Raw genomic sequence first — 52,025 nt, 5'->3', positions numbered from 1 at the left:
TGAGAGAAACCGTTGTACATTGTGAGTGACCTCTTTGAGTGAGTGTCAGGAGGAGGAGGCCCATTCCCCTAACTAATCTGAGAGAAATGAGGAAATTGTTTTAGTGTTAGGCAGTATCGATACCAAAAGTACCCGGACCTCGATTCTCAAAACAGAACCCGCTTTTCAAAATTGTCGATACTGAGTACTCCAAAGTAACCTACTCAAACAATTGCTCTTCCAAATGAAATTGAGGATATTCAAGAACTCCACCAGCATTATCACCGCCAGACGGTTGAAGAAGCGTGATCCCAAGTGCTTAGGATGCTTCGGCTGTAGGTCCGTCCGACAACGCAGGAAGTGGTCAAATCGTCGAAGTGGTCAAATCGTCGATCGCCGTTGTGGAAAAATTAATTTTGGTAACCTAGAACCCCAAATCGTTATTAAAACAACAGATTTTTTAAATAATAGCTAGAGAGGATATTACCTATCAAAGGCAATGCCTTCAAAGCAAACCCGTTTTTTGCTCTCTCGAAATGATTTCTCCTTATACTCATCGCAACAGCTTCTGCAGAGCCTTATTTTATAGGTTTCGCCATCGTTGGATCATTAGTGCAATATCGCAGTGATTCTTAAAGACGCCGGTAAGGACTCTTACTACGGATATGTTAAGCTACAGAAAGTATTCTTCTGTTTTCTAACGTGTCTGCTCCCTCATCAGCCGATTCTTCCGTTTAATACATGATATATATGTTATTTTCTGTGACCCACCCAATCGTGAGGTTGACATGGTTCGGTGATGCCAAGGTGGTACAATATTTCTGTACAATCCCCGATTGAACAATTTTGTATTCTACTGCTCGAATACCGACAAAGGTAGCAGCTTTCCCGTTTGGAACCGTGATATACAGTAAAAGGCTCGCCGCCTTCTCTACAGATTAGGTCTGAAGCTCACTCGGATAGAGATTGACTTCGGCGTTCTTTCTCGCGATGCTTACGAGCTGGTAACAGAGGAAGGCCTCCTCTGCGTTGGAAATACCAGGTCCAGAAGGACTTGGCTTCACTTGGCATTTAGAATTGGCGTCAGTTGATACATAAGAGAAACGACTGATTTGCTCTTTTGGACTCGGCCAATATTACGAAGTAGTGAAAGGCTTTGTTTAGAAAATATGCAGCATTAACAGCACCAATATTGCCAGACTGGAGATAAAGCGAAGAATAACCCTTTCCATTAGGCGCTGCTTTGGGTTCGGTTAGCAAATGAAAAGCAGAGCTCCCTACCTAATCATGCCCGTCCTTTTACATATATGGTGCAGAAAAAAGGAAGATGTCGATCAAAGATGAGAAGGATTTCGGGATAGTGTGCACCGAAGAAGTTGAAAGGAGCTCTATAATGACATGGACATAGTTAAGCGCGTAAAAATACGTCCACTATGCTTACGGCTGCTTAAAATAAAGTGCATCGGGAGTGTTGATGAAATAAGCGCCGAGGTGTTTAAACGTTAGTGTATAGCGAATGCCGAGTAACTGAGAAGAAAGAAAAAAGATGATTCAAGCTCGCCCTCTAAGCGAATGCTACAGAAGGGGTTTGTGACGGCGTTAAGTCGCACCGAAAGTATACCTTTGATAATCGAAACCTTGATTGACCTTGCAACTATGCATGCCGGGTTTAACCCAGCGCTCGCTTAGTTGACTGTGAGCCCATGTGTCAAGGAGTAGGCTGCAAGTTGCAAGTTGCTGTGGCCTGCTTGCCCGAGAAGATGGCCTGGAAGGTAACCTGCTTTGCCAATTCATCAGCCCTGCAATTCCCAGTGATGTCAATGGGTCGTGGGACCCAAATCAGCTAATTTGGAAATGATGTATTTTGGAACGATTTTCCGCCATCCCTTGTCAAATTTGGTTTGGAGACAAACCGGTTTCGGCGTTGTGCCATCTTCAGTGCCATTTTTCGTTCTCGAAACAAATTTGACAAGGGATGACGGAACATCGTTCCGCAGTACATCATACTCCTACCCTTTCGAAAACACAAACAACCAAAAAGAAGTAATTTGGAAATACTCCGATGCGATTGAGATATAGTTCAGGAATTCCGCTACCAATTTCTATCGCACCATGAGTAATCCCAAGGTTTTGATTTGATGATGATATTACTCGACAAAATACGGGAGCGTAGCCAATCGACTGCCTCTGCTGAAAGTCGCTGCAAAGATCCCGACTACAGAACTCAGATTCAGAACAAACTTTCACTCTGTCATCCAGCTTCGATCGCTCCGCGAAGATATTTATAGGACCTCTACTCCGGGGCAGTTATGCTCCCATTCGCTACTTGATATAATCTGTTTGGCTAAGTATCTGTTCGGGCAAGCCTCGGAAGACTCTGATCCATTTTCTCCGGTTCGAAGTCAAAGATTTTGAGGATTGTCGAGTGCCCGTAAGCCGTGTTGAAGGAGAACCCAGAGCTTTTAAACTTAATGGCAGAGCAAACTGTAGCAAATTTTCCCGCAATGTCAACAGGTACGACACTAAGCATAGCGTTAAACGGTAGAGTAGGTGTGATCCGGAGCATTCCGATGATTTCAACGAGAGCTGCCTTCTATTCGTGGTCTAGACAATGACCTTATATAACATAACTGGAGTGATTGCGGTTTCACAAAACCAATACAACATCGTTTGAGAAAGGCCGCTTTTTAGGGAGCCACTAATGCCATGCTTGTTCTACTCTCCATATTTGGCTTCCACAATCGCTTCCTGTCCAGGATCAAGTCCATAAACTTGACCCTGTCAGAGAGCATAAGTGCAGTGCAACTATCCCAATTAAGGGAGGCCGGATATGCAGCACTTTATGTCTCTTGGTAAATAATTCAAGCCCCTCGTGCAGGCAAGAACATTCGCCTGACGGTAACAACTCGGCAGGCTCTCTTTTTCAACTCTTCCAGGACGTCGTTTACCACGACTATCCATAGAAAGGGTGAAAAATGAACACCTCCCTGCCGAGTACCCCTGCTCACTTAATCTCGACAGAGGCGTTACACCATTCCGTCATAACAGTTCTTGTCGTGAAGCATGCGGGAGATTAGCCTAACTAAGCAGTTAAGACTCCGAGTTTAATCAGGGTTTTTGTTATCGCCCCAGGTAATACATAAGCGAAAGCCGAAGAGATTTCTTTAAGGAAATAAGTCAGAAGTAATCATTTATTCGAATTTCATTTATTTATTTTGAAAACGTAGCACCATCATGACGATGCTGTAAATCGTACGAGTAATCTATATGTATTAACAAAAAAATAAAACAACGAATTATAGATTTTATTAGTTACTACACCGAAATGCTCACTTATGCTAACATACCTTAAGTGCTGTGCTCACTGATAAGGGCTCAATTCCCGCAATAGTTATATTACGTGGCGCCTGCGATTGCATTAGCATCAAACGAATGGCCTTCTGATTGCGTACATCAAGGCTATACCAGTTAATGTCATAGATGCCAGAGCAAAACTGATCATTCTATGAAGAAACATATTCGTACATTCAAACACTTGAAATCAACTAAGACAACGTTCAACAACTTTATGCTTACACATGTTTCAATGCGTGTACCCAAGATGCAATACATATACAACCAAAGAAAGCAGACCAGTATATACACGTAAGCACCGGGCCAATCCTTCAGCATGATTATGAGCAAGGTGCTCAAGATGCCCAATGTAGTGCATACAATATGCGCAGAGATAGTCCAAAAGAATAGCAAATTGCAATTATCATTGAATCTGCGTTAAATCGAAATACGAAAATATACATACATACATACAAAGCATTCATTAGTGAATTGAAGCAGTACACAGCCATCCGATGGACACTTACGTTAAGTAGAATTGATGCCATTCCACAATGTCATCAACCATTTTGGTTATGCGCTTATCATGAGCATTCTGTTCTATCATTTCATGGAGGTCACTTACTTTGAGTTTGAATATATCAAAAAAGAATATTGAATGCGTTAAATAAAGAAATAAATACAAGTCTCCAGCGTATAATCCGAAGGCTGCTATTAGAACACACATTGCATTAAAGCCGTTATTAACCCAATAACCATGCGGTGAATTAATATCGAAACCGGGTACTTCACATAACAATACCAGGTGCCGTTCGCCTTTGAGGATATACAATACCACTGGTGTGCATACAATTATTAGCGCCGTTATCGAATAAGCAACTCCGATTGTAATTAAAATCCTTTTCATATTCCTATTCCATTCCACCAATTTTTCCTCGTATCTCTTGCCCATTACTTGGTATTTCTCATAGATTTCTCCAAGTTGCACAGCAAGTTTACGATAAAGCTTTGCGTACAGCAACGCCGACATCAATTTCACCATACCTTGAGCGTTACAGCTTACGGGTGAGAAGACATCCAACATCACTGTCCAATCCGTAGCAATATATTTGTTGATCGTATACACAGAGCAAAGATAATACGCGAAAATAGCTACCATGACAAACGCAGTTTTTGAATTGACTTTGAAATCCTTGGAGGTTACGTCAACGCCAAGCAATCGAGAGCATATTTTTATAACCAAAAGTATTTTATCGTAAACATCAGATGGGCGCTCTGGCTTTAGCCTTGGCATCTTGCGACAAAATCAGCGAATTTCCAAAGGTATCAGAATTTATTTTGAATTTATGTTTGTTACTTGCATCGGTGTCAGCTTGAGTTTGCAGGAATGTGAGAAAGTAAATTAAACTATTTACAAAGTTATAGGAATATGCCGTTTAAGGTTTGGTCACTCTCCCACGAACGTCTGTTAGCTTCCGCATGTTCTTGACATGCTAATAGAGTTATTATCGCCTTATTGTAGTATACGAAATGCTGGCAGATATAATTGATTGCAATTAGTGCGGAGGGTATTTTGTGTTCCAATTTGAAAGATTGCTTTGCGTTGCTGACACCATTCTACGCTGACATATTTACTGATATTGGCAACAACTTAATAATGAAAGGGGAACTGTGCAGCAAGTGAACGACTGTCGAGAAAATTTAATAAGTCCTTTTTATTGAGAGCTAAACTTCAGTGTCTGCCGTAGCCGCTTGTTTAGAGTTTCGTGCTACAACTTTGGTAGAACTCATAGCTGATGACCTTTTCGTGCAACACCCAAGTGTTTGGAGTTCTATAACACTTTTGTAAGGCATATCTGGTCAGCGTGTAAAAGAGTTCGAAAAAGTCCCTTTTAATAATTAGGAAGTACCACTGTGCGCTTTCTGGTAAATAAAATAATACAGCGAGTCCTTAATGAAATAGTAATTTTTTAAAGAAGGCAAAGCAAATCCTCTATGCGATCAATTATAATAAGAACAAAATTTCAAGTCACAGATAGTCCTAAAAGACTTTGGCAGCTATCCCATTAGAGCGAATGCTATCCATACCTGTTCGCGTGTTTTTGTTTTTTTTTTGTGATAGTAAACATGAAAGTACCTTTTACAAACATATTTACATATGTACATATGAATGCCCATTAAGGGCGTTGAGCCGGCAAACCTGCTCAAATGGCTCAAGAAAAGCATTAAAAGCTCTATGGTAAAAAAGAAGCCTCGACGTATAGGAAGCCTTAAAGCGAAACCACAGACGACCGTAGAAATATGACTACTCTAATGGGGATTATATTTAATTACATACGAGTATACATACTACATACATATGTATAAATACAAATATATAAGTATGTATGTACATATGAAAATATTACTAAAAATACAAAGCGTTCGCTGACTGATGAATGGAAAACTATGAATACAATACAGTGGAAAAATATAATTGGGGAAGAGACATTTTGGTAAGTTTAGAGCATTCTTCTTTGTTTAAAAATGTTCATTATTATTATAATTTTTTTTTGTGAAAGTATAGCTTGATATCTAAAAAAAAAACAAAATCTGAAAACTTTTTAAGTATACAGTTTTGTAGCCAATTAAATTTTAATGCAAAAGAAGCTAAATTTGAAATAGCTAGGACATACTGTTCATTTTTGGCTATTTTTTGTTCACCCATTTTCTTCTGTACAAAGTTTGTTCGACTATTGTTTTTTTGTATGGAGCAAATAAGCAAGAACTTTTACAAAAAAAAAAGCTGAACATCAGCAGTATAGCTATTTCAAATTTACAATTTAATTGAATGGTCTACAAAACTGCATACTCAGAATGTATCGAAGATATCGAATTAAAAAACTCTAAATTTGTATGTAACTTTGTCGAACATAGCTTTTGTTATATAATAAGCTACACTTTCACATGCAAATATTTTACTTTAAATAAAAGAAAGGAAAATAGGAAACAAATGCTAAAATTTCTCCTCTTCTCTACTTATATTTTCGCCACTGTAGTTTCATTGAACCAAGAAGCACCAATGGGCTATTTATTATTTCATGTGTGCTTGGGAATGTGTGTGCATGCATGTATGTTGGCTTCAAACACACATGTTAATGCGAAAGCAATCAAAGCAATCCATAAATCATGCATAGTTAGGTACATAAATACCTACATATTTGAAAAACAATACGCACACAATATTTAGTAAGGTAAGGTATCATTACAGCTGCCGGAAATAGCTCGAATCGCCATAGTGCACTACCATGGCTAATTTTATGTTTAAATGGAATTCGCAGAAGAAAAGAAACCCAACGCATAATAAACCACACTATGTACATATAAACAAATGGTGCGAATTGAATTAATCAATTTTTTTTTTGTTTTGTTAATAGTATAGCACAAGGATTTGTTTACTGTGGGCACTGTGCCATTTTTGATTAATGAACTTATTAAACTTTTGTTCTTTGTGAATAATTACGCTTATTGAGTTTGAGTGCCGACATATACATAGCAGGTCATACATACATATGTATAAGATAATCGAATTCAATTTTCCTAACACTTCCTTTTGTTTGGCGCTGTAACTGCCTGAGCGATTTGGACCAAGTCGAATAAGTGCCCCAGCCATTCGTTAGCATACGCCAGCAATTGTATGCTTTAGCAAAAGTGTTGTACCTGAGTAGCTCAGTACTGTGGCTCTTATAATTTTCTTCAATATCAGATTAAAGAAATCACACGAAAGAAAGTCACCCTCTCTGAAACCACGGAAAGGTCCTTCCCAATTCTGACGGAGCTGGTGGCCTTACTCGTTGTCATTTTACACAGCCGAATCTGTTTCGCGGGGATACCAAATTCACACATCGCGGCGTATAAACAACTCCTCTTAGTGCTGTCAAAAGCGGCTTTGAGTGTTGATCCCTTTCTCGTGAGTCTTTTCCAAGGTTTGGCCGGTTATCGGCGACGCAGTCTTTCTCCAACTATGAATCCAAGACCGAATTTGCGCTCCTTTACGTGGCAACTGTAGAGACATCGCAAGGCTTACCTTACCCTGCCCCAACGATCGCATTTATTGGATGGCGATGATTACAGCCTTTGTCAAGGGGCCGGGTCTTCCAGGTGCATACTCTCAAATCATAGGCTTTAATACGTTTTTCGTGGTCGTCATCAGGAGAAGGGGGTTTCATCCGAGGCTGTTTATTCGTTTTCATTGGGTGGGGTTTTAACGTGGCGGTACCCAAACCCAGCGCACTCGAAGTTTTACGCTCTCTCACCTTAGCTCGCTCCCAAACTCGTGTTTGGTCGCTACCCAAAGGACACGTGGATAAAAATATCCGGACGTTGTGAGCTGGGATTTGCACCGTACGCATCAGAATCGCTTCTGGCCACTCGCAGATGAATGGTGGTCAAAAGTATTTCACACTTACGTGGACTGCTGCATACGGAGGAATGCTCCAGCCCCATATATCTCCGTAGAACCTGAATTTTCGGTATGAAACATTTATGTATAGACATAAATTAAGAAAAAAAAAAACAAAAATTGGCATGATCGATTTATTTTAAAGCATGCTTCCCAAATAAATCTAACCTCAAAAACGTGTAAAAAGTGAACCGATGAACATATTATTCGGAAATTTTGTCCATATGTTAGTAATAATATTATAACTAAACATCCAAAAAATAGGAGTAATCGATTTATTCTAACATATACCTCCCATGCAAACTTAACCCCAAAAACGCCTTAAAAATACCATAACTGCCATCAGTACTATATGGGGTTACGTTAAAAGTCGCAAATATGAGCCAATTTTTTTTTTTTAAATAGTAGGAAGGGGAAGGAAGATGAAGTTTTTGTCCATAAAAGTGTCAAAGTTAGCATTTGTAACGTGTATTTTTTTTCTCTAATTTGTCTACTAAGTAAGTGCTACATTTTCATATCAACCTACAACAAAAACAATAAAAACAACGTTACAAAAATAACACATTACCTAAATGAACAAAAATCTCAATTAATTTTTAATAAAAATTGAATTTTAAAAAAATTGTATATTCCGCGCCGAACCACCACTGTGCAGCGCCTTGAATACATTTACTAAACACTTTTTTCTTATCGGAAACATTTTACTCTTTCTCTTTGCAGTTACAACGCCTATTACTTTTCACGCTGCTATATGGTCTGGCCATTGCCCAGGACTATCAAGACTACCAGGAGAATACCCCGCGTCCTGCACCAATAAGACTGCGTCCCAACGCCGGTGTGGTAGATGCCCCACGGCCCACACCCGTGCCCATTCTGAAACAAATCAACAAGTAAGTTACCCGAAAGGCAGTCAATTTCGAGAAAATCTTGATTTATTTTTCAACTCTGCAGACACAATGAAGACGGTTCCTACACTTATGGTTATGAGGGCGCAGATGGCTCATTCAAAATCGAAACAAAGTTGGCGACCGGTGAAGTGAAGGGCAAATATGGTTATGTGGATGAAACCGGCAAGGTACGCGTCGTGGAATATGGCGCAAATCAATATGGCTTCCAGCCATCTGGTGAAGGTATCACTGTAGCGCCACCCACGCTAGTGGATGAAACAGCAAAGGAGGAGCCAGACTATGAAGATGAACCTGTGCGTCCCCAGCGTCCCTATGTAAGTGAGAATACAAACGCAATTTAGTTTAACTGTAGCTATCCTCAAACTTTCTACATATTACAGCGTCCACCACGCCCGCAGCAACCGCGTCCTGCACCTGTACCTGCACCACGTCCACAGCCACAACCACAGCCGCAGCCACAATACTTCCAATATGAAGAGGAAGTTGAGCAGGAACCAGAGCCACCACGCCGCATTCAATATGCACCACAGCCACAGCAAATTTCCGCCGGCCCAGCGCCACCAAGAATACAAGTGCCAGGTGCGCAACGTTCCACCGACGTCCTATATTCACCACTACAACGTCCAGCACGCCCTGAACCGGATTATTCACAGACACAGGTATGCGGGCGCATACTATCTCTGGGTACGAATTTTTTTTTAATAATTTCTTTCATTTATTTTTCATACACACAGAACTTTGGCGGTGGCCCATCAAATGTACGCATCTCCCGACCCGTCTATGCACCCGCACCGGTACAACCTGCCCCCGCCAGTGCACGCGCTAACAACTTCTTAGGTCCGCCATCCGGTGGTCGTCCCATATTGGATCAGTTTGGACCAGCGCCGCAGACACGTCCGGTGCAACAGGCCGCACCAGCGCCGCTACCCCGCTATCAACCACAGATCAATCATCAACCGCAGGCGCAGGGACGCGCTGGTGGCGGTGGTGGCAGTTTGTTGGATCAATTAGCGCGAGATTATGCTCTACCACAAGGCAATGCCCAGCCTTTGCATGATATTTCATTTGGTTACTATTGAGCGGATAGTCAACGTGGGCTTTTCGGAGTTTTGTAAATGTATGTGTATAGTATTTTAATAAAATCGAGAAACTGAGATTGTAAATCTTTGTAAAATTGCCAGTAAATGATTTCTGTTCTTGTCTACGCAAACTTTCCAAGTTATGTGAATGAGAAAATCTTCTTGTCGATTTGTACTTAAAAAAAAAACGTTAACCCACTTTGGGGATACGCTGGGGTAAAACGTAGTAAATATACTCCCTTTCTGACGAAAAAGGCCTACGAATGAGGATAGAAGAAAAATTAGTATACATAGATTGGATGGTTGCAACGCCACACAGTGGGCGAAAACGAAACTCTGTGGTCAAAATCTCTCAGATCCTTTTATCCTGGAATGCCTCGTTAGCCTACTAAGTTCAAATATTTCATCTCCCCATAGCATATAAGTTATCAACATAAACATTTAGTCCAGTTGAAAGAAAAAAAAATTAGGGTATTGGAACTTAGTGGAATAAGGAAGCATTATAGGGTAAAAGGATCTTAAAAAATATACAGTACCCAAAATTATCTTTTGCGGTGACGTTTTCCAGACAACAAACTAATAGAACTAAATACTTTTTGCAGCTTACCTCAGTACTTTCGAAAATAATTAATGTACTTGATATGGAAACAAATTTTGGGGTTTAGACAAATTCGTTGGCATATTACATACTCGCGGGGAAAAATCGGAATTACCATATTCTTAATGGCACTGCTCAAAAAAGTCAAACATAGTAAATAGCGACAGTAAAATTTACACAAAAAGAAATCTATATATTTGCGAAGCCATGGGCCAAATATAGTAAAACTGCATTTTTGTTTGTTTTTCTCCCTGACGTCTTTGTTTTTTTTAAAGAAATTTGAAATTTGAAAAATGTGATGACTTCAAAAAGTTATATAAAAAATTTTGCGAAAGGTAGAAAAACAGTTTGAATATCAGTGAAAGGAGTAATATACACTCGACCACATCCTCGAATTTCGTCATTTTCAATACCTAACCTGGTTAACAAATTTATATTTTTTTTTAATTCTACTCAATTTTCTGATCCATTTGGTACTCATATGGTTGAAAAAAATTGTTTATTTTGAAGCGATTTTTTATTTTTTACTACACATTTTCTGGGCTTTTGCACGCAATCGGAATCGTGAGGGGCCAACCCTTCTTGCCGACCTCTGGTCACGGTTGCTATTTTGGCTGAAATTTACCATTTTTGGTCAATTTTTTCCAGTTTGGTACACTTGTGAATAACTTTCAGATTTGTTACATTTTTGAAATTTGGTAAAGTGAGGTAATTATTACTTACATCACATATATTTCCTTGTTTAAAGGTGTAACACTTCTGTGAATTCCAACAAGCATATCAAACAGCGAAATCTACTATCACTGCAATATACCGTTAAACCCGGGTTATTCAAAAGGCGCCTTCCTTGATATTTCAGCAGTGTTTGATAGCGCATCATGCGAAGAAAAATCCAAGGCCATGACAAGAATGAATGTTCCTAATACTCATCTACGTGGTGGACTGCGATGAAGCCTTAAAACTGACGGATAAGTGGCGCTCTGAAAAGGGTATTCTAATAAACCCACTAAAGTCCACCAACGACCCCTTGACCACAAGACGGAAAGTCAACTTAACTTAACCCTCATCGGGAATTTCGGAAATTGGATATCGTCAGACGCGAAATATCTATGAATAACTCTGAACAAAAGGCCCAACTGGAACCTGGAACAACGCTATTAGAGACGTAATGGTAAAACATAGGGGATATCTCGCCCAAACTGACGTTTTGATCACTCATTGTATGGACAAAACCGATTATCACATATGTAGCACTGGCCTAGTGGCCAAAAGTCAAGCGAACTGGTTATGGCGCTGGGGAAGTTTACTGATGAGTCTGTGCAGCCATTACAGGAGCCATGCGCACCTGCCCAACGAAAGAACTGGGAATCTTTACCCCCATACTTATTGACAACACCGGAACGCTTTGCGTTTCAGAAGCTTCGTGAACACAAGACTTAGAGACTTTCATAAGCGATTGATGGTTTTAAAACCACTCCTTGTGGATCAAACCCACAGACAAAATGATACCGTAACTAGCCCCACAAGGTAAAAATTCTTGAAAGGGATACTGTCAGAGTGTGGTATGCTGGTGATGTGTGCTCGAGGTTGGCAATGCTGGTACCGGGGACGGACAGAACTAAAATTACTTGGGTCAGAACGGGTTTTATATGGTCCCAATAGAGTTATGTAGCCTTTCTGAGCTCCTAAGGGAAAATGCATCCTGAAAACTTTATAACATCCTCTAGGGCAATCGTGGAATGATTTCTGGATTTTAGTCGAGAAGATTTCACAGACTACCTGACAGGACTTGAAGTTCTGCCTAAAATTAGGAACATGGCATCCTATAAAATGCCTAATTTCATAAATGCCCTAAGGATGGAGTAAATTTGTGTGTGGCCAGCTCACAAAACACTCAAAAAATTGGCTCAATAAAAATGTATCAAAATGCATTGGAAAATATCTAACCAATGAAAAAAAGAGTTCAAAGACATTTTGGTAAATTTTTTCTGTTTTTGTACTCTTTTTGGTACGCAAAAAAAGAAGTAAGTGGCAACCGTACCTGTGGTAAGTTCTTTTTACGAAAACTCTTTTTAATACGAGTACATATTTCCTCTTTTTAGTTTTCATGTTTACCTACATACATAGATATTTGATTTTTAAGATTGTTTGCTATTATAGCCACAGTGCGCCGTCGCAGAAGCTTTATCAGCAGTAAATACGATGGCCTTCAAACTGTTTTGATTCTTACACAAGGTACGCTAAAGTAGTGTGCGGCGAATATGTATTGCCTACTTTCAGGCACTAAAAGAAAAACAACTCTCCCTTTTTATATATAGTATATACATACATACACATTTCATCATTTATTGTACAATATTTACGAACAATGAAGTAGCAATACATGTAACTATTTTTTAAACAGAACAGCACAATATTAAAATAATAAATACTTAAACCAACAAAGATGCAAAAAATACGTAAATAATCGAATTTAAAGGTTTTTAGTAAAAAGAAAGGGACGCGAAAGTCGGCTCCACATATACATAAGTACGCAGGCGAGCAGAGCAGAGGCGATTCGACATCAGGCTGTTGCGGTCCAGATTAACAGAAAGTGGCAGGCAAGCGAAAACATGACACCCACGTTATGTATCCTGGATTCCAGTTGTATATAGTTTATAAGATTTTCGTGTAATTCATTGGAACTTGAAACAGAGAATGCACTTTACTACTGATAGTAGAACTCTGTAAAGAAGATGACGTTTTAAAAAGAACTATTTATGTAAGTAAATGGGTTGTAAGAATTAGTTAAATGAAGCACTTAAAGAAGTGAGGTTCGGCTGAGGATGACGGAGCAAAAACTAAACTAAGTGCGGGAGTGAGATAGAAGGAGAATTTAGTGTGAAAGTGCAGAGTTAACGATAGGAGCTACAGGTGTAAAATGGTTGGGTGACATACGCAAATAAATGCCAATATTAATATCTTTTTTTTTTTCAAAATCTCTTTGTAATTACATACTTTCAAAGTAAGAAACTAGATGAATACACTCTATCGAATTATGTTGTTGTCAATACATACATATGTAGATATATTTTTGTTATTTTTTCTTTTCAGACCTACTACTAATGACTGACGGTTTTATTGACAATAAATATATTTGTTTCGATTATTATCGACAACTGTTCCGATAAATGCAAAGCCATTCATTCACTTAAGCTACTTTACATGAAATTGTAGTGTAATTAAATAAATAAATAATAAATAAATAAATATATATGTATAAGAAAAATGCAATTTGTAATGCTTTCGTTGTGCTCCTTTAACCCAGTGTGGGTAGGCCGATCGCTACGCCGTTTCACTTAAAACAACAACATGCGATTGAACATGAGCGGATCATTTATCTCGTAGTCGTGGTGGTTGAAGTACGGCCCCAGTTTGGACTGTACCTTGAGCGCTGTAATCGAAGAGCCCGACGGCACTTGACGTCGCACCTTGTAGGCAGAGGAGGAGGAGGAGGACGAGGCGGAGGAAGATGACGCAGCCGGCGCATGTTGTACGGTAAGTGAAGGTGCCTGTTGAGCTGCATATGCGACAGAGTGTTGTTGTGCGGCGTACGTATGTGACGGCGCTGCTACCGCAGCTGATGGTGCGGAGCCGGACGCTACTGCCTGCGGTCGTTGTGGTTGTGATGGTGGTGGTGGTGGCACATATGTTGGCCTATATTCATTATCAGCCTTATTTTGCGCTGGATCGAAGTATATATGCTTTGTTTTTTGCACAGAAGGTGCCAGATATTTGAATTGATTGCTTGACTTAGCTGCCGTTCGTGGATCTACTTTGTAGACGCTCTTCTCAACGGCAAAATGTTTACTCACGTTAGCTTGTGTGGTACCACGCCGTTTGGCCACCTCTAAAGCTGCAATAATGGGTGTCAGATCTTTCAACGCGCTGCTTGTTGCATGATAATTGTTGTAGTGATAACCGCCACCCTGATTGCCATTGCTAGCTGCTGGTGGATTCGTTGGCCGATAGTCATAACCCTCATTTGGGTGCTTTTGTATGTAAATCTCCTCCGCCGTTTGCTTCTTAGCCATTTGGCGATAAATGTCCGCAGGATTTTCTGGCGCATTACCTGGCCGCTGGCCATATGCTGCTGTTATGGACTCGGTGTGTGAAAGGGACTCCAGTGGTCCCAAATCATTCTGCAAGCCATATGTATGCAAGTCAGCGCTCTCATTTGTTAATTCAGCACCTGGGCCGGTGTGTGGCGAGTGGCTGTGTGTGTCCAGCACGACTGTTTTCGATGCGGTGAATTCTGTTTTGCCATTAGGCAGCAGGCTAAGGATTTCTTGTAGTTGCGCAGCAGCTTTGCGTGTATCCGCTTCGCTAAGTTTCTGATGGCGGCCATAAATGTTGAAGTCATCGTTTCCTGTAGGTTTTTGCGCACACCGATGAGTGTGTTTTTGTGTGGTGTGTATGTGTGCGTGGCGTTTGTGAATTAATGCGTTGCCGTTGTTGGTGTGATGTTGCAGTTTTGATTGTTTGTGTGATTTTATGGAAAACAGAAAGCATTAAAAACAAATTCAATTTTATTTCAGTACGAGTAGGTATTATTTTGTTGTGTAAAAATTTCATTTGCATGTTGTATGTTTGTGAATACCTAGGAATGTGTGTATGTATGTATAAGTAAATTGCNTAAAAACAAATTCAATTTTATTTCAGTACGAGTAGGTATTATTTTGTTGTTCAAAAATTTCATTTGCATGTTGTATGCAAGCTCTATATGTTTGTGAATACCTAGGAATGTGTGTATGTATGTATAAGTACATTGTGTGCTTACTCACTCATATTTTGGATGGAATTGTGATGGCCGATAGAGTATGAATAGAGTGAATAAGGGCCAGTTGCTCAATGTGTGTTTACCACTAACTGCAGGTAAAACATAGTTATCGACGTGATCCGCTCCAGAACATATAACAGGGAGTCGATAGTGATGTTTAACCTGTAGTTAGTGTTAACTAGACATTTAAAAAGTGGCCCTTCGAGTTTAGCGCTTTTATTGATATGTACAGTGTTGGTAATGATTACAGAATAATGGATTTGTATGCGGCTGTGGGTATGTGTGTGTCTAAGTTTTGTTACATTTAACACTTCCTAGAGGTCATATTTGCGGAGTCGGGGCTTATGTACAAGAAGATTTACATACTTATTTGTACAAATTTGATGCGACATATTATACAAATTTCATTAGTTTTGCATCAAACAGTGATTAGTTCGTGAAGATAAACTTAAAATTATTTATTAGTATAAGCGACACAAACTTTAAAATTCACTTATAATTTCGACGAACCCCTCTGCAATAACGGGACTGAATATTAAAAAAACCATTACTCTTTACTTGAGTAATTCTTAAGAATTAGACATAGATCAGTTAAGGATTAGAAACGTGAGACACTTAAGGGTTTTTTTCTTTATTTGAATTGTGTCGTTATTGCAGAGGGCCATCGATATGAGTATCTATGATGAAATATAAAAAAATATATATACAAATTTGGGTGAGCGGACAGGCACATGAATTTATAAAGAAGCGCATTTCGCTGTTAAATTTGTGGTGGAGAAGAGAACTCACTGTTAATTACTGTCGACCGGCACGTGGGATGACCGCCTCGACGCAATCCGCATCAAAGCGAAATTATTTAACGTCTGGCTCATTTCCGTCCACGCCGGATGGGAGAAAAATACAAGGCAAGGCGAATGTGTACAAGGTGGTGTTACTGGCGAATTTTGATTTTCGTCGCGGTACTTCTGAATGTCAAAACGATGTGTTTGCGAATTTATATTACAACAAACACAGTAACACCACCTTGTATAAATTCGCCTTGGTACAAGGCAACCAGAGACATCGCCTAAATCTTGCTTGGCGATTTAAAGGTTAGGGTGGATTGACTTCGCCGGGGGGCAATGAAGTCTGCAGCACTAGGTTTTAGCATAAGAAGATATATTAAGCCACATGGCTCTCTTCGTATCGAAGAATAAGAAACCAAAATTAACCATACTGTGATGACGGCAGAGAACTTCGTACGATAAGAAGCACAACTATTGCGGACACGCAGCATCTTCAGCACTCGTCTCTCGCACATGCATCCTGAGCATACTTGTCAATGAATCTATATATGCGATTAGAGCAGCCAAATTTTCTCTCCAATACGTACTGTCGTAAAAAAAATAAGTCGGATTTTAGCAAGCTCAAAAGAACAACCCCAGAAAGGAGACTATCTGGTAAATTTCTTGTGATTTAACCAAATATCCTACCAGACATTTCAGTGAAAGCTCCTATGAGCTCCTCAAAGCCGAATTGTCAAACCTACCCGAAACTTCTGTATTTTTGTTTTGTTTTATTAACACACTTAAGCGGCATGTGTGTGCTTAATTGTTGATTAAAAGAAACATTTTTTCAACGTATTAGAGTTTTGGGAAGTTTCGTCTTGTCGGGACTCTCAGGCTAAGAAATATAAAGAAGCTGCAGAGAAAAAGATGCCGGATCGATATTGGGGACTGAAGAGGGAAGCCAAATGTTTTTGCGAATTAACAAGAGATGCCAAAATACATGAGTGCAAAGAGCTTGAGTGGTTGGCCAATTAGAAAAGCAAGGTTTCAAGGCAGGAACGAATTTATGTAAGAATAACAAGACCGTTCTAGTGTACTGTGTCCAGAGTGTGCTTACACTATCGACAGCGATGGAATCTATGTATGTTCCTAACCAATTATAACGAAGTACGAATATCCATTTTCCAAGTTAGAAAACAATCAAGCTGCTGGAGATGACGGCCTGCCAGCTGAGCTATTCAAGTACAGCAGTGAAGAGTTGGTGAATATATAAAATCTTATGCAACTGGCGTTCTGTATTACACCCGTCTAAAGTAAGTTAAGCGGTTATTGCACTGATGAAGAAGAAGGTTGTTCGTCAATTTTCTCTATTTTTAACCTACTTCAAAAAAAAAGGGGAATGTTATCTATTCCTCGGAATATATTCAATGGAAACATTTTCGATTATTCTATTTTTATATTTATGATTTTTGTCTTTTAATAACAAAATTCAATACATCTTCATGTTGATGGTCCTCTTCCATAACGACACAATTCAATATTTCAAAAATAAAAACTCTTGCTACTGTTAGCTGGTTCTTCTTTCTAATCCTTCTCTAATCCATGTTCACACCCTACTAAAGTAAGTAGTAGTAAGGATTGGTAAAGTAAGTACTAAAGTTTAGATATAGTTTACTGTTAATAGTTTTATTTTATGTTTTGGTCATGACTTTATAAGCATTGTTACTATATGAAAACTATATAAAATAAAATCGGTTTATCCGTTTTTTTTTTAATTTCAAAATCGGGAACGGTTCTTTTGAAACTACCATTTTCCGAATAACTCGAAAACCGGTTTTGGAAAAAAGGGGAATAATCGAACACCCTAATGTATACATAAGCCCTTCTGTGCACATCGACTATGCGATCGGTCTTTTTTCGCCACACATATTTTACATATACATATACTTATATCGTACAATGAACAACTACATAAATTTTTAGTTATGAATAATGCATAATTTAAATAAACAATATATAACTTATGTATACATATTGACACTTTTTCTTAATCTCTTTCGTGCTTTTAAATTTACTTTGTAAAAAATTGCATGAGAAACACTTAAAATACAAACACCGGAACTATGCTTCATTATTAAAATAAAAGTACATAAACAAATTTAGCTTTCGTTTGAAGCGATAAAATTTGAATAGAAAAAAAAGATAGCAAAAAATAAACAAAACCAAAACCAAGAGCAAATGCAAAACGAAAACCTCCAGCTTTTTCATCTAACACCCTAATTCTGATACATATTTCAATTACCAAATTGTTTTACTTTTTCAATCTGACACTGGAAGGCGTCCTAATAAGCTGCCAATCTAAATCGCAGCGGTTGTGGTGCTCAATAACAAGAGGAAAAAGAAGAACTGTCTTAATTAAGGTTGTATTTAAATTTTTAAACAAGTGGCAACCCTCCTGAGTTTAGTCGATTCATACGCATATTGTAATAATTGAGTTAACTATTTAATTAATTTGAAATAAATTGTTTAATATGTGGCAACTACTTTTGAAAAAGTAAAACCCTACTTATTAATTTGACATCTTGTTTTTGAAAATGAAGCGAACTGAAAAAAAAATCACTTCGCTTATTATCTATGTATGCAGATTCTCCATTGCTGGCCTACCAGAAGTACTCGCTGAGTGGAGAATGTGGAGAAGATATTAGACTGAGACCGAAAGATATGAGACAACATGATAAGTGACGGAGACCCTAATACTTGACGCTACGTGAAATATGTACATTCAGTACCCCCATAACTTTACGCGCATTTTTGTGTGTCGTTAACTTTTGTTAAATATTTAACCCAGTTATGTGCATTTTATTTGCCAAGTATTAGTAGTTAGTAGTTGTTGGTGGTATTTAATTTAATCATGGCACACTGGGTGTGCTATGTACATACATAACTAAAAAGTAAAAAATAAAATTTATAAAAATTTAATTGCTTCACTAAAAAAACAAAAATAGTAAAGAAAAATCAATTTAATTTACTGCCACTACACAACTAAAGATTGAATTGAATGCGTTGACCGATCGTTGAATAATAATCAGCGTTGCCGAAAATCACTTCCTTCCACGCGGAAGTGCCAGATTAAATAAGAGTTTCAATTTTTAATTTGAAGCAACCAATGAAATTTGCATCTACATATGTAACAATATTCATGTGCATGTATGCATATGTATAAAAATGTATGTATAACTAAATGCTTATGTTAATAACAGCGTTCACACATGGCGTACAAGCTATGCAAAATTGTTAACAATTTGTAAACTCGATATGACAAACGAGTATAAAAACTCGCAACTGCTACTAACCACTACCTAAAAATTATGAATAAAAATACATAAAGATATGGGTATATGCAAAATCGGATATTTTGTATGTATGCATTGCGCACCAATTACGCCAACAACTAAATGTTTTTTTCTATACTTACATTAGGGCGGGTCGAAAATCTACTTTTTTTTTTTAAACAGGCACAATTTTTAGAAAAACTAATTAGTTTACTTAAGTTTATGCATACAATACAGAAATTGCAAATATAGGAAGTTGACAGAAATTTTTGTTCAACATTTTTTGTTTTTGTAAATATCGATCGAGTAATTTTTACTAAAGTTATATCGAAAAACTTACGTGGATCTCTAATTTTATTCTACAAAAACTTTTCTTTGATTGTGTAAATAACTCGTAAATAAATGAACCAGATTACAGAAAAGTGTGCCAGGGAGTGACTTTTTTCGTTCAAGCTGATTGCAAAGCAATATCGTCCAATTGGAGAGTCCTCAAAAGGATTTCCCGGGATAAATTAAAGACTATTGCATTTACCTACAGCCACTTTTTCACATAATGGAATTAACTAAATTATTTATATCCAAACACTTATTGCACCCCCTACTTTCATATAACGGCAAATTTAGAAAACGCGAAAAATGCGCATCTTCGGTGATTAATGAAACCATTCCGCTCCAATTTTCAAGATTGCATAAATGGACTTAAAACGGGCGTTTCTCACCCCAAATGTATTTCGATAATGTATGTACTTATGTGCTTGAAACCACTATTGTCTTATCAAACGATTCCTAATCTTCGACAATACGTTTTTGATTTCATTCACCACAATTTTGATAACTGACCAAATCGGCGTGACCAAGTCCATAGTGCTTTTAATTTTATATAAACGTCCGAAAACATAAGACCATTTGGAATAAATCTCGTCTCACTTTTTTACATTTTTCACTTGGTTGCTGAGGTAAAGAAGAATTGAAAATTCATAAGGGAAAATTATCGTTTTTGTAAGTTTTATCTTATGGTGATTTCGTTTCTACCAAAAAAATGTAACCTTTTGATTGTCCTTTTTCTTTTCCTGTTCAATTTTAAATTAAAGGCAAAGGGTGAGAAAATTTTGTGTCCGTTTATTAAAATGTCCAACTCTTGTAAAGCAAAGATGACACATTTACTGCCCTGCTAATCTTTGTCAGGGGAGATGGTTGTCCTGAAAATTAGATGGTTGTTTTAAACGACAATATTATGAAATGCGTGAGCTAGACAAGGACAAGAAGGCAAAGACATGCCTTTTTGCAGGGTTGAGTGTAACATCGAACACATTTTTGGGCCACATATTTTGGAAGAGACGAAATCACCATTAATATTTTAAAAATATTTAGTCTTGTGAAAAATTATATATGAACTTGGGATACTAAACTTCATAACCTTTAATTTGATATATCGTCCTGTTTATAACAATTAACGCATTTCATAGAGATTACGAGCGAGAAATTTAATTTTGTTTTTAAATTAATTTTTCGTGCCCAATAACAATTGGCTTAGACCCAAGGCAACATAATATTACTCTTTCAAAACCGTCAAATGCCTTTTATTTAACCCCATACAAAGTCGGCACAGCCTAACCTACATACATATGGATGTATGTATATATGTATGTACATCTATATTTACATGCATCTTTTATGAGTGCATTATAGTAGTTGAAGCGTGAAAACATAAAAATTTATATACATATTAATAAAATAAAAGTAATAAGCAAACTATTAATTCGATACTTGATTATACAAATTTCCGCTATAATGGAAAACCCATACTGTTCACAATACCCGACACCAACAACAATTCAAAAGAGATATGCAAGCAGTTTTTATAGGCACACATACACATAAGCGTGCACATAAAGTCCGGGACAAAATGATAGCACCTCAAAATTCGGACCAGTTTTGACAATTTTTTAATGTTAATTATTATAAATATTTTTTTAAAAAAAAAATCATAGCTCATTATCTAACAAAAACCATATAAATCCGAATTTCACGTTTTGTACAGAAATTAGAAAAAATTCCATACGATTGAATAAAAATTCCAAGGTTTTTATTTGAATTCGTTGAACAATTTTTCGTATGCAGTTTTATAGTTTACTAAATATTAATATAATAAAGTGCAAGTTTGAAGTGAAAAGTTCCGTTGAATTTTGATTTTTTTCTTTGCTGATGATCACACATTTGCTTCCATATAAGTAAAGTGACAACAACGAAAGTAAAAAAAAGTATCTAAAGCTTAAGGGGTTTTTTCAGAAACTTCACATCTGCACATTATCATATTAAAATTTAGTGGGTTATAAAACTACTTACATACCCATGTTAAATATTTGCAAGGTTTTTATTGTAAACATTTGTTTGTTATTTTTTATAAAAATATGGGTAATGTTTTAACCAAAACCGTATAAATCAACCTTTCCGCATTTATACAGAGCTTTCAACAAATATTATTTTAAATTTTGAACTTTTTGTTTTGAGTTGTTAGAAAGTTTTTGGATATGCACGTTTACAGCCTATTAAATTTTAGTACTATGCAAAAAAAATAGATATGTATACATATATATATTAAAAATCTATGCGGTTTTTTAGCTGCTTAAAACTTTTACTATATTTAACAACCTATAAAACTGCATACCCAAAAATGTTCTAAAAATTTAGACAAAATTTTGATGAAATTTATTTTAATTTTCCAAACCTCTGTATGAAAATATTTAGTGTGATTTGTATGTATTTTACGTATTTATAAAAAGGTAACAAAAAAAAATTTGAACTTTAAAAACCTTGTAAATATTTAACAAAAACTAACAGGCACACGCTTTTGCACTATAGTACATACTAGAAATCCAAATTATAAAGAACAAGCAAATAAAAAAAATGTGCAGAACTGGTCAAAATGTTGAGGTGCCATCATTTTGTCGCGGGCTTTATATGTGTAAATTGGAGCTTTGACTACAAGATTTGCCGACAGTGCAACATTAACCAGCAGGCGCTCCGCAAGTGGGGCAACAAGACGACGATATGCAACAGCTCATGCAAATCTTATTTCCTTAGCTTTTAATTTTTTTTTTATATTTCTTTTTTTTTTATTGCTTGCTTTCTTTGCAACTACGAACCTTCATTGGCATAGCCAGTGGGCAGATAATTGCTAGCGGGCGCTTCAAATGCCGCATGTCCGCTGCTAAACGGTGCGCCACCGCCGCTGTAACCGCCCGTCCCTGGTGGCAAGTATTGATGCGTTGCTGAGCTATAGGTTGGCGGCTTTGAGGGGGGGCCATAGTTGCTGTGGCCGGGTGGTATTTCGTATGTTGTAATGGCTGCAAAAAGAGACGATGAGAAAGATGACAATAATAAAATGTGAAACAAAATATATTTAATAATAAAATTGTTATGAAATCTAATACAGATACATATGCATGATACATATGTTACGCACATACAGTATGTAAGTATGTTTGTGTGGCCAAAGGTGGATATGCAAAATGACAGTTTAAATTGATATGTGCATACGTAGTTATGTGAATATACATATGTACATAGACTGTATGTATAGTATGCAACAGATATTGAGTATTTATTAAGCAATATACTCCTGCATACATACATGCGTAACTGATAAACATTGGAAATCAAGTAACCTGAGCTCTGCAAATTTTCTACGATTTAACGACCATAAGTTGTGCGGTTTTTCACAACTATTGCAAAATCGATAATCTAATTGAAGTCAAAGCAAAGCAAAAAATCAAGGTAAATATATCATTTTTACTGCAGTTTTATTGAATCACTTAGTTTTTATTCTACTCAGCAGTAACGTTTTTCAATGCTGAGTTTAAAATAAATGCCGCCTGCAGCTTTAGCTTGAGCATCCGCTATTTTATGAGTTCAATTTTCCAATTCCGTTTGTGGTTTTTTTGCTACTTTTGCGCTCATTTCTACTAACAGTAATTTATAGCGATTGCAGGCGTTTGACATTTCCCATGTGATTTTTTTAACGGACTTTTAAAATTTTTCTAGGTTTTTTGTTTTGAATTGTGTGATTTTTATATGTTTGATTTTGTTAATTGACATCAAATTTTTTTGGAGTAGGTTAGATTGAGTTATTGCGGTTGCCTCACATTGGCATTAGGCTGTGAGATTTTTGCACTTTTTCCCAAACGGGTTTTCGGTAATCATTATGAGTAAATTATTTAAATCAGCAATTTATCATTACTTTATGATTTGGTTCCGCTTAAAAATATAAATTATTATTGATTTCATGATCATTTTTCTTCTGTGAAAAAATAAAACTCCATAGTAATTAACTTTCAGTGAAAAAATAAGAATCGTAAAATAATCATTACTTTTAATCGAAAAATATTAATTATTATTTTTAACCTTTATTGGTTAAACTCGAAAAATAAAAATCGTTGTAAATGGCGGTAGGACGTAAGAACGACGATTACAACTTGTTGATTTTGGTGGTTAAAATTTAAAAAATGATGATAGCCCGGTCAAGTTAGACATTCAAGGTTACAATGATTCGCATAAAGCTGCAAAACAATTTATTCAAGTTCAAAGGTCAAAAAAAAATTTATTTTCTTGCATTTTTTTTAGCAAAATCGTATGGTTTATCACAAAAAAAGGTGAGACAAAAGTGTAGATGTTATAATATTTTTCTTCTTACGAATTACCATTTCTGAAATATAGCGAATTAAAAAATTGTGGTCTCCATAATATGCAAATTATTTCCACTGTAGTTGTGGGGTAGTGTTTTGGGGGCGTTTTTTAACGTGTTTTCCGTGCGAGGCCTACTCCACGACTTCTTGTGGTCCTGTTTAACTAAATAATAATGCATGAAATACAAAACAGTACCATTGGAAGTGATGAAAGCGGTGTAAATAAGAAGTAATTAGAGAAAACTATTCATCTCGGTGCTATGCTTCAGCAGTGTGTAAACAACACGTGGCAACCACTGGAATTTTTCAGCAAAAAGCTACAGCCCTCTGTACAATAACTATCGACGAACGACCGTGAGCTGCAAGTCATCTACGAAGCGGTGAAACATTTTGGACAAATCTTTGAAGGGCGGCATGTGATCATACATATACACAGACCACAAGTCATTGCACACGCATTTAGGCAGCGCACTGAGCGAGGTTCACCTCGGCAGTTTCGTCGATTAGAATTCATCTGCCAAATCACTTCTGACATAAGGTATGTGTCAGGAAATAATTTCTGCTACTATATCAAATGAAGAACTCAATCTGCAAAACTTAATGATGCAAAACTGCAGCTACTGGTCAGCAATTCATCAGCAGCCTTAATTCTCCGAAAAATTCAGACTGTGACATTACCGCAGGTGTTATACATACGACCGTATGTTCCAGATCTGCTCTCACTTATTGGTACACAATGATCATTTTCTCGCCGTACGAGGCTCCATATAAAGCGATAACACGTCATGAAAAATACTTCATCGTGGACTACAGAGACAATCACACTGCTATTTAAGTAGGCAGGCCAGTATACATTGCTGAGGATGCTTCGATCGAACAGTAGTTATCGACCGGAACAACGACGATGACTTCACATCAGGCCGCAACAGTTAAATTAAAAAGCAATAAATTACAATGCAAATTATAACAAAAAAATATTCATAGTATTTTAATTACAAATTTGTAAATTTATTCCTTTTTTCAAATCAAGGGGAGTACTGTAGCGACTAGTGCCCCTACTTAATTGTTATATTATTTATTAATTTTTACTGATTGGTATAATAGGAGCGTTCCTTATCTCCCAGAAATAGTCGGAAAAAGTCCGAAGTACCTAGTCAGGTTTAGTCCAAAAAGCGTTCCTTAACTCGGAAATGACAGCAAAAATGAGAGAGCAACAGTCAGTGAGAGTGACTCTCATCAGTCCGAAGTAGTCAGATTTAGTCAGAAGAATTTTTTCTGGCAAAATCCTGAAAAGTGTCAAACTCAACTGAATTTAAATTAACGGAAATTAAAGAATACGCTAAAAGTGAGAATAATCTAAAAAGTAAAAGAAATGAATTGAAATTGGAAGGAGGCAAAAAATAATTGATATAGCAAGTGTTTATTGTGCTTGTGCTTGTGTGAATGTGTTTTGTACATACATTTCTGTTCTTATTTGACGTTAGTTTTGTTGTTGCCATTCTTTGGACTAAAAATTTGGTTTTTTGCGTTCCTTTACTTTTCCTGTTATTCTCTTTTAGTGAGCGCATTTTGCTTACGCTCTGGCATTTTGACACTTTTCAGATTTTAGTCCAAAAAGATAAGGAATGAACCTAATGTGGCAAGATTTTGATATTGCTTTTTGATATTCATGCTGATAAATTATTCTTCCCTTTTTTCGGAGATCGTCGACACAATAATACGCGCTCGTGGTTAACGTAAATTTTAAAATTAAAATAAATTATTTTATAATATTGAATTTTGAATAAATAAGTATTTTAAGTAAAAGCCCTAACCGCTACATATGTATACATGATAAAAAAATCTTTTTGAAATTTCTATGCTACTATTATTCTAGGAAATGTTCTTGAAACATTTAGCAATTTTATTCTCTTTCAACAATTCATGTTAACATTTTTTTAGTTTGGGCTGAATGCATTCATGCTAATTTAAAATTTTGGTGGAAATAGCTAAAATTTTACTATGAATATTTATAATTGCGAAATTCCTTTGAAATTGCAGCATATGAGTATAAACATAAATACATATTTGCAAAATTACTTGGTTTATAAGTTTGGAAATGCGTTTTGACGCATTGCAGTGTTTTGCTGCCTTTACATGAGAACACGAGCGATATTTGATTAGCGAAATAATTGCCAGCTGTCGGTGATTACTTATTGAAACGAAAAATAGTTTTATGTTGACATTTTGTCGAATTTCAATTAATTAATTCAATTATTAACTCTGATTACACAAAATCAACAACAAGGACGCATTTGCCCGCAGCAGATAGTGGCGACAAAAATCCTCCTAGCTGTAAAACTACGTAACTGCATATAGGCAGAGTTGGGCGGAGTGTAATGTGAACATGTGGTCGATAGCATAAAAACAAATTTGGAAACTAGTTGCTCCGGTTCCAGTTGTACGTAAGCAGTGTACTTTTCTTAACATAAAAGTTTGTTTATTTATGCGCTTTGCTATGCGCTTACTGTGTACACAAAATGGGTAGATAAACATATGTCTGCAGCAGTGTTGCCAGATTAAGGTTTTTCTAAAAATCTGTAAATTTCCGGAAAAACACTATATTTTCGAGCAAAAAACTGTAATCTTCAAAAACGAAGAGTTTTTAAAAGATTAAAGTTTTTCAATTTAAACATAAATAACCAACAATACACACATTTTGCTTTAATGAAATTCAGTTTCCGTAAATCATTGTGTTAATTTGTTTTAGTACGTCCTAAAGAAATGTTTAGTTCTTAAGGCAATGCCACACGAAATATAAAAAAATCGGGACGATAACTTTTTTTTTTTGTAGTTGCACGATTGGTACAATACAGCCATTTTATATTGAAAAATTTTATTGTTTACTTTTACTTGNAGGCAATGCCACACGAAATATAAAAAAATCGGGACGATAACTTTTTTTTTGTAGTCGCACGATTTTAAAAAATTATTTTTCATAATTGGGATAAAAAAAATATTTGAGCCCTCAAACGATTGGGATACGACTTACACCAAATTTTGGGCAAATGATCGATCATGTGACACTGGTTTTAGAATGCTGAAATTTCTAATTTATTTCTTGGCCTCTAAAAAATATTTGTTTAAATATACGCATATTAAGATAGGTAACCAGTTTCTTATCTTAATCATTTCAAAATTAACACACCATGTTAGTTAAATTAAACACTGCTTGTTTACTTTTACTTATCATATGTGTGGCGTAGGACAAATTTAAAGTTTGTTTGTTGAATTTTAAATACTTATAGTTCACAATTCCACAGTTTATACATAAAATGTCTAAAATTTGCTCCAAAAAAGTTTTATTTAAATTTACCAAACCTATTAAAATTCTAAGTAAAAAAAATATCCCTCTCCTGTCGATACAGAGTATATTACAGAAAATCTCGTCAAAATCCGTTCAGTAGTTTTCGAGATTACCGCGTACAAACAATCTCCACTTTCCTTTATACTATGTGTAGATTACAAAATAGCTATGACAGATATTTTGATTGCTGCCAGTTTCTGTAATTTAGCGGCACACTCTTAAAACTACACAGATGGGATGTATTTATTTGATCCCAACTTGCATGACCTCTAAAATGAACATTCTATTTGAAATCGTCCCAAAGTTATTAAAAAAAATAATTATGAATTTACCGCCTTAATAAACGTTTTAAAGCTAAAATTGTTCAAATACATGATTTATTGATTGAAATAAATGCAAGAAGAATGCTTTAGGGTTTTTATTTTCGGGCGAGGAGATTTGCTAATTTGTTTTATTCATATAAATACGTGGGAAACCTCAAAGCACCTTTAAATGCTAATCAATTTCAAACTACAAATATGTCCTTACTTTCGATATATTTCAGTTTGGGGGGGTGATTGGGAAAAAATTTAACCACCCTAATGTACATAAATAGATATGTGCATATGTGCATTTTACGGCACCTTAACTACTATCAGAAATCCTTATGAAAATGAAAGTTGTCGCTTAAGCAGCGCGAGGATAGCAAACAAATACTTAAAACAAAAACGACCAAGACTTGCCCACTACTCAATAAGCAGTGCAGCGAATAAAATGACCAACAAAAAAATGACATCTCTTTTGAGCAGCCAACCAAGCGAACGGACCACTTGCCTTAAGTTGGCATGTCCGTTGCGGTCCCAAGTAACTATTTATGTAGTACCGCGTTGCGTTGGGTCAATGCACGCCTAAGTGTTTGCTGTTTATGTGTGGATCTAGTTCGTCAATAATGTTCAAGTTTTTTATGAAACATATATGACACACATAAAGAAAACACAGCCACTCGAATATGCGCGTAAATAAATAGCTGTGGACTTATGAAGTGGATGCAATGCAGCTGTGTAAGATGTACTGTAGTACATACATATATATGTATGTAGAAGTCAGCAGCGAATGCAGTCAGTTTAATGTGGGCGGACAGTTGGAAGAGCATTACAGCAAGTGCGGCCGCCGCTGACGGCTCAATTATTATTTTGGCTTTTGTTATTTTTGGCCCTCTTTACTTCATTTATTTACTACTATGTATGAGTTGATAGAAATATTTTCCGAGTTTGTGGTCATGGTTGGTGCATGCTTTATCCCGGCAGTGTGGATTTATTACTAAAATTAGCTACTTTCAGCAACCATTCGGTGGCTAATAAATAAATGTCGGAATGATACACTTCGCTTATTAATAAAATTTTCAGGTTTATGTTTGGGTGTTGTAAAATATTTGGTTTACTTTGTCTGCTGTCAGTTTGCTTTCGTTTCTTAAATAAAATTTGTATTACCCGTAGCCGAATCCAGAAAAAAAATCCTATTAGTAATAACAGCTAATAATTTTTGAAACGAAAAAAAAACTGTGCTTATCTGGCGCCTCCTGAATGGTAGCATCCAATAAATATAAACCTTCAGCTATAGAATTAATTATACATATACGTATTCCATATTATTTTATGTATATTCTAATATCTGTACGACTGCTCGATATGCATCTCTGCCTATTGCTGTTCACATATTAAAATTTAGTAATTTTAGCTTTACTATAAGAGACATTCAAAGATAGAGTACTCACTAGGATGATATAAAATGGGCAATTTTAATGCTCTCACTGCAAATGATTATTCTATACCGAGAAAAAATACCATAAAATGCAATATGGGACCCATAAAATATCGTTAGTATTAATCATTTTTTAAATAAACAATTGGGTGTTATTACTGGAAGCCTCCTAAAGGGAAACAGAGTTTTTCTATAGACAAAATATTGATTTTCAAGGAATATATACCATTTATACGAATATCGTTTTTTTTCGATAACACCGATATAAGTATACTCAGATGCTATTATAAGGGAGGTGAGGCATTCCCCTACTCGCTTTGTGCCCGTTTAAGTAAATTACCTTACCGTCATTTCGCATAATAGCAGCCAATCGACCGTTTCCTTAGTTGCATCAATCTGTGTTTAGATACTACTCTAGTGATCCAGAAGAGTAAATTTAAAGTTGGGGAAGAGTTCACTGGAGATGACCACCATCGACCCTTCACTTCTTACGCCAAGCTTAGGCCCATCTGTGTTACTGGTCAGAGGTGCCTTCCTCCAATCACTGCTCCCCGTCCACTCATCCTTAAATGAGTTACTCGAAGAGAAAGAGCTATTTGGTGTCAGACTAGTGTCCAGAAATGACTTAAAATCATTGCAAAAATAGCAAATGAAAATTTCATACTTAACTGAATAATAAAAATTTCATTTTTCTCACCGCACGTAAGGGGTGTTTATTACCAGCTGATCGGTCCGCAACTTTTGCCTGATAATTGATAAAATAATAATTTTGGACGTTGATTTTTGTAAGATAAGGACGTTGCTACCCTGATCCGGGTCTAAGTTTACGGATGACACCGCAACATACCTACCGTAAGGCTCTGCCAAAAGTAGGGCCCTAAATAAATAATGTCACTGGTTCTCCTACTATATGTTTAATTTTCAATTTATATAAGCTATCATCCAGTCATATGCCCGTAATGACCATACATAATAGTCAATACACCTACTCGGGAGATAATTAGGTAGGCCTTCTTAAGCCTAGCCATTCCAAAAGGCTTACTTAAGAAGAGTTTTGAAAGTGTTGCTCTGGCTGCCTTCGAGAACGGCTTTCCCTCTTTATAATTTACCCGAAAGTATACGTTTATATAATATAGGAAATATCTGTATGAACCTTAAATTAATTCCATAGAAAAGCATAATTTTTATGAATTAAAGAAGCAACTGTAATAGACTTCCTGTGAAAGGCCTTCTGAAGTACGTCCTAAAAACGCACTTCAATTTGTGCCACTCCATACAGAAAAGAAAGCCGAAAGGAATGCAGAGTGGCAGGCGTCTTGACTCTCAGGAGGGCCTTTTGGGAGAGCTTTTTTCTCCACTTTTGCATTAAGTTATCAAACATAAAATATACTCACTTTCTGTGTGCACAACTGGACCAGCAGTGTGTTTAGTTCCGCCGCTGCCGCCCGACGAAGCACCCGAGAATGAGCTGAATTTGGCGAAAGGATGCACAGCAACAACAGCACCATAGCCATGTGAATTAATTTGCGCCGAATTGATGATAGCTTTGCCAACATCGGTGACCTTATCACCCGAAGCGGCAACCAAATTGCCACTGGCGCTCAACGCATAACCGCTACCCTTTATGAGTTGACCCTTCAGTGCTGTCACACCGCCGGTGATTGCCTTAACCGCTTGGAAAATAGTATTGAGCACTGATTTCTTAAACGACCATGGATTGTATTCTACAGAATTGCCCTGAAAATTTTTGTTGGAGAAAAAAGAAAAGAAATGAGAAAAGTGAACGTTGCGAAATTGTTGAACAGGTTATGGGCATATACATGAGCCGACTCGTATGATTTGTAGCTCTCGCCACCACTGCTACTACTGCCGCCCGAACTGCCCGACGCTATGGAGGCTGAGGCCTGTCCGATGCTCGAGAGTAGACCAGATTTCAGATGCGCTACATAATCAAAACTGCCAGAGCGTTTTTGTATTTGTGATTCGCCGTCTGTGGCGGCGTGATCGCTGTCGGGAAGCTCAACCTCCTCCAGTGAGAGGGATTTATCTTCACTCTGTGCGGGATAGCCGTGAGCCAGTAGAGGAAGCGTTAGCGCCAATATGTAGAACAGCTGCAAAGAAATATATCGAAGACATGTACTTAAGTAATGGAAATATTTGTTATTAAATCCTAACCATTATAGCATTTATGTACAGAAACAATATACATATGTATGTATGTATGGTATGTATGTAAAAATGGTTAATNAGTAGAGGAAGCGTTAGCGCCAATATGTAGAACAGCTGCAAAGAAATATACCGATGACATGTACTTAAGTAATGGAAATATTTGTTATTAAAATGTGAGTATTATAGCATTTATGCACAGAAACAATATACATAAGTATGTATGGTATGTATGTAAAAAGGGTTAATATGATTAATATTTAATACGGCGTTGTGTTAATTACCGCGCATGCGCGCCATTTCTTTTAGCTTTACTCATGGCATATTTTGAGCGAGTACAACGCCAAAATGCACATTACATCACTTCTGAAAGCTTTGCGAGGGGACAGAACCACCACTTATTTTCAATGCGCAGACGTTTTGTGAATGGCATCGCCTTTCTTTGCCACCTGCCTTCATAATAACCACAGTTGTGCGTGCTTCTGACTACATACACACACACTGCACCTCACTGCATTTCTAATGGGTTTTTTAAAAGTATTTTACAACAATAATAATAATCATAAAAGCTACATGCACTCAAAGAAAGTGAACGTTAATATTCATATCAATCGTACACATTTTCATGTCTTTATAAGTCTTAATTACTTTAGTAACTCTATTAAAAAAAAATTCGTAATACAAATCTGATATTTAAATTTGGAAATCACCGGCTACACACGAATGCTTACTTAATCTTTATTTGTAACTTATTGCTATTATATTTGCAACTTTATCGACATGGTCAATCGTTTGACATCAATTTAACGCTCGATTTAACACCAAAATTTTGTTACGTTAAATAATTGCATAATATTTTGTGTACAATAGAAAATCTTGTAATCTACAAATTTAGGCTTCCTAGTGGTAAAATGTTTCTCTTACTTTTTGATTTACTCGCATTTTCATAAAGGGGCTTTTAAGGGCAGGATGTCTTAACTGACCCTTATCGGGCTAATTTTTAGTTTATGCACATAAATCGTTTATGATCTTAAACTCCATAACTTTTTGCGGTAATATTACATGAGTACAATTGCCAAAAATTGTTTCGTAAGACGCAAGTTGTAAGAGAATTTTTTTAATCGGCTAAACAACGAAAATGAGCACAAGTATAGCCAGTTTCCAGAATTTGGCGTGAAAAAGAGGCTTCACCAGTTATAAGTTAGGGTCACCGAAAATTTATCTATAGTAAAACACAAACATCTTTTTCCAATACCAACGTTTGCGCCGTTTTTTTATTTGATGTCTATTCTATAGGCGATTTTTTAATATTGATTTTCGAATATCGAATAAACCGGATTTTTTTTTTATTGAATAGATTTTGCCATTTCATACAATTATTGACCTCTTTTTGAAGTTTTCAAGACTTCTACAAAACAGGTGCTACGAAAAAAAAGTCACGAAATACACCTGAAACAAAACCTAGTGTAGATTGTAGCTATAGTTTTTTTTTTTATTTTTGTTCGTAGGAGAGGGAAATGCTTTATACACTGGCCAGGGGCGCTAGTCTCTATACCAGAGATGGGCGCAGGATAGCGGTATACTGATTTAAAATTTAAAATATAAATCTACTCCACCAATGGGTTCCGAGTTGAATACTTTCAGAGCTGCTGCGTCGGTGCCCATTCGAACGATATGGCCAAGCCAGCGGAGCCGATGTATTTCAATTTGCTGCACTACCATGTACATATATGTCGTTGTAAAGCTTATACAGCCCATCATTTCAATCTTTCTCTCAAACACTCCAAGAGCCGCCTTATCGGATTGTGTCATTGTTAATGCTTCTGCGCCATACAACAAGACGGGCATGATGAGTGACTTATAGAGCGTGGTTTAGGTACGTCGAGAGAGGACTTTCTTCGATTCGGATTTCGAAAAAAAATTGAAAAAGCAACAAAGTCTAAGCAGTGGAAGTTATAGCAGCTATTTCAGAGATCACCACATCTCCTCATCAGACTTCGATTTTCTAGGCTTCAGCAGGGATCGAACCTGCGTACGGGATGTACATAGCTCAGTGGTTAACGATTCTGACTTTGAACATCGATTACGCAGGTTCGATCCCTGCTGAAGCCTAGAAAATCGAAGTCTGATGAGGAGATGTGGTGATCTCCGAAATAGCTGCTATAACTTCTACCGCTTAGACTTTGTTGCTTCTTCAATTTGTCCCAATAAACAATCGTGGTACAAAGCTCAATAAAAATATTAAAAATAAAAATGTTAATAAGCCACAATAACATTGACAAATACAAAAAAAAAAATTATGTATTTAAAAAAATGCCATGTTGAAACAAACTTAATGACTATTTTTATTGAAGTAGTGATTCGCGTATTTTTTAATGCCCAAGATTGCCATTAAAAATTTAGTAAATTATTGCCTAGTGGAAATTCGGCATAATACGCAGCTCTCCTACGATAACATAAAATCTTTGCGGAAACCTGCGACATTTGCTACACAGTTGTGTCAAATGTCACTTTACACCGGCGCAGCAGTTGCTAATGGCCAAAACGATCCACGTCTTACAGCCAGCATAGTAACAAAAGCGGTCTTGCTGTTAATAAAATACGAAAATATTGCAACATCAAGTTAACACACCCGAAATGAGTAAATACATAAATAAGTGAAAGTGAAATGACGAACGGACAAAAAAACAAACAGACAGAGCAAATGCAACTGTACCTACGAGTGCGAATTGCTAGCTAAATCGATGAGCGTGTAAATTGCCAGACAAATGGAAGTGTAGACAAACAGAGAGGGCCAACAAGCATTGTTCACTTCCCACATTTGGGTTGAGTAATAAATGGAATGTAATGGATAAATAAAAATATGTATGTATGTGGGAATAGTTTTTGTATTGATCTCTTTGAATCCAAATATTTAGTAAATATTATTAACATTGACATTTTCTGCTGCAGGGCGTGATTGAGCTTATTGCTTTAAATATTTTGCATTGAATGTTTTTAACTATCTTTAAGGTTTTAAATTTATTCAAGGGGATTAATAGCGTATAAGGAAGTTATATTAATATAATAGGTCGCGCTCCGCTCAATTTTTTATTAATACTCGGTTTAGAGTCGGTTGTAACACTCTCTTTGCCCATTTGCCACAGAAAAAGTAATCATCTAACGACATTGAGAATTACAGGAAACATCGCACTGAAGCTAATTTGCTCAGAGTTAAAAGGAATACATTTTTTCATTATATAAAAAGTTTCACAACTTCATAAATTTTCAATTGCGAACATTATTTATGTGGAAGAAAATAACTGGCACTGTCCAAGAAAAATTGAAAGTTCCTCAGTAGTTTGTAGCCACTTCAAACCTGCACTTTAATAATGTACTAATGGTGTTTCCTTTTCTCGAAAAAAATTTCACCTTCTTATGTGTTAATATTATCAGAGTGCAATATTTTATGGAGCACGCAATATGCATGTAAAGATGCTGAGAAAAGAACACGAAAACTTGACAGCCATGGCGCAGGGCAGAATGAAAGCAAAATTATGTCGTTCACAATTCCACAGTTTACACATAAATTATTTAAAATCTCCTCTAACAATTTTTTGTTTAAATTTGAGCATATATAAGGAGGTAACAAGTTTCCTCTCCTAATGTGAGCAAAATTAAATACTGTCTGTTTACTTTTACATACCAAATTTGCCACGTAGGGAGAAATTACACACAAAGTGTTCAAAATTGAGTAAATATGAGCACTTGTGATTTATTACTTGCAAAAAAATATATTTTTACTTACAAAATATTTGTAATTTTAAAAATTTCATATGCATATTTATGTATATATTTTAAACCCCTCATGTTCAAAATCAAATCTTGAACATCATATGCGTATATTTCCGCAGATTCTGGTTGACAAATAAACACTTTTCAGTAGTAGTTTTACATGCACTTTATAGAGTGTAGATAAGTACGTATGGTTATTTTTTTTTGTGAAGTGGACCAGAAACCGATCTATTCGAAAAAATCCTATATATCGTCCGATTTGCTTGAAATTTAGTAGGAACCATTTTCCTAGATTAACATATAAGATCCATATTTGCTTCTAATACGTTCCATTTTGCGTAAAATTTGGCGCGTAGGCAGCTTACTGCCTGGATTAACATATACTTCTTTCTTATAGGTGGACCAGGAACCGATCCATTCCCATTTGCTTGAAATTCGGTACACGTATTATAGATATACATAGAATAGAATTTAATTTCCTAATATGAAAAATAACAAAGCTGTTGAAGCTTACTAGATATTGAAGTACGGTAGAAAGACATTCGTGAGATTCTTTTATGCAGAATATGCCCGCTCTTCCTACTAAAATTACACAAGAAGGGCGACCCTGACGCATGCGCCAACCACCACAGGATCCGCCTCTTAATTGTCCCACATAAGGTCTTATCGAGCGTATTACGATATGGAAACGAGCTGTCTGGAAGTTACTTATCAGTGTGCCCATAGACTTCGAGAATGCTCTATGTACCAGGTATTCATCGTACACCAAATATTGGAAAAACCCATGATAATAGAATCGACCCCGACACTATATATTTATCGATTTTAAGGCCATTTTCCGAAAGATGAAAAGAAGTTGCCTTAATGCCGGGTTCTCTAAATTTCGTATTCCCGCGAACCTACTAACAAGTTTGTGTAAGCAAACGGTAGCAATATCACCAACTCCGTCAGGAATGGGATTGGCCTCTTTGAGGAATTTGATATCTAACAAAGTTTCAGAGAGGCCGGCATTCTGTCGTGTAGAATTTTTTACAGGATCGTAGTAGGTTCAATAACTATTTAGACAATGAAAACATTCGATGAGGCGGCTATTTAAGTGTTTGAGGGAAACATTTTACATAACATTTGCGGGTCTTTGGGAGATGGCAACGGCGAATACCGCAGACTATGGAACGACGAACTGAATGAGATTTACAAAGGCATAGGCATAGTCAAGTGAAACATAATACAGTGCCTCTGCTGGCTCTATAATATTGTTCGAACGGACGCGGACGCTCCAGCTCTGAAAATATACAACTCGGAGCCCGCTGGTAGTAGCAGAGGCATAAAAGGAAAGGTGGTGAAGAAATTGGCTTCACTTGGCAATTCGATACAGAAGAGAAACGACATGCGTGCTTTATTGAACTCGGTTGTATCATCGGAAAAGAAGAAAAAGGGGAAGTTTCACCGTAATCAGGAGAATGCTGCATTTGAAATTGAATATTTACTCTTCATTGCCAATAAACGGACTCCAGAGGGATTGTCGATGGCCATTTTTTCAAATAGATAAAGGTAAAGATTAAACGTTTATCCGGCAAGACCTTGGCGTAAGCTTTGACAGGCAAAGTGGCACAATCATTTTTGATTAAGGGGCATCCGAAATGAGTGCTCATTGTTCAAGCCTCCCGGCTATGGCATGAAATGGACTTTTACGCATTCTTTAATTTCTATATCGTTTTTTATAACAAACAATCTTTTAATCCAAACGGTAGTTTAACAAGGGCGCCCGAATATACAAATACTTTTATTTATACACAAGTGGAAGCCAATATTTTCGACCTCACCTATTACAGCACAGCGAATTTGATTAAAAGCATAATCGCCGAATTCATGATCTACACACTTACTTACATACAATGGAAAATATATGATTCGATCGCTATGCTCAATTATATAATAACAGAAACTTGTGCGGACATGCAACCAAACAATAACAACAAAACCGAAAAAATAAGTCAACGAAAACAAACAACTTTCGAATAAGAGTAAGAGAGAGATGGAGATGTGGAATAAAAATTAAAAAGTAAAAAAAAAAAATATTTTAAATTATCAACACGGAAAAGATAGATAAATAAATAAAAGCCAAAAAGTGATGAGTAGAGAAAAAAACCAAACAAAGCAAAGAAAACAAGTTTTCGTGGGCACCAAGTGGCTATGGAGCAAGTAGTAGACAAACCGAGTAGATACATATTCGCACATTTCTCTTGCACTTGCGAAGCTAAGGAGAATGCAAAGCAGTTAGTCGAGAGGAAGGCTGTAAAAAACGCAAGAGTTTTAACCTAACATGCTTTTGAGCTATAAAAAATAGCGACAAATAGATATAAGCGAAATGCAAGAAAAGTGCAAGTAATGGGAAAAGTACTAAATTTTCTGAAAGAGTAAATGAAAAACTTGGCATGCACTTGAACTTGTTGCGGCTGCGCGTTGCACTTGAATGGCGAACGCCGGCGCAAATATTTGCGCAAAATTCAGCGTATTTGTTTGCTTGCTTACGAGCGAGCTTTTTATTGGAGTTTATTTATTTGCTGTGTAATTTTTAAAATGGCTATTGTCGTAATGGGAACAAATTGGAAGCATATTACAGTTGAAGTCACACCATAGGAGCGGCAGTGTTATGAGCAACTTGCAAGCTCTGTAGGAGTACAATACGTTAAAGTTGAGTTTTTTGAAGGTACTATCAAATCCGACAGACACTCTCCTCCTCTCTAAAATTACTTACTTACTGGACTCTGCAACGAAATAAAAGGCATTAATGAACATTTTTATTTGAAATGCAGCCATTGAGCGTTGGAACCTTTGTACACGATTATCGGCATACATATAGCCGCCCAGTTCATAGTTGTATTAAAAAACCCTAAGCGCCGGTCATGAAATTTGCCTGCCTATTAAATAAAAATCTTGTTCTCAAGAAGGATGTTTGAAGGGCAGATCAATTTTAAAATCTACTTGATACTCGATGCTTTTGTCTGCCCATTCTCTACAAACAACGCTGATGGTTGGCAACGCGCGAACAGCGACATAATGTTGGCAGTCAGAGTTTGGAATTGAAAACAGACATCTTACTTGGTATTAAGGGAGTAAGTGCACTTTCCCTATAGATGACTTTGTTCACCAGCCTCAGTCATGGCTGATTGAAGTTGCGCAGGATAATTACCTTTTAAATTTGAATCCTCAAAAGGCCTTTCTAGGGGTTTTGTGATACAAGGAATCTGAATTTGCCATTAATTTTTTCCCAAACACGGCCGCTGGCTGCGCTATGATGCAAAACAAAGGGGAGGAATGAATATGTTAAATGTTAAGCTTTCTTATGCACCTTTCATTAGACACCAATATTGTGATAACTATTTTAAATAATGATGTTTTCAAATATTTTTAATTTTTATATAGGAGGCAACTCTGTTTAGAAATATCTATGGACTAAATCTTTTTTTTCTCATATAATTTTTTCTTGATGGCCATACTATAATATTTTATTTAACTTATATATGTCTATATAGGCTGATACTCGGTTTTGCCAAACCGGTTTGCACCGTTTTTTTTTTTGATATCTGTAGGAGATTTTTTTGAAATCTTGATTTTTCTAATATCAAATAAGCAGGATTTTTTTTTGTCGAACTATCCGGTTTTTTTATTTCTTACAAATCTTTACCTCTCAATAAAAGTTTTGATTTTTTCGAGGTTTTCAAGGCTTCCTCCAGTTTAAGGGAAACAATAGTTTTAAAATTTTATTTTCGGTTCTTAGGAGATGAACAGAATATCATATTTGATTCCAATACATAAATGTTTTGTGTTTAAACGTTTTTTGTTTGACCGAGCTTCTCCTCCAATTCGTATTCCATTTCGTGATGTTGTGACCCAAATTGAGAGATCTACACTTTTACTCCTCCTCCGAAAAAGGTTTTTACGGCAAAGGTACACTCAGAGGTTTGCCATTGTCTGCCCAGAAGCGCTATTTGGTCCTCTCGAGTGACAGTAAGCACCTCTTTGCACCCGTAAACGGTGGGAAGAGCACTACTCAGAACCGAAAAAAGTCGGGGAAAAATGCAATGAAGTATAAAAGTTAAAATAAGACCAACTCTGGACTTTTATTTATTTTACTTTTGATCTAAAAAAACTTATTTTGCTCTTTTCTAAATGAAAACTATATTTACCGTTAATAGTTTTATTATAATTTTTGGTCATGACTTCATATAACGTTTTCTCTGTATGCATATAACGTTTTCTCTCCAATTGCAATTTTTCGAATAACTTTGAAACCGGTTTTGGAAAAACAGCGAATAGTCGAACGCCGTATTATGTGCAAGTACTTATGTATGTATGTGCATGAAAATTCATACCAAACTGCTTTTCGTATTCTTGATAAGTGGCCAGCCCATCAAAAGAACAGGCGCAAATTGAAGAGAGGGCTAAATTTAAAAAAAATAAGTTAGTCGGTTTTTTCGAATCAGTCTAATGTATATCTATATACCTACTAGTGAGCCCGCGCACAGTGCCGCCTAAGTGGGCAAAAATGGAAAAATTCGTTATCTGCAATGTGAACGTGTTTGGCATTTTTGTAACGACAATTTATCCACTAAAAAGAATTAAATAGACATTTACCTGAAAAATTAATTATATGCCGCCAGGAAGCCAGTAAAGTCATATATGTAATACTCCTATATTGGCAGTAAGAGCTAGTACCGTCCGAAAACACTACAGTACAGATATATCAATAAGCACGTACGAAAGAAAAGAAGTATTACATATATGAGTAAAGTCGACAAATTTTATACTAACAATTTTAATAAGAGCATAGTTATGCATAAGCTCCTCACAGAAAAAAATGTCAAAAATACATTCTTATATATAGACAGTGCAAAATTACAGGAATTAAAATTTTGGAATAAAATTAAACACAGGTGTTCCAAAAAAAAAACAATTTTTTTAAAAAAAATTTCAAAAAATGCTAAATTTTAATTGAGTGGATATATAAAAATAGGTTATTTTTTATTATTTTATTAAATAGTACCCGTTTTTAGCTTTCAAAGGAAGAAATAAAAACCTGCCCATTTTGTGCACTTTCTGAAGGAATGCGGTTTTCGCTAATGCATAAAATAATTTTTTCAGTTTTTGTCAGTGCCTTGAGATCTGCACGATTCGTTCCATTTTCAAAAATGAAGTGTCAGATTAAAAAGCTTGACCTTTGGACAATATAAGGTTTATTTTTTTTTAAGAGTTGCCACCTGTTAAAAAATTAGATTGTTAAAAAATTAGATTACATTTTTTTTATAAGTTAAATGAATTGTTAAGAGATGGGTATCAATCGAGATGTGTATCAGCTTCATGTAGAGAGTTGCCACCTGTTTAAATAATCAAATTCCACTTGAATTAAAGGAATTAGGTAATTGAAATAGATATGTATCACCATAAGGGAGTCAGACGAAAGAGGATTAAGAAGGTCTTAGCTTAAAAATATTACGAATAGAGTTTCCACCTGTTTGTAAAGTCGAATTTAGTTAAACTAAAATAATAATTACGTCAAACCATAGGATTTCGCCATTGTATTTGTTATTCTATTACAAATACATACATTGTCAACCCGTGATTTGTTCTGATTACATTCCCTTTAAATTACTGGGCTCTTAAATTAGCTCAGGAGTGTTTTTGCTCTCCAATTATTTCTTGCTAAATATGTAAAATTTTTTCATTTGTCTGATACTCATATTGATATACATATTTCAGTTACCTTATTCCCTTAATTAAAGTGAATTTGATTTTTTAAACATGTGGCAACCCTTCTACGTGTCATTTAGACGTAAAGTATTTTCAAAACTAGTTCAATTGATACCTATATTGTAATATCGAATTCATTTAACTTATTAAATAATTTTAATAAAATTTGTAACAGGTGGAAACACTTTTCAAAAACAAAAAACTTTATTGCACATCTATGGGCCAAGCGCTGTCATTTGATGCCTAACTTTTGAAAATAGAACGAACTATATGTACATACCTATGTGAAAGCCACAAGAACCACAAGAACAATAATTTTAAACTTCAAACTGCATTTACAGTGAAAGTGTGACAGTTATCCCAAAACGGATTGCATTTTTGAATTTAGCATCCCCAGTTTTACTAAGAAGCGAATTTTTATTTAAATCCGTCCATAATTCCATTTTTGCCCACATTTTATATGGAAGGGAAGCACTGTGCCGCGTGGCGCTAAAACGCCCAAAAATGAATTTAAAAAAGTTAAAAATATTCCAAATGTTAGTCAGAGTTATAAGCGATCTGATCGCCATATTTCATTTAAAACCGTGCAGCCGTTTCTGAGTGAAGAGAGGTCTCACGAAGTGCAGGTTTTTAATTACATCAAATTTCAAATCACCTTTCACCGATAAAAAAGAGTTCTTTATTAAAAAAATAAGACTACACGCTAAGGTTTTAAATAATTTCACCTCCCATTCGAAAGAACTGTGCAAATTTAAAGACCATCAAAACAAATGCTTCAGTATGTACTTAGTAAGATCGATATGACATTTCGAAAAGGTGGTAAGCCTAATCATAGCCTTTTTCAAATTAAAGCTGTCATAAATCTCTTTCGATTGACATCCATATCTTAATATTTCATAAAACTTTTATATATATAAGTATACTAAATTCGACTTTTCAAACAGGTGACAATGCTCTTCAAAAGTATTTTCATACAAAAATCTCTTTCGTCTGACATTGCGATGTACTTGTATTTCAATAAACTGAGGAACTTGGTCGAATTTAATTGTTAAAACACGTGGCAACCCTCCTTAATAAATCTCAGAAATAAAGAGTTTTCAAACCCCTTTCAATTGATACCCATATTTTAATAATTCATTTAATTTTGTAAATATTTTGAATTTAATTTATTAAACTGGTGGCTTCCCTCCTCCAGTACCTCAAAAATATTCTTGCTATTCAAACTAAAGATTTCTTAACATTCTTTCGTTTGACATCCAAATTGTGATGTTTCATATAACTCGTGTTTAACTTAACTAAATTCGACATTTCAAGCAGGTGGCAACCCTCTTCAAAATATTTTAAAACTACTACCTTCTAAAAACCCTTTTGTTTGTCACCCATATCGTGATACATATTTCTCTTTCCCAATTCCCTTATTAGAATTGAATTCGATTTTTAAACAGGTGGCAACCCTCCTATAGTTAAGTTAAGAAACAAAGCTTTTCAGAACCATTTCGATTGAAACCCGATTTGTAATAATTGATTTATTTTTTTAAATAATTTGAATATAATTTTTCAAAGGGTGGCAACTCTTTTCAAAAATGTAAAGTAAGCAGCATAAGCCTTTTAATTTGACAGGCGATTTTGGTGCGGATATGAGGGCATTGACTATTAATTATTTGAAATAAAACCAGTTTGCATATCTACATGCCAAACGCTTTAATGTGACACCCCGTTTTTGAAAATCGAGCGAACGGTTCAGATCTTTTGTGTGCGTATAATGTAAAAACAACCGAACCGATTTGAATGAAATTTTAATGGATTGTAGGGAAGTAGTCTCTTCTCGACTTAGTTTGTTTGCTCGGTAGACAAAAAACTCGAAAATGGCTTCACCGATTGGAGCAAATTGCTGTTTATTTATTAGCCATAGTACTCGGATGGTTTAAAAATGAAAACGCTTAAGTATTCAGCTCTCAAGAAAAGCAAAAATTCTGTATAAAAATTATATAAAAAATATCTATTCTTATGTCAAGTTGTGTCACAAGGAAACTCATGTTTGCAACAGAAATATATGCCCGTTCCATTATTTCGTAAGGAAAGAAATATATATGGAAAAATAATATGCCAAAATTCCTTGCACTACTTTTCGCACACACGATATAATAGTAATTTTTTCCTGACTATTTTCTTAAGACCTGGATACTACTTAAGCTTTATAGAGTTGCCACCAGTTTGGAAAATTAAATTTAATTGATACGACAAATTCGATATTCCAATATTTCTATTAAACTAAAGAGGTTTGAGAAAAACTATTGTCGAGAATAGTTTTCAGGCGGGTTGCCACCTGTATTTTAACTAAATTGGTAGAATAAACTAAATACTAAGATATGGGTGTCAACCGAAAGGTCTTTTAGAAATATTTGATTTAGAAATATTTAAATTAAATGAGAGATTACAAGATTGCTATGCCTTAAAAGTATTTTTGTGTTGTTCCTCCATCTGCATAGCTAAAGGCAGCTGAAGCCTTATTTTAAATTAAATTGGATGTAATATTATGTGCCTCAGAAAAAGAAGCACTTACAATTTTTTCGCATATGTTTGCATGCATTTTCACTTTTAGCAAACAAATCAGTTTTTCGTGGTTGCAATTAAATCTTATTTATTTTATTTGCTTTATCTTTACATATATCTTAACAGAGGCCAACAGCTGAGCCTACAGCTCAATATGGCTTTTTCAAAAGATGGCGAATACAATTTTTTTTTTGAATCCGCAGGCGACATCATGAACTGCATACTTTCACTGTTTTAGCACTGAGCTTGCAGATTTTTTTTTTACTAATTTCTTTTACTTTTCTTTTTCAAAACACATTTGCTGCAACCACATATGTGCATATGTATGTATGTATGTTTGTTTATAAATATGTGAATGCAATTTGAATGCACGCTTTATGGTTAAACATTTTTGACTGCATTTTATTTAATTTCGAATTTTCTGCATGCGTGCCACACAAACACTCATTCATTTAAGATCAAACACTCGCTTAACGAAATTACCTGCTCACTTGTCAACTCACCTTCATTTTGTTAGTTTTTATTTATTGTTTATTTTTCAGCTTCCAGCTAGTAAAAGTGATCTTCGATCCACAGCCACTATCGAATATTTTATCCTAAAAGAGCAACTCTTTTCGCAGCGAGTTGGTTTGATCAATGCAAATACGTCACTTGAAGTTATGCGTTCAGCGCGAACCAAGCAATGTCACAACAACAACAAGAAAAAGCCCCAAACTGAATGTCGTAATAAAATGTATGTATGTTGAAACTGTTTAGCACAGGCGACGTGCGTTGTGGCCGGTAACAAAATCACTTTTACTTGCAGCCGTTCGAATGGATTGAATGTCGACCGAAACCGCTGTCCAAATATGCAATATATGTATTTGTAATAGCGGCTGATTGGTATGCTGTTTGTTATTGTTTTAGTGTTTTTGTGGCTACAAATTAACGTTTTATTATTTTTATTGCTATCGACTGGAAGTGCGTTTGTTTTAATATTCGTTTTTTCTCGGTTTTCGTTTCTTCCGTCGCTTTGCTCTTGCGCTTCTCTACGTTTCACTCAACTTTCTTTCCACATACAAATTTCGTGGCATATTTTTTGTTTTCGTACTCAATGCTACTTCGACACTTCGCAATGGTAACACTTTTTTTTTTAATTTATAACATCACTATTTTAAAGTGGAAAACCTTTTTTGCACTCTTCTTCTTGCCTTGTGGTATTTTAATTGCACATTGAAAACCGCGCGTTCACAAAAATTTTGCTGCTATTGCCGCTTTCTATGAGCTGTTGCTGCCTCGGCGTTTTCAACTAATCTGTCGTTCGCGTTTGCCGCGCCTGTGACTTTTAAAGTAAATGTTGCGTCTTTAGCCGGCAATGGTTACCTTCAACTCGCTCTCTTTGAGGATTTTTAGATTTGTGGCTTTGCGGCATTACAATTTTGTTGCTCTTGTTGCACGTCAGGGTACAAAGATTTAGCGTTTTGCCTCTCTGTTGCTCCAACTCACTCACTCACTATGTAGTTTGCACCCAACTAATTTGCTCTTAACTGCAGTGTTGTTATTATTTAATTATTTATTTATTTTTTACTTAAATACAAACAATTTGCTTTTCGTTTGTAAATTTTGCGTTGAATTTATTTCCTTGACGCGCCATAAGTGGGTTGATTGTGTTTAGATGTACATTTGATATCAGAATGTGGCAATAGTTTAATGGTTTAAATATGTAAGTAGGTGTTATTGTTGTTAAATGCTATGCATACTGTTTTTATTGTTTTATATTTTATTGCAATTTATGCTCTTGTAGCCAGCCAGCTTGCATTTGGTCTATGCAATTGATACTTAAACACTTGGGTCTCAGCGCAATGCATTATGGTCGGGAGGGAAAATAAAACGAAAGACTTAAGACACAAACCCGCGGTCGGTCATAGCATTTATAGGGAAACGACTGTTTGGCGTTGCTGATTTTTATGACTTCAGCAATTACTTTTTTGACAAGCGTAGGTGATTGGTGTGTAATTTCAAGTAGTCAAAAAAACGGTTAAATACATCTATGTTGGGGAATACTATGAAAAGTAATGAAGCGCTTTGCTGAGAATGTGTACATAAATATGTGTCAACAAATTGTTGAGGGCTGGCCGATTGTTTTCAAATTTTGATTTCGCTAACGTAGATGTATAAATGTTTGTGCTTGTTTTTGGATTTTCAGTATTTTGACTTTTTTTCAAACGCTGAAATTTCTAGAGTGCCACAAGAATTTGATGCCGAAGAAAGTAATTAAAAGCAATATAAAATTTCGAAATTTAAAATATCGTAAACGCAAAAACTTACAGCTGCGGGCAATAAAATCGTGGCGAAAATCAAGATGATATTGATTACAGCTTGTGCTTAGTTATTTTTAAGAATTTTCATTTAAAATGTACCTCGATATGCACTGACAATCAAAAGTGAGTGCATGGTGTTTTTTGTTTACACAGAGAAATTTATATTTTCAAATTTGTATTGAACGTTTTGCTTTTAAAAACGTTTTGATCCAAGTTTTGCACCTGCAGTATTTAGTTTAGTTTTGAGGACAAACACTTTCAGTTCATACTGTAAAATTCATATTTTGATTTGTAATGCGCACATTTTCAAATCGCTTTTTAAAATAATCGTTCGATAATTGAAAATTCTCAGAATCGGATGAGATTTTAAAATATTTATTTTATGCCTTATGCTTATGTGTTCAAACCCGACTTAAAAACTCTATTTTGATTAAAAATATATGTACATTGTCATACATTTAGTGATATGGATAGACATACATACTTACATATAAATTAGTTACAAAAACTAATAATGAACAGATATCTACAATGCTAGTTGGATCCTGTAATATATCATAGAGAAGTTACGAATTGTTATTAAAAAACAGTTTAGAACAACTCTTACCAAAGATTTTTCTAATAGAAAAGTGCCTAGTATCAGCAACGTCGCTTTTATTGGCTAGAGTTAGGATATTTCATATATCTCTGCGCCATTTTGCTGCAGAAGCGTGTAGCTTAAAGCATCTGCACAAAGTTTTTCCGACAAATAATACAAATATATGAACATTTTTTCAATTTCATGAGTAGCATTGAAAATTCGAATACAAAACGTTTTGTTTTTAAATCTTTCTCATGTTTAATTGACTGAAATACAATTTTCGTTTTTACTTTAAAAGAGTTTCGTNTCCGACAAATAATACAAATATATGAACATTTTTTCAATTTCATGAGTAGCTTTGAAAATTCGAATACAAAACGTTTTGTTTTTAAATCTTTCTCATGTTTAATTGACTGAAATACAATTTTCGTTTTTACTTTAAAAGAGTTTCATTTGCTTTGCTTGTTGGAAGTTTTGTCGCACTACAATTTGTAGGAATAATATCTTAAAATGTTTCATTTTAGTTTTGAAAATTTAATTCTTTGGCGTAAAATTTTTGATTTCAAATGTTCTCTTCAGCCAAAAGAGCCAGTGTGATATAATGTTCAGTCTTATTTTTTGATTTTTACGTTTTAAAGACGTGCATACAAATACTGTATATTTAATTTTGTATGAAGCCAAATTATTTCAACAAAAAATTATTTTACAATTTATTTTGAGTACGAAAGTTTTACCTGTATTATTGTTATTTTTTTTTATAAAAATATCGTTCATGGTTTAGTTTAAACTACATAAGCCAAAGCTTCAAACTTTAGACAGAACTTAGAAGAATTCTACGATTTTTAGTATAGATTTTGACCTTTTTAATCTGAATTTTTAGAACGCAGATAAATTGTTTTTCTTTTTTCTAGTAAAACAAGTGCAAGTTTTAAGCGGCTGAAAAATCGCGTTGATTTTTAAAGAATTTTTTTCCGACGGATTTTGCGGTTTTATGCATATAACAATTACAGCACTGTCGAACAAATATTTTCTCTTCGATGTGCTCAGAGACAAACACCTGAGCTCTTTGACACCCGACAATTTGCTTAGGTTTATTCGTAAATCGTTACTCATACTGAAGGCGGCAAATCACACTTTACTAATCCTTTTATTTTATATGTCGCTGAAGCGTGGACGTTGTCTAAAGATGAGTTTCTTTAAAGGGTTTCGTGAGAACTATTACACTTAAGTTCTATGGCACTTTTTCCTAATTTACATAGGTGATGTGTACAGTGTTGCTAGGGAAAGTAACCTAAAAATCTTAATTTTTCAAAATAAAAAATCTTCAAAATAAGATTTTAACGGCTCTATTCTGTATCAGCGATAAATGTTTGTCACAGTTTTTATTACGGAAAAATATATGAAAAAGTTTTAATTTGTCAGTGAAAAATTTCTTGTCGCCCATACAGAATCGGTCTATAAAGGGACGCGACATTTTAGCAAGTTTTGGGCCAGCCGATGCAGCCGCATTACTAAGATCATATTCCATAAATAATTTAAATGTTTGCTCTTTCGAATAAACCGATAATATACCCGAAAACATATTTTTTAGACACCCCTGAATTTTGATACGTTGTTAGCAAAAATTTAAGTTATTTATTCGCATTTCTACGTTGCGCAATTAAACAAATAATTCGAAATGACAGCTGCCAGCATAGGTGTGCAAAATATTTTTCAAAACTTTTTACCAAGACACAAACATGTGTTTACAATGTATCTTATTTATTTCACAGCCAAACTACAAACATAAATAAGTAAGCACTAAAAGTGTACATAATTGCAGCAGAGTTGCTGATTGGCAACGATGGGCGTGCTTTTGGCTAAAAGTGCATCCACCAAAACGAAAAATTGCACAGACACGGCGTACAAAATGCAAACTCATAAGTGTTTTGGTCGAGTTAACGCTCAAGTATTGTCAAAATGGTTCAAGTGGCTATTGCAGCTATTTTTTCAGTATTACATAATCTAAAGTTAAGCCACAAATTTGGTTGAGTTTAATTTTATGGTTCCAACTGCAGATTCATTTTTAACTAGCACCACCAACTGTGCGATGCGATGCGATGCGACGCCAAGTGTGCACAATAAAAGTTAACTCTAAAGCAGATAAGTTGAACGCATGTGGCATTCATAAACACACACACACACACACACAGGCGCACGCACACTCCTAACCAGATCGCCCAACTGCATTTGCATAAGTTCAGGCCACTTAACAAGTGTGTATGTGTGTGTGTGTGTGCGCGTAAGCTTAAATTCGACAACTTGCCACGCAATTGTCACGCTGTTCAAGCACTACAAATTTCGGTGAATGCAGCGAACAGACATACAGACAGACAGACAGACCGACAGCCAACCAGCTGACTTTCGTTTGTGCAATGCATTTCTAGACAACTGCAATACGACTTTTCGCAGTCAGCTGAAGCTTCCATGTGGCATATCGTTTGCCACGCAGGAAATATCGCAAATTCACTACGTGACATGAACAATTGCTTTTTGACTGTTTAACTCGCCGCTTGTGAACTTTTTATCATTCCACTTTTTCTGATGCTTACAAGCAGCCTCACAAAATCAAATACAATCTACGTATACAAATTCATATTAATTCATGTACNTTACAAGCAGCCTCACAAAATCAAATACAATCTACGTATACAAATTCATACATACATTAGGGTGGTCCAAAAATGCATGTGAAAAAGTAAAGTCGGAGTTTTAATGCTCTAATTCCCTANGATGGTCCAAAAATGCATGTGAAAAAGTAAAGTCGGAATTTTAATGCTCTAATTCCCTGGGATAGTTCTATGCAGAACACCTGTTTTTTATTTATTTTGAAATCAAAACTATTTAGAGGTCGTTCAAAGTGCTCAAAGTTTCCCATACTTTTTATATGGGGAAAGAACAATTTTTCATGGAAATGATATAGCATTCTTGATATTTTTCGATCGCAAAACTCTGGTTCTCGTCAGGAGACTTCCAATAACAAATAATTGTTTATTATGCCATTGTTTAATACTAGCGATTTTTTGTGGGCATCTATTGCATTTTTTGAGGGATGTATAAAAAATAGTTCACAATAGAAAATGGTCGAATAAACAACTGGTTATCGTTATTAGAAGTCTCATGAAGAGAAAGAAGTATTTGTTTCGAAAAATATTGATTTTTAAGACTATAGAATTTCTACAAAAACTTGTTATTTACCCATATTAAATACATGGAAATCTTTCAGCGCTTTGAGCGATCTCAAAATATTTTTTTATTAACAAAAAGCTGGGGGTGCAATTTTTTTCGGTATTGAACACCTAGGGGATGAGGGCATTAAAATTCCGAATTTCCTTTTTTTTTTGACCACCGTAGTGTATTTCTACATATGCACATACACAAATACATACATCATGCACTTATTGTTGCATCATATTAGCTGATTTAAGCTTCTGTTGACACAGTGATAATGAACTTTTGTAACCGTTGAACTTTCCTCCCATTCATTTAGTTAGTTAATGTTTCTTTCTTGGATATTTAATTATGTTTGTTTTTACTGAGCTTATTATATATATTAATTACGTTTGTTTTTACTGAGCTTATTATACAATCTTTATGCATTGCAGTTAGTTGGGTTCAAGGAAAACCTGGAAATGGGTCATCTAATCAGCTGGGTACATTAGATGATGCCCCTCATATATGTGTTCGTGGTAAATAAATATGTACATATGTATGTGACTTAATGGTTTCCGGAAATAAAACAAATTTTTTCCTTATCAACTAACAGAGCATGAAACGAGTTTGGTTTCTCTCGGTGAAAAACGTTCGTTCACATTTTTGCAATCGAATTTTTATAACTTATTTTTATTTTCATAATTTTATAACAAGGCTGCAAACCAGTTTTGAACCGAACAGAATTTCTGAACCACCGCTTTTTCTGGCTTCAAGCCGAAATGCCAAACCCGGACCGGAAATCATGTCATGGTATGGCCTTAGTCTTTGTAACCCGGCCTATAGAATTTTGGCAATTGTACTGTACCGGTTAACGTGATGTTTAATACGTTCCAGGTCGTTATCCAAGCGTCGAAAAAGAAAAATTTTTGTACAAAGCTAATGGAGATGGAAATTCTCTACAATATGCTACGTAATCTCAACAGAAATGATTAAAAAATGGCGAAACCCGTGACAATATACCAATTTTTCGCCATTTTTGCTATTATTTACCATAAAAAATGTTTTCTAAAAAAATGTATATATGTACAGTGACGAACAAAAGTATTGGCACAGTGAACTTTTCGAAATATATGCAAAGTTTTCTATTCTAATTTATTTTCGATAATTTTCTATAAAAATAGCGTTAATTTTATACAAAAAAAAACATAAAAATAAAATCTGTAGACTTTGTGCAAAACTCAGGAAAATTCATTAAATTGGTATATTAATTTGCAACTTTTTATTCGGATTTTCCAGAAAAATTCTAAGTATGCAGTTTTATAGTTCATTCAATTTAATTCAAGTTTAAAGTTGCTAGAAAATCGCGTTGATTTTTGGAAATTTTTTTAGTGGAAGGTGTTGCTCATTTTCTCCATACAAAAAATAATTGTCGAATGTACTTTGTATAGAAGAACTTGCGTGAAAAAATTACGAAAAATCAACGCGATTTTCTAGCGAATTCAAATTTGCATTTTGTTATTCTAAATTTAAATGGGCTATAAAACTGCATACTTTGAATTTTTCTAAAAAATCTGTTCTGGTTCTGAGATCGTAGGTTCGAATGCGCTTAGAGGTGGTTAAGATTTTTAAAATTAAATTAATGTAAGTCAATACATGTATTAAAATGAAATTATTAAATATAAATAACAAATTTGAAAATCTAATTTCATTGCAGAGAAAACATAGATTCGCTTCCTTTTGTAATCTTTATGCAATATTCAATTGATTTAAGCGCAAAAAATTGCTTTTTTTATAAGTGAAAATTTCTACCCCAGCAATTTTACCAAACAAATAAAATGCAGTTGAGGAGTAAGCATTAAATTAAATTGAAGTAAAAAATATGAATTTCAAACTTTCAATAACTTCCGCATATACATACAAGCACACACCGGATTGACAGCTCGCACGGGAGCTACACATTTTTAATCGTCCTCATGTTTACTTTTATTTTATTTTTTATTTTTTGAATTTCCTTCATTTTTGTCAACAGCTTTACAACCCGTTGGTGCATTATGCAATAGATAGTATATATATCTCTATGGAGTTTGCCATGAATTTTCCAACTTGAACTTCATACAGCCTAACGTGGCCGTCGAAATGGTGGAAATTTGTAGCAGTGTTGCCATACGACCATGCGCATGTTGGAAATTAATTTAACCCTTGATAGCAAGGATGGGTATCTTAGGTATTTTAATAGTATTAAAGCTAGTGGAGATTTTTGTTTGTTATATTTTAATTTTATACAGCCTGTCCTAAACCACAAGTCCGCCCACTCTAAAATGAAGGGAAATGTTTTTTTTTCTGAAAAACGGAAAAATATTACCTACCGAATTGGGGATGCTCGACCTTTTGGTGGTATTACCGTCTTCCGGTTTTGACCGAAAGTGCCTTTTTCAACCCCTAAATGACTTTCGAACATCAACCCGTCCTGGACTTCAAAAGTGAACGAAAATGTTTTTATTGAAAAACAAAAAAATATAAATCACCAAGTGGAGAATGCTCCATATTTTAGTCGTATTAACGACTGCCGGTTTCGCACAAATTTACCCGAAGTCGGTAATACCACCAAAATTTAGAGCATCCCTGATTTAGTACGTCATATTTTTGTGTCTTTCAATAAACAAATATTCCCACCATTTTAGA

At 35.5% G+C, this 52,025-nt stretch overlaps 3 protein-coding genes across 4 annotated transcripts; 1 reads left to right on the top strand and 2 right to left on the bottom strand.

Moving 5' to 3' along the window:
- Window positions 1-3,185: 3,185 nt before the first annotated feature.
- Window positions 3,186-4,606, bottom strand: LOC108364015 (odorant receptor 67d-like). Its single transcript, XM_017617558.1, has 4 exons — window positions 3,840-4,606; window positions 3,556-3,745; window positions 3,327-3,482; window positions 3,186-3,242 (listed from the first exon to the last, which is right to left on the bottom strand). Exons 1-4 carry the CDS (start codon window positions 4,604-4,606, stop codon window positions 3,186-3,188), a joined length of 1,170 nt encoding a protein of 389 aa, XP_017473047.1.
- A 135-nt stretch (window positions 4,607-4,741) lies between these two features.
- Window positions 4,742-9,824, top strand: Cpr97Ea (cuticular protein 97Ea). Its single transcript, XM_017617557.1, has 5 exons — window positions 4,742-4,753; window positions 8,474-8,643; window positions 8,705-8,975; window positions 9,042-9,320; window positions 9,396-9,824. Exons 1-5 carry the CDS (start codon window positions 4,742-4,744, stop codon window positions 9,738-9,740), a joined length of 1,077 nt encoding a protein of 358 aa, XP_017473046.1. The 3' UTR covers window positions 9,741-9,824.
- A 2,891-nt stretch (window positions 9,825-12,715) lies between these two features.
- LOC108364012 (uncharacterized) lies at window positions 12,716-44,575 on the bottom strand. Of its 2 annotated transcripts, none has more exons than XM_017617555.1 (5): window positions 43,775-44,575; window positions 30,848-31,138; window positions 30,422-30,764; window positions 22,403-22,603; window positions 12,716-13,062 (listed from the first exon to the last, which is right to left on the bottom strand). In XM_017617555.1, exons 1-5 carry the CDS (start codon window positions 43,778-43,780, stop codon window positions 13,046-13,048), a joined length of 858 nt encoding a protein of 285 aa, XP_017473044.1. In that variant the 5' UTR covers window positions 43,781-44,575; the 3' UTR covers window positions 12,716-13,045. The 2 variants fall into 2 exon arrangements, with proteins under 2 accessions (XP_017473044.1, XP_017473043.1); XM_017617554.1 differs by lacking the exon at window positions 12,716-13,062 and adding an exon at window positions 13,115-14,746.
- Window positions 44,576-52,025: the final 7,450 nt, after the last annotated feature.

Source organism: Rhagoletis zephyria, unplaced genomic scaffold (assembly GCF_001687245.7).
Source record: "Rhagoletis zephyria isolate East Lansing unplaced genomic scaffold, Rhagoletis_zephyria_1.1 Rzeph_scaffold_01437, whole genome shotgun sequence".
Classification (NCBI taxonomy): Eukaryota; Metazoa; Arthropoda; class Insecta; order Diptera; family Tephritidae; genus Rhagoletis; species Rhagoletis zephyria.
The sequence above is the reverse complement of the archived record's forward strand: the minus strand, read 5'-3'. Positions and strand labels throughout refer to the sequence as shown.

Excerpts from the sequence above, each read along its gene's own strand:
- LOC108364015 (XM_017617558.1), bottom strand. The coding sequence starts at position 4,606 with ATGCCAAGGCTAAAGCCAGAGCGCCCATCTGATGTTTACGATAAAATA. Across the intron at positions 3,746-3,839 it reads TGGCATCAATTCTACTTAAC|ATTCAATGATAATTGCAATT; the intron begins GTAAGTGTCCAT and ends GATTTAACGCAG. Across the intron at positions 3,243-3,326 it reads CAGTGAGCACAGCACTTAAG|ATTACTCGTACGATTTACAG; the intron begins GTATGTTAGCAT and ends TAATACATATAG.
- Cpr97Ea (XM_017617557.1), top strand. Across the intron at positions 8,644-8,704 it reads ATTCTGAAACAAATCAACAA|ACACAATGAAGACGGTTCCT; the intron begins GTAAGTTACCCG and ends TCAACTCTGCAG. Across the intron at positions 8,976-9,041 it reads TGCGTCCCCAGCGTCCCTAT|CGTCCACCACGCCCGCAGCA; the intron begins GTAAGTGAGAAT and ends TACATATTACAG.
- LOC108364012 (XM_017617554.1), bottom strand. Across the intron at positions 30,765-30,847 it reads AATCATACGAGTCGGCTCAT|GGCAATTCTGTAGAATACAA; the intron begins GTATATGCCCAT and ends AAAAATTTTCAG. Across the intron at positions 14,747-22,402 it reads CACTGGCTATGCCAATGAAG|GAAACGATGACTTCAACATT; the intron begins GTTCGTAGTTGC and ends AAAAACCTACAG.